At 37.7% G+C, this 72089-nt stretch overlaps 2 protein-coding genes across 2 annotated transcripts; both read right to left on the bottom strand.

Moving 5' to 3' along the window:
• Nucleotides 1-3926: 3926 nt before the first annotated feature.
• Nucleotides 3927-5141, bottom strand: LOC141618531 (aspartyl protease family protein 2-like). The gene is made up of 3 exons (XM_074435636.1): nt 4880-5141; nt 4090-4397; nt 3927-3986 (listed from the first exon to the last, which is right to left on the bottom strand). Exons 1-3 carry the CDS (start codon nt 5139-5141, stop codon nt 3927-3929), a joined length of 630 nt encoding a protein of 209 aa, XP_074291737.1.
• A 36747-nt stretch (nt 5142-41888) lies between these two features.
• Nucleotides 41889-43653, bottom strand: LOC141618530 (uncharacterized). The gene is made up of 3 exons (XM_074435635.1): nt 43411-43653; nt 42380-43209; nt 41889-42168 (listed from the first exon to the last, which is right to left on the bottom strand). The coding sequence occupies exons 1-3, from the start codon at nt 43651-43653 to the stop codon at nt 41889-41891; spliced, it is 1353 nt and encodes a 450-aa protein (XP_074291736.1).
• Between the last annotated feature and the right edge of the window lie 28436 nt (nt 43654-72089).

The raw sequence follows: 72089 nt of genomic DNA, 5'->3' as shown, positions 1-72089 counted from the left end.
GAGTGATGGGCAAATGGGGAAGATGCTTATCAAGGTTGAGAATGATGAGTTAATTTCTGTGAAAATTAAGAAGGACCCGGAAGTTGGGTCATCAAGTCAAGGGAATACGGGTAGTATGCGGGAAGTGCTCAATGCCGTGGCTGAGTTGGGTGCGTGGATTAGGGAAGATGCTCGTCAAAAGGACGTGGCAATCTCGGCTCTTGCTTCTACTTTGGACCTCATCCGTGGAGAGGTGGATATCATTTCCACCCTTGTGTCAACAAAAGAAGTTGGTGAAGATGCTAATGTGGATGATGATCCGTTGGGTAGTGGCTCGGATGGTGAACAAGCCTCCTCCCCTTAGCCTTTCCCTTCCCTCTCGGCCTATTAATATTTTACCCTTGCCATCTCATTTTGTCCCACCGGTTGTGCCTTTCTAAGACTTGTTTTCTTGCTTGTTATTTTGAACATTTGGTGGTGTATGTTAAACTCTATTTAGCTTTGTTGAACTTTGATTAACATATGCTTAATCCTTGTTAATGTTGACCTTGTTACCTTGTCACATTTACATGTGTCGTTTTGTGTTTTCTTATGAAATATCTGCACTCTAATGCTTGTGACATCCCTATCCTTTTGATGATGTCAAGAGGGGGAAAAGGTAAACTCATGCTCTAAATCTCCTTGCTTATTGATTAAACTAATGGCTTGTCTAACCTTCTTAGCTTGATTCTTGTTTAGGGCAATGTAAAATTGTCATGATAGTTTGATTCTAGCTTTTGCCCTTGGTAAGATAATATTGTCCCTTCTCTATCATTTGATCTTGCTTGTTAAAATTCTTGAATCAAGGTGTTTACATTGTTTATACATTCGTTTGGGGCTTGTCATCATCAAAGGGGGAATTTGTTGGGTTCCTTATGTTGATGATAACATGCCCATTTGATTTGTGTTATCTTAGTTTACCTTTTCAGGATTAATGATGTAATCAAGCTTGGATTAAGAAGTGTTGAAGTTGTTTATTATCCCATTGTAATTAGTCGTGTGTCATCTAATGTACAAGCAAGAAAGTTAAGTATAGTAGAGTAATAGAAACAATCCAGGATATTTATTGCTTCAACAAAATGTAAACAAATGAGTGGACTATGCCACAACTCGTAAAAACTTGAAGCTTCCTTTTTATCTTTCAAATTCTTTCACGTGACTCATATTTTTCAAAGATAAAAATTCAGATTTTTATTAAGGAGGTAGTATCCAATAAAGAGTGGTTTGAATTATTCAAAATGTTTCCTCTTTGTGCAAATTCAATCCTTTGGTCTTTAAGAAAACAAAAAATGCTTTTTGCCATATTTGTGTTAACTTGTCATCATGTGACTTGTCTCACATCCTTTGTTTTCTGATTTTGCATGAGCATTTAAGGTTATCTTTCAAACCTTCTTTCTCTATTCTTACCTTTGCAAAAGACTCCTTTTTGGTACAAGTTTTTAGGTGGTTGCTATTGCCCTTCACATGTGAGGTCTTTGACCCTTCAAAACCCTAGCAACCCCTTCACTCACCTCCTCTATAAATACCGAGTCCCTCCTTCATTAATTCCTAAGACTTTTCTGATTTAATTTTTCCAACTTTGCAAATTGTTTTAAGAGTTTAAAACCGTGTCTTTGCAAAATCGTTTAAAAGTCTTCAAGTATCTTCAGTTTCTACAGTCGTGGCTACTGTTGCTTTTCTATACTAAACTCTCTTGCTTAAGAATTGTTGATCTTGTAAAAGTTGTCCACCTCTATTCTTTGTTAAGAATGTGTTAGTGGAAACTTGATCCTATAACATTCTAAGTGTGTTAGTAGAGTTTAGGACGGAGTAGTCTTTAACTCTTGACAACCGGAGTAGGTTGTGAGTTGGCAATCGGAGTAGATTGCGAGTTAGCTTGTCATAAGAACGGAGTAGTTCTTGTACTAGCTTTGCAACCGGAGTAGGTTGGCGTCTTTTATTACAAGGGTCTTTTAGTTGTCGGAGTAGATCACTAAAGGAAAGTAATAAAAAGGTAGATTGGACGTAGGCACTTGAGTTTCTTGCCGAACCAATTCAAAAATCTCGTGTTCAAGTGTTTACTTTATTTCCGCTGCTTTATACTTTGTTTGTTTGTTTTGTTTCGCTTAAACTTAGAAGTAACAGATTCATCATCTTTGTCGCATTTGGTCTGCAGTAATATTCCACAAACCGAGACAAATAGATACAAATCGAAACGATTGTTGCTTTCATACTTCAAAGAAACATTCATCGTGATACTTGTTCAATCTTTCTATATTATTCAAAGTATCCTCTAATCTCTTTTGTTCTTGTAACTCACTTTAATTCAATAAAGTTGAAGTTATAAATTTTTAAAATAGTACCTAATTCACCCCCTCCCCCTCTTAGGTACTTGAATCCATAAACTCAACAACATGCATACGATAGTATGAATCATAATAAAAGGTGTAAAAAATATTTAGCAATTGCCGAAAATGTCTTTGGACATATTAATTCCTTCAAAATAAACCTTGTTTAGAGACAAAGTATGATAAAAACTACTCCCGTAGTTAAGACAATTAGGCTCTGTTCTTTTGGACTTAATTTCAGTTCTAATCGATTCGATTCACTCCATTCATTCGATTCGATTCGATTCATCAATTGATTCGATTCGATTCGAATCGATTCGATTCGATTGATTGATTCGATTCGATTTATTCCAACATTACTATTATTATTCTTATTGATATTATTATTATTATTATTATTATTTTTATATTAATGTATTTACTATTGTTTATTATTATATTATTATTTTTATATTTATTATATTACTATTATATTTATTAATAATTAACTCGTATTGTTTGTATTATTATATTTATATTTAATACATTTATTATTATTATTATTATTATTATTATTAATATCATTATTATTATCATTATTATTATTATATTATATTTATTATTTTATTAATATATTTATTATTATTAATATTATTCATAACATATTTATTATTAATATTATATTTAATATTATTATATTAATAATTTATTATTTAATATTATTATTTTATTAATATACTCATTATTAATATTATTAATCACATATTTATTATTATTATTATTATTATTATTATTATATTTAATATTATTATGTTAATAAGTTATTATATTAGACCTATTATTATTATTATTATTATTATTATTATTATTATTATTATTATTATATTTATTTTTTAGTTATTATTATTATTACTTTATTTATTGTTATATTAATATTTTATTTTTTATATATCTTATTAGATTATTATTATTAGATTATATTAATATATTATTATTAATGAATAATATTATAATAATATTTAATATTATTGGTATTATTTTTATTATAATATTTATTATCATTATTATTATTATTATTATTATTATTATTATTATTATTATTATTATTATTATTATTATAATCTTTATATTATTATTTCGATTCGATTCGATTCGATTGATTCGATTGAATCGATTCGATTGATTGATTCGATTCGATTCGATTGATTCGACTCCATTAAGTTCGATTCGATTCGATTCACTCTATTCGATTCGATTCGATTCGATTCAGACAATTTCAGTCCAAAAAAACAGGGCCTTAGATACGTTACTAGTATTCGGCTCTAGGACATTGTTGGGTCCTAGAGAGGAACAATAGATCATTTTTGGGATCATGACCAACATTAACATCCCAAAGCTGCTCTAAACCCAGCGTGGACAAGAAGTCATCAGTCCTCCGTATAAGCAAACACAGCACGTCAGCACCTCACCACGCCCTTGCATTTCCCACGTCCCCAGAGTCGGTAACACAAAATCGAATTCCGGGAACTGTATTGTGATCTTCGGCCTGTACTTCACCCTCATCTTTGTAAACCTCGATGGCAGATAACATATGTCATAAATCTAGTACTTATTTGAGGCTCCCAGCAGTTGCTCTAACTCATCCTTTACAGCATCGAATACCTGTTATAAAATGTTAATGTCAATCAGACAATCATAGTTACTCCGTATATGACATGATTTATCAATTCAATAAATAAAATAGAGCATTTTACAAGTGCAGTACCTTAGCAGTCAAGTAGGATAAGGTGGCTCCAGAGTCAATGATGAATCCCCTAGACCCGTCCAGTGACATCTCGAACACGTAGGGTGGCACATTGATGTTCTTGGTATTAACCTTTATGCCAAGCACATCGAGGTAGTAAAAGGGAGTGTTCTTGTTCTGAAGGACTTTAGTGCTATCTCCACTTAGGGTTGCTGCCTCTCCAAACTTGATCTGATAGGTTTTTGTCATGTCGCTGGATACGCAGTAAGAGAACTTGGGATCATATCGTCTTATTTGCATTGGAAATGAGTACTTCCCATTGCCGCCACCTGTTTGCATATTTATCAAAAATTGCTTCAAAACTATAACTTAAGGGCTTATTTTGTCTGTTTTTGAACTTATTATGTTTATGGCTTAGTCAATTTTATATTTTGAAAGGTATAACCATGTAAGCAATTGGAAAAATAAACGGTTATAGGAAAAGTGGAGTTATTCTATTTTTTATCTTTAATTTTTTTATTCATCAATCAAAGATATGCATACGCATTTTGTTTGATGAATTGAATCTCATATGAAACAAAAATTAGTTAGACTATAGCATTAAGAATTCATTGTGAATTAGAAAAAAATATTAGGTAAATGTATTATCCTTTAGTTTAAGAAAATGTATAAAAAATTATGCAAATTATGTTTCTGCACGTATCTATATATCCCATGATGTTCTTCTTGGGGTTGTTAAAGGTGCACCCAAACATAAGTTCCGGGGTGCCCATGTGCTCGCCTAGCATGGATGTGACAACAATATCGGTACCCATAACACCATCGACGTGGGTGTTATCGGCATAGTCAGTTTCGAACGCACAACTACTAGTCCCGCAATATATCCCAACAGAGGTCCCTGGATCACACATATCCTTATCGGAGCATGGTATTGACATATATGTATGCGACTCCGATTGATTGAAATCAGGGAAGCTACGACCCGTGGGATTTCCTTCACATTGGAGCCAAACAAGTTCACTTCCTGTGTCGAATGTGCCATACACCGACTGAAGTGGAGTCCCTAAGTACATGTTCATAACATAACCTGAAAATTTTTTGAACGTTATTGACGATTTCTCATCACCTACATTAATTTTCGACGTTCAATATGTGTATTCTTTTTGAAGCCATTCGATGTAATGCACTCTATTTAAGATGACATGGTTCGATGTCGTTAAGGTCAAGTTGTTGGCCTCTATGATCTGGGTGTAGTATGGTGACTCGGGTGAGATTGGAGGGATTAAACGCGCAATTAAGCCATTATTGTAAGAAGTTTCTTTAACAGAAGAAGATGAAATCCAGGGTATGATAATTAAGATAGTAATTAAGTGGCTATATGAAATTTGTCCTGAGGTCGCCATGGTCGATTCTTGCCCTAATCTCTTACGCTTCTTGGTTGTGCATCCATCCATGGCAATAAATAATGCTTATAAGCATGTATGAGGCAACAATATTTTGGTAACTTGAATGCTTCAAAAGAAAAAGAAAAAAAAAAGGCAAGTCGAATTAACATTTAAAGGAAACTAGTAATTTTTTAGATGTTTAGTGATTTGTGTGTTATATTAGGTAGGGCTGAGCATCGGTCCAAGACCAGACCGGACCGGACCAAACCGGACCGGACCGAAGACCGAAAATAAAATTTTTGTGGACCGAAGACCGGACCTAAAACTTTCGGTCTTGAACCAGACCAAACCCGAAATATTCGGTCCGGTCCGGTCTTAGACCAAAATGGACCTAGAACTAATTCTTTCAGTATTTCGTGTATGATAATTACATTTAAGTTTTACTAAATTAAATGTTGATGAATAATTAGACGATTGTTTTTGAGAAAAAAATACTCAATATTAATTTATAATGTCGTGTGAAGATAAAATGGTAATTTAGTTTATAATATTCTAATAATAGTCTTTAGAAACATAAAATTCGGTCCATTTGGTCCGGACCTAAAATATCCGGGTTTGGTCCGGACCGGACCGAAGACCGAAAACTCAAAAAATGAGGACCAAGGACCGGACCTAAAAAATTCGGTCCGGGTTTGGTCCAGACCAAATGGTCCGGTCCGGTCCATTTTTCCGGTCCGGACCTAAACTTGCTCACCCCTAATATTAGGTTAAGAAACCTATATTATATATTTTTTTTAAGGTAAGAATCTCAATATTCAAAATTTACGGTTAAGGGACTCATATAGTGAATTCCGTTAAATTAGTCAGCAAAATCAAACATTTATACTCCCTCCTATTCTACATAAATTTCCCTATTTCCTTTTTCATCTATTCACAATACCTTCCTTATTTTCTTATTTAGTAAAGTTTTATACTTATTTTAATCAACTTACCCAACAACAATACTTACTTTAATCACTCCACCCACAATAATACCCCACAATACCTTCTCTCTCCAATTATCAAACCCCACTACAATACTTTACTTTATTTTAATCACTCACCTTAATTCTAGTATCTCATAAATAGGGAGGTTTATCTAGAATAGGAGGGAGTAATTTACAAGTGGATGAAGCCCTTTAATATGCAACGAATTGGGGTTTTCTTCATCTTCCCCATCCCAACATCAAATGACCACTGTCTTCTGAAAATTTCTTTTTTGTTCCTTATTTTGTGGTCATGTTTAACAAAAAACAAAGCGTCTTGCTTGTGACGGACTAATCCAATTACAAGCTGAAGACCTCTCACAAAAAGGGAGAGGGGACAAGGTGGGGCACCCCCCATGTGCTTCTCACTCACCTCTCAATGAATATTTTGTGAGAGGAAACGGTATCCGTCACAAGCTTGTGACGAATATCGCCCGTCTTCAATGAGATTTTGTGAAAAAAAAAAAATTGAAGTAGCTAGATCTCTTTTCATTTGCTAATTATTTTCTCGTTTATTTCCCACAACTTGTGCTTCATGATAACATTTATGCCATCCACTATCTTTGTTGAACCCTTAATTCATGTTCAATATGCTAGTCGATGGTTGGGTCCATCCATTACCGTTTTTCGAAATTCCTACTTAGTGGTTGGAAACCTCAATCACCAATCATCTAATTAAACATGGTAAGTTATCATTACCGAGCGCATAACTCGTCGATGATGGACATCCAGATTTACACACAAAAAAACATCATCGATTCCCCGCCAACATTTTTTTTCCGCCCAACATAACGTCATAACAAAGCCCATAACTCAATCCACCGATCGACCAAACACATACTCCGTATACGTCACTGAACACAATGCACATTCTGTGCAGTCACCCCATAGCCATTAAACATCACTCATCCGATTTCATCAATCATGGATTCATGGGCCAAGTTTGGTGGAACCCTAATATATACTTTCTCCTTTCCAGTCATTTGTTATCAATACTATATATTAATTCCAGAAACCAAGGGACTTCAATGTAATTAAAAAAAGTTATACAAATTAATTATACTATATAGTTTTAAATCAATAGCACCGTGTGATGGACCCGATTAAGGGATCTCAATGTAAATATTATATAATTTGGGTTAAAATTAAAATATATAGAAGCTTAGTAATTTTCCTAAACATTTGTAAGAAACTAAAACATGGCCATTTTCCTTAAAATAAAATAATTAATTAAGATGGTCAATTTCCTTAAAATAAAATAATTAATTAAGATGGTCAATTTTAAGAAGATTAAAAGAAAGAAGATGCTTGGTAACTTTCCTAAATATTTATAGAAGAAACATGCACACTTATGGTATTAATTATTATCATCATAAAATTATATATTAAATTTAAAAACTATGCAATTTTATTAAACTTTATTGTTTATTAGAGAGATGTTAATTATTTAACATACAAAAATATAATAAGTAGGTTATAAATAATTCAAGTTAGATTCCATAATACTCCGTATATAATATTGCATAATTCTTTCGATTTGATTTAATGCATATATGTAATATATTTATATAAATATATAATCCTCTTAAAATTGCATGCCTAAGTAGTAAATTTACTGAGTAAAGAAAAGAATTGTAGTAACATTGGATATATATGATAGTAATCACTCATTTGAATAGTAAAAGTAACAATATTATCAGCGAGATTAGTGAAAGTTGTAGAAACAACAACGGGAGTAATGAAATAATCAGTATTAATGCGATAATAGGGAAAGTAACAATAATTACGGCGGGAGTAGTGAAATTATCAATATTAATGCGCGTGAGTGACAAGAACAATAATTACGGCGGGAGTAGTGAAAGTAACAATGATTACGGGCAAGTAGTGAAATGTTATTACTATTGTTTCATTAATAAGAGTAAAATATTAATAGCGGGAGTATTGAATTTGTCTCAAAATTTATTTCATCGTAAATTTATGCGTCGTTATGCAACTTTAAGAAATTTTATTTAATTAAAAAAAAAATTAATAGTAAGTAGAGGTAGCCCGGGCGAAGCCGGGCACCAATACTAGTCCTATTTTATTTTGGATCCTTTTTATTTTAGGATTATATTTGATGAGCAATTTGATCTTTCATATGCAATTTGTTCCACTTATTATTTTATAATTGGTCATCTCCTCTTTTCTTGATTTTGTACCAAAATTAAAGGACAACAATTAATTAAAACGGAGGAAGTACTTCTAATACGTAGTAGTATTAATCACTCACTTGAGAATTACTCCATTTGCTGGGTTAATCATACACTGATTTGAGCATAAAGTAATACTCATGTTTTTTTTTGCTATTAAATACTTAATGTTAGCGGAGTGCCGGAGTTAAAGGGTGAAGTCCTTAACTGGAGTGTTTGAAAGTACAGGTCCTTAGTAGAAAAAAATGGTAAGGTTTAGGTCCTTAAATGCTGGGTTTGGGAATCCCGTAGAAAAAGAAATTAATTTTGTTGAAAAACAGGAGCCCCATAATTGAATCGTAGAGAAAAAATGAAATTAACAAAATAAGAGAGAGAGTAATTAAAGTATACAATGAATGTGTGGTTCCTACCTACAAAAATTGTTTTTTCAATCCTTAAAATTTAGGAACCAATCAAAACTCTTTAAATAACTTTTCTTTTATACTCCCTCGGTCCCGATTATTTGTTATCCTTTGATTTTGCCATAAAGACCAAGGAAAGAGGAGAGGGCAATTACCCACAAAAAATGTTTTTTCAATCCCTAAAATTCAGGAGCCAATCAAAACTCTTTAAATGACTTTTCTTTTATACTCCCTCCGTCCCGGTCATTTGTTATCCTTTGATTTTGGCACAAAGACCAAGGAAAGAGGAGAGGGTCAATTACTAAATGACAAATGGATCAAATTGAGTGTGAGTTATCAACTTGCTCATCCTGTTCATTCTTAAAATAAAAAGGACAATAATTGACTAAGACACTCAAAAATAGAATAGGATAACAAATGACCAGAACAGAAGGAGTACTATCTAGATGATTGCAAATACTTACATCACCTCTGCAGAGACGAAAAAATTCAAAGTATGCTCCAGTCTATCACAAATAGCATAAACATCAACTGAGTTTAACACAATCATTTTACAATATTTCACAACACGCCCGCAAGAGTGGAGTCTAGTGGTTAAAATTTGGGTGAAATTTCCAGGAGACCCAGGTTCAAGCTTCCCCAAGAGCAATATCTTGTGGACCGAAGGTAGCGGCTGCGGGTTCCCTCGTCCCAAAAAAAAAAAAAAAAAAAAAAATCACAACACCTAATCATATGAAATATGATGATGATAGGTAGGTCTTGTCTAAGACTGTCTTAACTTATGACATCTCACAATCTTCTTTCATTTCCACCTTTATTATAATATGTTGTAAGAGCCGTAATAATATAAGTTAAGCCGGTGTTAAACTAGAATTGGAGATGATATACTCCGTATAACCTTATATGTCCATGAAAAAATTCAATAAAGCAACAATATGATGAAATTGTCTACAAAGTAGTCTTAAAATAGGTTTAATTTACAACTACAACAATCTAAATAAAAGAGAATGAAATTATTTGTCATAATATAATTAACATTATACACTAACATAAATTAGGATAAAACAACTTAAAAGATGAGATCTTTAAGCATGTTTACAAAATTACTCACTTAATAACTACTTTGCAATGATAAGAATGGATTTTTCGCTCAAATTGAAGTAACCCTTGTAAGATATTTCATAAAATAAATAAGTCTTATATTAATATTTAATTAAGTTATTTTATGGAAATTAAGTTGGTCCATTGTATGGTGGAATTTACCTAGGATTCTGTTTCCACTATTATCTCCCATAACTTACCACTCTTAATTTAGGAAACTGTTCAGTTGACTCTTTGATGGCAAGAGTCTATATGCAGTAATTGACCCCGTTTAATTGTTTTAAAAACGGTGGTGATCCATTCGTGGATGGTGAGCAGTTATTAAGCAGGTATGATTTGGATGCGCGAGGGATTAGCTGGGCATGAGTCACCACGAGTCTATTAGAAGTCTTTCGCTGTTATGTCAAACATTTTATTCACTTTAGTTGGTTTTGGTTTAGGAACAGTTGTATCATACTTTACAGTTTTTGGGTTTTGATGTTTTCACTTAAACTTTTTATTTAAAGTACGTTCTTTTAAGGTCTATTTGATATTCATTGCCTCGGGTAACCGAGATGGTAGCACTCTCATGCATTAGGTGGTCTTGGTAAGACACCTTGGTTTATGGGGGTGTTACAAAGTTGTATCAGAGCGACGATTTTGGAACCTGTAACTAATGTATCTAATGAACTTAGAGAGTTAAACTAAAATGAACCCGGGTAAGAGTTGTTAGGAGCTAATGCAAAGATTTGGGAGACGTCCTAAAATCACGAACTCGCCCTATAACTTTGAACCGGTCACTATGGGGTATCATGGGATCGCTATGTGCTTACTAATGTTTATATGAATATGTTGGACGAATGATGTGTGGTTGAATGGAAGATGTGGTGGAAAAAGGTGAAGGTAGATGTATATGATATTATGATTGTGGTTAAGCATGATGCATGACTAATTGATTTATAACGTGGCGATAATAGTAACATGTGTGTAGGAGATGTTGTGTGACATACGTATATTTTATTGTTACGAGAAGTTATAAAGTTAATGGCAGGCGGGTAGTTAGAAACGTCAGGATGATTCGATAGAGCAGGGTATATGACAATGTTAGGCAGTAGCTGCTGTTTTGTGTGACTCGATCGAGTTAGGGGAGAACTCGATCGAGTGGGGGCTACTCGATCGAGTACCTATGTGACTCGATCGAGTGTATTTTTGTGTCAGTTCTGGTCAGGTTCTGGAGTTGGGAAACTCGATCGAGTTACTGGGCAACTCGATCGAGTGACCTCTACTCGATCGAGTAGGTGTTGTGCGAGTCATATTTGCTTTGAGCCGTAGGCTATGTGCTTACGTTTATATCTCCTCTTATAGCTCAAAGATATGCCGCCAAAGAGGTCTGCCATATATGCTAGGGCTCAGAAGATGAGTGTGGACGAGATTTCCGAGATGCTTGAACATCAAGATGCGCTTACCGAGGCCCTTAAGAGGTTTGGGAAAGACAAAGATGCCGGGGTAGACTTTGCCAAGATGAGCACTACAATATCCCGCTTCAACCCAAAAGAATATATGGGTACGGGTGCGCTAATTTTGCTTGACAATTGGCACAGAGAGATGGAGAATATCTTGGGAGTGGTTCATTGTCCCAAAGATTTTAAGGTGGAATAAGCTGCGTTCTACCTGAGAGATGCAACAGGGGAGTGGTGGGACAAGGTGAGAGAGAGTGCCCTAGACCTTTATCTGAAGCAGGGTAAGTCGGCTACACCTTGGGTTGAGTTCAAGAGAGCGATGAGAAGGGAGTTTGTTCCGAAGCATGTTCGTACTAAGTTGAGGGAGGAGTTTGGTTCTTTCAAGATGACCTCGGACATGACGGTGGCGGAGTTCTATCACAAGTTTAATGAGAAATCGAGATATGCTGAGGGTATGGGGTTGAGTTAGAAGAACTTAGCACTTCGTTTTCAGAAGGGGTTGACCTATCAGATCATAGAGAAGCTACCGGTTGGGGTCCTTACATATGTTGAGGAAGTTTATGAGAGAGCAGGCCGAGCTGAGAGGTTGGTCGAAATGGCCAAAGAAAACAAAGAGAGGGGTCCAGAAAAGAGAAAGTCTGAGAGTGAGGATGGTGGTCAGTCTAGCTACAAGAGAGCTAATCACAACCAGACAAGGATTTATTCATCGGGATCGGGTTTCAGTGGTGGATCTTCTTATGGGCGCGGTCGTGGTAGTAGCAGCAGTTGGAGTATCTCGTGTTTTACTTGTGGCGGTATGGGCCATAAGAGACATGAGTGTACAAGTGCCAGGGGTAGAGGTTTTCAGAGGCCATCACAGGGGAGCTTTTCGCAGGGTTCGACACAGAGCTATGCTAGCAACCGACCAACTGGGTCATGGAATAATCAAGGAGGGTATGGTAACAACAACGGTGGGTCCAACCGCAACGACCGTAATTCTTCTCAGAAACCAGCGACTAACAACAATCAGGGATCAGCTGCCAAGCCATCTACTTCAGCTAGTACATTTCAAGGAGGTGGAAAAAAGACCAGTGACAAGCTGTTTATGATGGACAAGAAAGTTGCTGAGGATGATGCACATGTGATCACTAGTACCTTTCTTGTTAATGATGTTTCTACCTTTGGTTTTTTTTATTCGGGGGCGTCACACTCTTTTGTGTCGTCGGGTCATGCTAAGTCTATGGGTTTGAGAGAGTTTGAGTCTGTAAATTAAAAGATGAGGTTTTTATACTGTCAGGTGAGTCAGTGTCTTGTGGGAGGTTGCATAAGGGTGTATCCATGAGAGTTGGGAGCGTTGATCTTCCAGTGGATTTGTTAGAATTTCCTATAGATGGTTTTCAGATGATAGTTGGTATGGATTGGTTGGGTAAATATAAGGCTAGAATAGATTGTCACCAAAACAAAGTTTCTTTGAGAGGTCCTAAGGGAGTTGGTGTGTCTTGTCGTGGGTTTGTTGTCAAATCTAAAGTCAAAGTGATTGCATCGGTGACCTTGAAGTATTACTTGAGGAAGGGGTGTCCTTTGATTCTATGCCATGTGAAAGATCATAGTATGGTAGAGCCGACAAAAGATGAGATACCAGTGATGGGAGAGTTTCCAGATGTTTTTCCAGAAGAGATACCGGGTTTGCCACCAAAGAGAGAGATAGATTTCAGTGTGGAGTTGAAACTAGGGACGAGACCGATCTCTAAGGCCCCGTACCGCATGGGTCCTAAGGAGTTAGGGGAGCTGAAGAAACAGTTGGATGATTTGATAGAGAAGGGATACATTAGACCTAGTGTATCACTGTAGGGAGCACCAGTTCTGTTTGTGAAGAAGAAAGATGGGAGCTTGAGGTGGTGTATCGACTACAGGGAGCTGAACAATGTTATAGTGAAAAACAAGTATCCTTTGCCAAGGATAGATGATCTGTTTGACCAGCTGAGTGAGGCTGGAGTCTTTTCAAAGATTGATCAAAGATCAGGGTACCATCAGGTGAGGATCCGGGATAAAGACATACCAAAGACAGCTTCTCGATCAAGGTATGGTCACTATGAGTATGTGGTGATGCCGTTTGGGGTGTCTAACGCACCAACAGTGTTTATGGATTTGATGAACCGGGTTTTCAGTCAGTTCTTAGATCAGTTCATGGTGGTGTTTATAGATGACATTTTAGTCTATTCCAAGACTAAGGAGGAGCACGAGGAGCATTTAAGGTTGGTGTTGCAAACTCTACGCGGCAAGCAGCTGTATGCAAAGTTGTCTAAGTGTGAGTTCTGGCTAGAGAAAGTGGCTTTTCTGGGGTATGTGATTACTAAAGAGAGTATATCTGTGGAACCTAGCAAGATAGACGCAATAGCTAAGTGGGAAGCACCAAAGAATGTGACCGAGATCAATAGTTTCTTGGGTTTGGCAGGGTACTATCGATGGTTCGCGAAAGACTTTTCAAAGATTGCCAGGCCTATGACCGTGTTGATGAGGAAAGAGAATAGGTTTCGATGGGATGAAAGTTGTGAGACAGCGTTCCAAACATTAAAAGAGCGTGTTGAAAGAACTCATTAACCCTCAAATTAAACTCTTTTAGATTGTTATATTTAATTATTCATTAATTAAACGTGATGATCTTATGCATGCATAACAATATGTAACTAGATAAGTAAAGAAAATGTTCCTTACTTAAGAAAAAAGGTTTATAAGGGCACAAGTAAGAACTCCTTTCTTACTTGTTCTTGAGCTTAAATTATTTGGATGATCCTCCTTGTCCCAATATTATGAGATCCTCCTTTCAATTGCACCAAGACAACTTAAAAATAATCTTGTTATTATTTCTATTACTACTTTTAGTAATCTAAATATAAGATTTTGAACAATTTGATTTTCTTTTCTAAAATACTATTTTAGAGAGAAAAGGAAAGAAGAGTAAGAAGTTAAGTTGTGTAAGAATGAATCATCAAAATAAGAACAATTCTCATTGTTAAAGGGGAGGGGGAAACCGGTTTTAGGAGGGAGAAAATGGGAGCCAATGCATGCTACTTTTCTTTTTAGATTGTTCTTCTCAATATAAACTAGGGTGTAGATTAGGTTAAGTATTGTAATGATTATGTTTTTCACTAATTAAAATAACTTAACCAAATCACTCATTTCCCTTCTAAAAACCGGTGGCCCTTATAATATGGAGTCCATTTTATTTTTGTCAATTGTCACTTTGTCATATAATGTGTAACATGTAACATGTTATTAATAATATTAATGCATATTTAACAATTAAATATCATTACATATATTAATTTAATTATATACAATAATTGACTAGTAATTCCCAATTATATGTAAATAATATGGTCCATGTTAATATAATCTACAACATATTGCAATTATAATTAACAGTTCATTCTTAATTTAATTGTTTCATAAACAAAATTTTAATAATATAACATCTTAATTACTAAAACGAATCTCATTTAACCGAATTACAATAAGATTCATATTCTTACTCACATTCGTGAATTGTTCTATTTTAAGGAATTAATTAATCTGTATCATTGTACAATTAATTAATTTTATCTATTAAGGGAATTGTCCTTTAGGTGTGACCATAAGGGATCAACTGATCACCATCGTCAAACGACAGTAATGTCAAACTCTAGTCAGCCAATCATTACCGATTAATGTTGATTAGTTGATGTATAAAAAAATGAATCATTCATTTACGTATTCTTATTATGAGTTTTAATAATGTGATCGCACTATTGTCGAGGACACATACTCCAACAATCTCCCACTTGTCCGAGACAAGTGTGCGTCACCAATTCTCTTGTCCTATTACAATCTCCCACTCAATGCAAGGTGTCTTGCAGGTCGTTTTTGCAAGTGATCATATCAAGAGTGGTTTCCTCGATCTGGAGAGTAACTGTCTTACTGGAATTATCTACCGTAGATACCTTCCGAGCGTGGCCACGCATTTTCAGTTTACTACTCATCGAGTGGCCCTGAGAGTTTTAAATAACCCTGACAAGGGGATGGACAATTCCTATCGCACTATTCCCTTTTTTTAGCCATAGCTCATCATGACCCAAAAGATGCCCATTAGACCTCATTTACGAAAATCGTAGAGCATAAATTAAAGTCACTCATAAATTATGCCAACTTGGGCGAATAGTCTTTAGTCAAAGAATTGACTCAAAAGAATACTATAGTAGCTCTCGCCACGACCAGGCTATATGAATTACCAGAACTCTATAAGCGGTCACAGCCCGACAAAGTGTCTTTTATAGTCTGTCTATGTGATCGACTGGTCATCTCTTATGACCCTATGGCACTTGAACTTGCCATCAATCGACTCACAATCTAGTCACTTAGAGACGTCACCTCAAACAAGTAACCATGGGCAATTACTATTTTAATCCAGTTCACTTTAATAAGGTTCAATGTTGTCTCAACAACCTATTCGGATATAACAAGGTAAAATTGAGTTTAAGAAACTCAAACGATAAATGCGATTATCACATATGAATAGTCAATACCATATTACTACTTTATATCTTATAATCTAAAGTGTATATATATACTTATCAAGGTGCAATAAAAGCTTGGTTAGTGGATATACCATGTATCCATTTAGTCCAACTTTATGAATCGCTCTTTCCTTCTATTCAATGTCATTTCTAATGTCATGAATTTCTCTGAGTACATGTCTAGACTTATTCATAGACTTGGGCCTTTTAACTCGTAAAATGCACCCACTGTTATCATATAACATGTGATAAAATACTTGGCGAAAGGATTTACCCATAGTTCCTTTATTAATCACCATATCACAACGTACTTAGACTCCATTTGTAGAACTTGCAATGATTGATACTAGACATTTTTCTAGTCACTTACTCCCGAGTCAATAATATTAGCCTAGGATTTCGTTAAATCCTTATAGGTTTGGAAACTGAAGTTTGTGTAACCCTTCAACGCACAACTTAGTGTGTCATCCAAACACAAGAACAGATCCTCAGTTCCTCTCAAGAATTATAATGGATGTTCTTGAAGGCTTTCAAATGACTTTTATACAAAATAACTTGTCATTTACTCATTATGCTCTAAGCACATTGATTTATCATGACATGTGCATACATTTGGCATAATTGATCGTTCTAATGGCGGAAACATTAGCAATCGATCTCATGTGATCAACAACTCATGGGGTTCAGTGAATGACTATGACTCTATCATAGTAATTCCACTTTCATCTAAATGAATAACCTCCTCAACCTATGTTGATATTAAATAGATAATGAATCTTATCAACATAAGATACTTATCTACGCGCCAACTTAAAATCCCTATACAATGATAGATTTGGAATTTTTAAAAAGCAACATGTCTTCTTTGATCGAGAATTAAAAACAGAAACACTCCTTCATTAACGGTAGTGTTAGCATGTCATACTCAATGATATTAATATGAAAGACAATTTCTCCCACTGATCTCCATGTCTAAACATGACAATATTGACTCCCACTTAAATCCATGTATACTTATGGCTTCTCGACAATTCGAGTAAAACCTATTTTCTTATCACATAACTTGAGATGATCATTGCAATTTCTAAGTGTTGATTAAAACCTTGTGTTAATGTCACACACTCACACCCTTTCTAAATACCTATTTAGAAATTGGTCTTAACTTTCTCATACACTATGATGTGTAGCAATGACGATATGGATCTTAGCATGGTTACTATTAACTTAGCTTTGTAGACAATTTAATGTCTATCCATGCAACTCTTATGCATAGACTTCACATTGGTTCGTTAGGCTCTTATGCAAGATTGAATTGAAATTTTAAAATTAGCAACCACTTCATAATCTTTATTAAAGATCACTTTCTTTTGGTCTCTTCACTAGTCTTGAGTTTGACCTAACAAGCTTTCTTTTGGTCTCCTCACTAGTCTTGAGTTTGTTGCTAATTTTCTCCCACTCTATCTTTTGAAAAATACGCTTATTTAATCGAAAGATAGCTATGTAAGCAACAAACAATTGTCAAGACAAAATGTCGCACATTATGATCTTAATACATGACCCTCTTATAATGACATTGTATTCTAGTAGTAAGATAGACAAACCTTCATAAGATAAAGGATTGGACTCATATCCATGTCTTATACAATTTTAGGGTCATAAGACCTCCCATAACACGTATGCAGTCTTCTAGGTGGTTTACCAGTCTTTGTTATAAGTGGTGTTCTCAATTGGTTTCTAAAATTCTCTACCTAGAGTTCAATTAACTCTATTTGACTTTTCAATAGCTCTATCTTATCTCAAATAAGATGTGATATTCGGTCATAAAAGTATAAGAGGGAATCAAATTCATGGCTTATGTATTTATTACAATGATCCAATCGTTGTAATTCTTTTATGATCAATTTAAGCCAAATCAATTTATGTTGTTAATGTCACAAGTGTATAATGACAAGTTTTTAGAACAAAGAAAAATTCTATAACCGAATGACTTGGGTTGAAAACCAGGTCATTTAAAATTCATATAACCATTGTTTGCAAAATGGAATAAAACAAATTTCCATGTCGAACATGGAAATTAGAAAAAGTTCTAAAACAACAAGTTAAAATACAATAATCCTAAGAAGACAATACAAAATAAAAGGCCAAGATTCCATAGGTCTTCTGTGGACAGCGGGCCGCCCACGGGGGCGCTTGGTGAAAACGAAACAAGCGTTTGCATTTTTGTATGGAGTCGCCACCAATTTTTATGGGAAATTGGAACCGTTCGAATACCTCATGCCATGTCAAGACACAAAGTAGAGACATGAACACTAAGCAATCGTTACCCTTAGCATTCTATGTCTAGAATGACTCTCGTGGATGCCAATGAACACGGGTGCTCACAGATATCTGGAGTAAGGGGTGAGGGTACGTATTAGGAAGCTCTTTTGATCGAACACCTAATCCCGCCCGCCTCGATAGCGGCCTCTACTAATGATTAGGGAAGTTGTCTATACTTGATATATCGTCGGCTACATGCATGCAATGCAACATCCAAGTTTTAATCCTAGCATGTGAAGATTTAACTAAGTCGGTTGACAATTAGTTAGCAAACAATTAATGTCGAGGTAGGATTTAATGTTCAATTACATGTGAAAAACATACAAACGATAAAAGAAATACAATAAATATAAATTACAATAATGAAAATTACATTAATTACATTGGAATAGGCGATTTATGTCGAAAATACCTTTAAAACGGATAATTTGAGAAAAAGAAATAAAAGAAAGAAAGAAATAAATTAACGAACATGAATTAGTGTGATATTACGGGTAATAGTTAGTTAATACGTAAACTAATTAAACTATGTCAAGGCGAAACGAGTTCGGGGACGAACTCGGCCAGAACAAAGCAATGAGTCTTGCGTCTTTTGAATAGGCGCAGACAGACGCTGCGTCGTTCCTTCTTCGGCTCGCCTGGCTGTGAAGCCGTAATTGCAAGCCGTTAATGTCAAATGGTGATTTTAATGATCAATTAAATTATTTACTCGGATGAAAGTGATTAACATGTTATTTAACATATGAATGGGTCATAAAAAAGAAAAACTTGAATGAGACGGATGCAAACGAATTATTTACATGGTGAAATAATGATAGAAGTGAAGAATATTAATGAGTCCCATGAATTAAATCAATTAACTAGTCTAAACATGATGATATATGACGAATATGCGATGAACACATGAATAAGCAGATGAAAACTATATCAGAGACGAATTCCAGAAACTCAATATGAACAAATTGAATCTCTACAACCCGGAATTGAATTTAATGACGAAAACCAGCAAATATTGGATTACTCAGGATTTAAGTCGGATTTGTGATGATTAAAGCATGTTAATGATGAATAATAAATATACATGTGAATTATATGCTATCATGATGAAGGACTAACGAACAAACGAAAACAAATAAAGAACGTTGACGAATAACAGAGGACGAACGAAGAAGAAAGGAAGCAGGAACTGCGGCAGCCTCACGAAGAGGCGCAGCAGGAACTGCGCTCCTTCGAAGAGGCGCAGCGATTCTTTGCGTCCTTTCTCGACGGTTATCTACTGGAAATCCGTAAAAAGAGGTTTTAAAGCATGGTTTTAGAAATCGGTTTTAATGGTATTTTCGACGTAAACCTTACAATTGATGATACAATAAATAAATACAATAAATAAATACAATAAATAAAAGAGAGATTTACACCCTCAGACTTACATGTTGACGAAACGAGAAGGACTAAGATATCGATTAGTGATGCTCGACGCGGATGCAAAGAGAGTGCCCTCGTAAGAGGAAAACGATTGATTAATTAAGTTGATTAAGTGTAGTTGGTCAAATTGGTCGGTCATGCAACGGAGAGGCTGGTACCCGGAAAGATCCGAGCTTACGTGGTCGAAAGTTCAAGCACGTAGGCGCCAAAAAGTAAGAACAAATTCTAGAATGCAAAGGGAGAAGAGAAGGGCGGACACTCGCGTGAGAAATATGAGGAACGAAAGCTCCTATTTATACTTATCACACGACGGAATTATGGTAAGACTAGGATACGGAACGAAAGATCCGGAAATAACCGACTTAGGTTAAAACACGGAAACTTGGACAAAAAGAAAGCCCTGGGAAAAGGCGCATCAGAGCTGCGTCCCTTGGAAGAGGCGCAGCACCTGCTGCGTCCTTTCCCGGGTAGGTTTCTCTGCGCGTAGAAAACGCGTTTGACAGTCTGTCGTATTTTAGGCATAACTTTCTCTACAAGACTCGGAATAAGGTGATTTCGGTGGCGTTGGAAAGCTAAGAAAAAGATCTAGAACTTTTTGTGAAATAAGCCTGACCCAAAAAATCCGTTATGACCTCGTAAAACGGGCCTAAAGATCGGGTTGTCATTTTAACTAAATGAAATGCACATTTTGTAATGTAAACTTTAAGTTTAACCCAATGAAGTGACATGAGACTCAAAATGAGATATAATCTCAACATTTGTGACATCCTAACCTTAGGTGGACAAGAACATTGCCTTGACTCGGGATTTGACGGTTTTAGGAAATGAAGACGGTTTTTGACCCGGACTCCAAATGTACTCTAATTACTGTCAAAACGACCGTATCGGCACGTAGATGACAACTGAGAGGTAGACATTAATGTTTGAGCAATCACTTGACGATAACCTTACGAACTGTCACAAATCGTTCCGCGTACCAAACATGCGGCCCAATCATCACCGGGTGGTTTGCGGGAGGTGCAGAAATGAGGTATCTACAGAGCCCCCACTTTGACTGAGGCTTGGACAAGGCGAAAGTCAAAGTATAGCCATCAGGTCAATCGAAGATTACAACCTGACGACTATGGCGACGCGAGGCGGCTCAAGGGGTCTGAGCCAAGGACCTGTCGTCGGGAACATTTTAGAGTCTGTCGACTATCGGGGAGGGTCGTTTAAAGTCCATTAGACTACGTAAGGAGGCTCGCCAGCCATAAGAAGAGACCATACCTGAGACTTCTTTCTCGAGATGCTTCCGGAGTTGCGTAGGAGCTAAGGTTGAGCATGGGAGCTAAGGGTAAGACCTAAAGGATATATAAGGATTGTGCTAGGGTATGGGGCCCTAAAGGAAAGCATCGTCGGGAAGGAGGTCAAATATAAGTTCAACTTAAGGGGTAACCAAGGTTTGGGTGTAAGAACTCTAAGAAAAGGTGATCCTAAAGGATTATGATCCTAAGGGGAAAAGGTGACTCCAAAGGAATATGATCCTAAGGGAAAAGGTGATCCTAAAGGAAGAGGCGTATGAGCTCTAGGGAGTTTGGGAACTTAAAAGAAGCTATGTGTATGAACATGGGTATATGAACCTAAAAGGACGGCTGGTATGGGAACCTAAAGGCTTACGAACCTAAGAGGATTTGGGATCCTAGGGTTAAGTTTAGGAACTAATGGTTTACTAATTCTTGTTTTAAAATGGGCGCGTTTAAGGTTTCTGAGGTATGAGAACTCCAAAAGGATTTATGGGTTTATGAACCTAAGGATATAAGAATCTAGGGGTAAGAATCCTAACTTTGGGTTTACGAACCTAAGAAAGGAGGCTTGGGAACTAAGAATCTAGGGGGTAAGAATCCTAACTTTGGGTTTACGAACCTAAGGAAGGAGGCGCTGGTTTGGGAACTTCTGGAGAACAACACCTTTGCCGAACTCCGTGAGGAAACAATAATATTGAGGGTAGCAGGACGTCGGTAGAAACTGCTGGGGAATCTGCTTGCGTCGGTCTCAAGCGAACTCTGGCAAAAACTTGAGGTTGAATCTGCTTGCGTCGGTCTCAAGCGAACTCTTGTTGGGGAATATATTGACGATTAGGAACATCTTGATCGCCATGGAAGAAATCTTGAGTGAGCAATACTGCAAAATACTGCTGCGCTGGGGAGAATGAAGACTTGGGTGAAGCCCCCAGTCGGAGCGAGCACTGCTTCTGATACTTACCTGCATGGATATTAGCCACACAAGAATGTAATCTAATATATGCACATAAGCGATTATCACATGGACCTCGAATGAGGAAACACATAGGCTTTGCAAAAGTTGTTTCTTTATAAAAATCGTTTAAAAATTGTTCAAAGAAATTTGTCGTTTGTAATGCGTTATGCATATTCAATGGGCTTTAGACACGTGACTGACGCGACGTAGACCTTATATGGACGTGAAATGTAGACTTAGGTTTGACTGACGCGACACCAACTTAGGTTTGACGCGACACAAGGAAGACCTAGACAGACTTTGCTTAAGTATGCGCAACCCCTAGCTAAGTGTGGGTGACAATGCACATCGGTTCCAAATGTATAAGAATTGCAAGAAAGATGAAGGCATATAAAAGCAAGGCATGAGCCATGGATCATCTATCTACTAGGACTTCTTTCACCACCGTTTGCTATAAAAGAGACCCCTCTTGAGGCACGATGATTTGGAGAATCGATCTAAGACCTTTGTCATTGTCTGGACCGAGTACTAACTTGGCTTAAAATAAGAGAGGAATAAAGGAAGGGTGGCATCTCGGAAGAGAAGCCCCCAGGATGAGAAGATGACTCTGGACTTTTGGTAAAAGAGGCTGGGCGACAACAAGGAGCCCCCAGTATAGAGGTCTTGGTTGTGGACGGGATGTTTAATTGAGGCTAGAAAGTTGAAAATTATGATGGTTGAAAGTTGATGGTTGAGGTGGTTGATAATTGAGATTGAATGTTGGAAGTGATGATGGTTGTGTCCTTGAGGACTGCCTACGTATTCACGTAAAGTGAAATCAAACCAGATCGTAGTTCTGAGGTTTGGTTAATTTTGTTTGGGTGTTGTGGTTGTGTCCTTCTTGGGTAAGAAAGGACTGCCTACGTATCCACCTGAGTAGGTGAAATCAAACCAGATCGTAGTTCAGGTGTGTGCCTAAGCTTATGTTGTCAGGACCTTAAAGTGCATGGGTCACAAGGGTAATATTCCTTTGGTGACTCGAAGAATTGATTTGAGATAACTCCCTTGGATCATAGACCAAAGAGGTATAATTAAGTTTGTAAAAATTTCCTTGTCATGTGAGCACACCTAAAATTGGACCCTAAGGATGATATGGGTTCGTCCCGTCCCGGGTAGCAAAGTATTTGAAGACTCCGTGTTTGGGTCAAGGTGAAACTGGATTGGATATTTGGAATGTGGAGCTCGGTAATAAGTGTCTTTTATGAACAAATCTCTGGAGCTTGATTTTGTGGAGTTAAGGCTTTATGGGGTTATGACTTGTAATGTGGCTTGGAACTGGAGTCTCTTGGCTTGATGTAGCCTGAGCACATAAAGGTAGGTTAAAATGACGTGGGATCAAATTTCCATGTCTTGGCCTTAAAGGATAGGTATACTTGACGAGCTTGAGAGAATTCTCAAAATTCCTAACTATCTCCCTGGTAACGGTCTCGAGAAGGACTTAGGGTGTGTGAAAGGCTAAGTGAGGGTGCTAATGACCATCAACATCTCCTACTTTCGGATCGGTTGTTGACTTGGCATTTGATCTCTTTTGCCGCTTGATTTCAGCCTTGTTCTTGATTTAGGCACAAATTCTTGGTCTAGAATATATCTCGGCTTCTTGCTCAGATTTTTGACTCAGGTTTTTTTGAGGATAACATTGACTTTGGATATTGACATGGACTTTTATTGAGCCTTGTTCTTATTTTGACTCTTTCGTCTTGGATTATGGGCATAACTGCGGCCTTGGATATTGACCTCGGTTTATCTTGATTGAGCCTTTTATCTTTGATCATGGCTCGTATTGTCTTGGATTTGCTTGTATAACTTCGACCTTGGATTTAGGTCAGACTAGCACCTTTGGTGTGAAACGGGTTGGTCTTTTTTAGTAACACGGGTTGTTTATTGTGGGGAATGGGCTTGCCTTCCGTCATGGATCGTTAACAAGGGAGATGGTCTGGATTCGTCCTAGAATCTTTTGGAATATGCTCGTCCTAGACTAGGGTTATATTGTGGTTTCTATTGCCAGACATGGAATAGGTAAAGAAAAATGAACACGGAGTTTCGGATCCTCTACAACTTTGAACGGAACATCATATAAGTGTACTCACATTGACTGTCATGTGTTGTTGTTGTCATTTTTAAAAAATGTCTCAAACCAATTCTTGTTGTCACAGGAAAAGGGGTAGAGGAAGAGATATGATAGAATATGTGGATTGAAGATTGTGCTTTTATTGAAATGGATAATAAATGTATTTGACATAGACTCGAGGAGACACGTGACTCATGGGACAGCCCCCAGGTTGTCACTAGGAATGAAAATGGAGAAAGATACTAGAACAAATATGAGATATAAAGCCTAAGACTCGGACTCGGACCCGGACTTTGACGCGATCTTAGACCTAGACTCGTAATCATCGGCCCATGCTTGAGCATTTTCCCTTCCAGCAACTGGCTTCGGCATCTGACTTTGAGCATTCACCCATTTGAGCACCTCATCCTCATCATTTGGAACATTGGAAGGATAACAGTCAAGAAGAGTTTCTTGATGAATGGTATATCCATGAGGATTGCCGAGGCTGCCTTGTGGGCCAAAGGTTGAGAGGGACAACCTCCCACTTTCGATCATATCTTGGATCATATGCTTCAAACAAAAGCATGCTTCTGTATCATGTCCCCTACCACGATGATATTGGCAATATGCATTACTGTTCCATCTAGGTAGTATGTTTTCAGGGTCTGGAGTTGGACCGATTAGGTGTATTTTGCCCTGTGATACTAACATTTGTAGCGCCGCCGCATAGGTGATGCCAAGGTTAGCGAATGCTCTAGGAGCCCGTCCTGGTCTTCTGGGTGGAACTTCCATGAGTTTAGCCCTATCACACTTAATGTCATCTTGAGCAAAGGTCGATACATGGTACTTGCCATTCTCGATATTATCTTGGATGATATTCTTTAGTTTGTAGCAATTCTCGGTGTCATGCCCCCTTCCTCTATGGTATTGACAATACGAATTGTCATCCCAAAACTTAGACTTCCTTTCCGGATCTAGGGTGGGCCCTATTGGTTGAAGAAGACCTAGAGAGGATAATTTGTTTAAGGCTAGGCGTACGGTATGCCTAGACTTGTGAATGACCTGGGAGAGTTCTTTGACAAAGGCTCCATGAGGTTGACTTTGTTGATTTTGATGCTTGGATTGGAAGAACTAGAGATAAGTGTCTCGTTTGTTGCTTTAGGACTGTCAGGTTGAGGGTTTGTCTGGACACTTTTCATTTTGGCATCAAGCTTCTTACCCATTTCAGCAAACTGGTTCTCCATGTTAGAAAGTCGAGAGTTAAGGCTATCAATAGTCCCCTCCATTTTGGCAAATCTATTGTTGAAGGCAATGGAAAGCATGAGCATTCCATTTTGGATATCGTCGTCTTCAAGCATGTTGACATCTCCGTTGTCATAAGGATCGAGGAGATGAGAACAGTCTAGAGATGATTCTTCATCATGTTTAATGATATTAGACCCAAGAGGGTCGATTTTCTTAGATTGCGCGACAGAAGGTGGCTTAGGAAGCTTGCCCTCTTCGATCATATCTTGGATGGTGTGTTTCAAGAGAAAACACTCTTCAATATCATGGCCTCTACCTTGGTGATATAAGCGTGTTTGTTGCCCTTCCGAGGTTCACCTGTTTCTCTAATGGTGGATCCGGAGTCGGCCCTATTTGATGTAGCTTGCCTTGGGTAGAAAGTCTCTTCAAAGCATCGGCATAAGACATGCCTAAATCGGTAAGCACCCTTTGATGCCTCCCAGGTTTTCTTTCAGCTATTTTTGGCTTTCTAAGACGATGGTTATTACAAGAGGTAAGCTTTGGACGACCTAGACTAGAGGTTTCTCTAGTTGGTGTGTTCTTTTCCACCATTCCATTCTCGAGGGTGAAGACGCGAATGCTCAAATTTTCCACTGTATCTTGCACTCGTAGGACCATGGCATAAACATCTTGGAGAGACACAAGATTGTGGCTTGAACTTCTTCGTGACCTTGCCGATTGACAACTTGCTGGATTCCTACTCGACAGAAATGACGCACATTAGAACTCGATTCGACATGGGATCACGCATACTAAGGCAGCCAACAAAGGAAGGGATAAGATGACAAATCTAGACTTGACTTGTGAATTCATGAAATGTCGTGAGCGACTTCTCGTGTTTGAATCCACGGTGTTTGACCTTGACCTTTAGAGTCGAGTGTTGACTTTGACGGAGTGACATTCATATGATTGACCTTATTGATGGGATTGACGACACATGTTGATTCTGGACTCGAGGTTTGCTTATAGGTGTTAAGAAGACTGCTGTAGTTTAGACTCAAATATGAGGCCCATTGAGACTCGTGTGTTGAGCCTCGGAACGTGTGACTCGAGGTGTCAAAAATGTTTAGATCCTAACTGAAATGGGGTAGGGGGTCCAAAATGACGGCGTGACGCCTTAGGACTCGACTTGAATTTGAAAAGACCCAAAATGTAAAGGAAGACGAGTTTATGACTCGACAGAGTTCCGACTAGAACATAATCGGTTTGAATCTTGACTCTAACTTAGCCCAATTGAATTTACATATTTACATTTACATGGTTTGAAAATATTTTGGTTAAAACATTCTTTTTGGTTTTTTCCCTTTTTTTTTCTCTTTTTTTTTTCATACGTTTTTTTTTTTGTTTTTTCGTTTTTTTTTTGGATTTTTTTTTTACGTTTTTTTTTTTTGTTTTTTCGTTTTTTTTTTTGATTTTTTTTTTGGTTTTTTGAAATGGGTTTTAGGCCCAAAGTTTGACTCGACATTTGGACAGAGTTTTGAATGGGTTTTGCGCTAATCAATGGCCTATTTCGAAATTTTGATTAAAAAAGGGTTTTGATTTTTGCAAAATTGTCATGGTTTCGTTCAGAAATGGTGATCACGTAAGGTTTACACATTTATACAAGCATTATAACGGGATGCTGAGTGCATTTAGAAGGGTTTTGGTTTAAAGGGTAGGTTGCCATACCGAACCATCAAACCCGAAGTCTGTGAAGAGGCTCGTGCCAAACAAGAGTAAGGCCGATTCCTAGTCCATTTCCTCAAGTAGTGAAGGCCCTTGATACAAACAAGAGTAAGCATCATGGTATGGATGACGTCAATCGCTATCCATCCTTAGGCCCAAATAAGAATTAGGACCGTTTAGACGGGACGATTGGTCGAATGGGTTGGGTTGGGCCTAGGAAGGCCGAATTAAACGGTCTAGGAAGACCGAGTTATGAAAACCGACAATTGTCTTGTACAAACTTATTCCCTAACCTTGTTCAAGTTTCACCCTTAGCTACACGTAAGTGTATTATCCCCAGCGGAGTCGCCAAACTGTGGACAGCGGGCCGCCCACGGGGGCGCTTGGTGAAAACGAAACAAGCGTTTGCATTTTTGTATGGAGTCGCCACCAATTTTTATGGGAAATTGGAACCGTTCGAATACCTCATGCCATGTCAAGACACAAAGTAGAGACATGAACACTAAGCAATCGTTACCCTTAGCATTCTATGTCTAGAATGACTCTCGTGGATGCCAATGAACACGGGTGCTCACAGATATCTGGAGTAAGGGGTGAGGGTACGTATTAGGAAGCTCTTTTGATCGAACACCTAATCCCGCCCGCCTCGATAGCGGCCTCTACTAATGATTAGGGAAGTTGTCTATACTTGATATATCGTCGGCTACATGCATGCAATGCAACATCCAAGTTTTAATCCTAGCATGTGAAGATTTAACTAAGTCGGTTGACAATTAGTTAGCAAACAATTAATGTCGAGGTAGGATTTAATGTTCAATTACATGTGAAAAACATACAAACGATAAAAGAAATACAATAAATATAAATTACAATAATGAAAATTACATTAATTACATTGGAATAGGCGATTTATGTCGAAAATACCTTTAAAACGGATAATTTGAGAAAAAGAAATAAAAGAAAGAAAGAAATAAATTAACGAACATGAATTAGTGTGATATTACGGGTAATAGTTAGTTAATACGTAAACTAATTAAACTATGTCAAGGCAGAAACGGAGTTCGGGACGAACTCGGCCGAGAACAAAGCGCAGCAGAGTCAAATCTTTTGGAATAGGCGCAGCAGACGCTGCGTCTGTTCCTTGGCTCAGTTCTGGCTGTGAAGCCGTAATTGCAAGCCGTTAATGTCAAATGGTGATTTTAATGATCAATTAAATTATTTACTCGGATGAAAGTGATTAACATGTTATTTAACATATGAATGGGTCATAAAAACAGTAAAACTTGAATGAGACGGATGCAAACGAATTATTTACATGGTGAAATAATGATAGAAGTGAAGAATATTAATGAGTCCCATGAATTAAATCAATTAACTAGTCTAAACATGATGATATATGACGAATATGCGATGAACACATGAATAAGCAGATGAAAACTATATCAGAGACGAATTCCAGAAACTCAATATGAACAAATTGAATCTCTACAACCCGGAATTGAATTTAATGACGAAAACCAGCAAATATTGGATTACTCAGGATTTAAGTCGGATTTGTGATGATTAAAGCATGTTAATGATGAATAATAAATATACATGTGAATTATATGCTATCATGATGAAGGACTAACGAACAAACGAAAACAAATAAAGAACGTTGACGAATAACAGAGGACGAACGAAGAAGAAAGGAAGCGAGAATCGCGGCCCCTCACGAAGAGGCGCAAGAGAATCGCTCCTTCGAAGAGGCGCAGCAGTTGCTGCGTCCTTTCTCGACGGTTATCTACTGGAAATCCGTAAAAAGAGGTTTTAAAGCATGGTTTTAGAAATCGGTTTTAATGGTATTTTCGACGTAAACCTTACAATTGATGATACAATAAATAAATACAATAAATAAAAGAGAGATTTACACCCTCAGACTTACATGTTGACGAAACGAGAAGGACTAAGATATCGATTAGTGATGCTCGACGCGGATGCAAAGAGAGTGCCCTCGTAAGAGGAAAACGATTGATTAATTAAGTTGATTAAGTGTAGTTGGTCAAATTGGTCGGTCATGCAACGGAGAGGCTGGTACCCGGAAAGATCCGAGCTTACGTGGTCGAAAGTTCAAGCACGTAGGCGCCAAAAAGTAAGAACAAATTCTAGAATGCAAAGGGAGAAGAGAAGGGCGGACACTCGCGTGAGAAATATGAGGAACGAAAGCTCCTATTTATACTTATCACACGACGGAATTATGGTAAGACTAGGATACGGAACGAAAGATCCGGAAATAACCGACTTAGGTTAAAACACGGAAACTTGGACAAAAAGAAAGCCCAGGAAAAGGCGCATCGGGCTGCGTCCCTTGGAAGAGGCACGGACTGCTGCGTCCTTTCCCAGGTAGGTTTCTCTCGCGTAGAAAACGCGTTTGACAGTCTGTCGTATTTTAGGCATAACTTTCTCTACAAGACTCGGAATAAGGTGATTTCGGTGGCGTTGGAAAGCTAAGAAAAAGATCTAGAACTTTTTGTGAAATAAGCCTGACCCAAAAAATCCGTTATGACCTCGTAAAACGGGCCTAAAGATCGGGTTGTCATTTTAACTAAATGAAATGCACATTTTGTAATGTAAACTTTAAGTTTAACCCAATGAAGTGACATGAGACTCAAAATGAGATATAATCTCAACATTTGTGACATCCTAACCTTAGGTGGACAAGAACATTGCCTTGACTCGGGATTTGACGGTTTTAGGAAATGAAGACGGTTTTTGACCCGGACTCCAAATGTACTCTAATTACTGTCAAAACGACCGTATCGGCACGTAGATGACAACTGAGAGGTAGACATTAATGTTTGAGCAATCACTTGACGATAACCTTACGAACTGTCACAAATCGTTCCGCGTACCAAACATGCGGCCCAATCATCACCGGGTGGTTTGCGGGAGGTGCAGAAATGAGGTATCTACATCTTCTACTATAGGCGGCTACACTAACATCCCTTGTTGAAGATCATCTTCAAGCTTGCTTGTCCTTGCCTTTGTCATTGCTCACATGCCCTATATTACATTTAAAGGGGGTGAGAATCACAACTTGTATCTAAATACCAAAGTTGAGATTTATATCGATAACACAACTAATTAGAGAACTTATTACCTACTGGAGTCACACGTCCAGCTTTAACATCTCCAAGATACTTTGGGAAATTTCGCTTCCAATGGCCCGTACCACAACAATAGTGGCACTTATCTTCGGAAGATGCACCCTTTTTCGGCTTGGAAGAGCTATTCCCAATAGCTTTCCCTTTGCCCATGTTAGGAGTGGGTTTCTTACCCTTTCTAGCGCTTTTCTTGAATTTTCCCTTGCTCTTTTCATTAATATTGAGCACATCCTTAGTTGCACTCACATTGAGACCCATGTCTATCTCGGCTTGCACAAGCATGTTGTGCAATTCATGGAGAGAGGTTTTCATGTTTTGCATATTGTAGTTTACCCCAAACTGTACAAATACTTTGATGCGATTCAAGGAATGAAGAACTCGGTTAATGACGAGTTGTTCGGGAATTTCAACCTTTTGCAATTTGAGCGTTTCAACATGCTCAATCAATTTGAGTACATGAGGGCTCACTTTTTGACCCTCTTTGATGTTGAGCTCAAAGAATGCGGAGGCCGCCTCATTTTGGATGATCCTAGGAGCTTGCGAAAACATGGTCACAAGCTTGGTGTAGATCTCATAAGTGGTGCCTATCTTAATAGCACTCCTTTGGAGATCAGCATCCATAGAGAAGATCAAGACATTCTTGATCGCGACCAATTCCTTTAGGTAAGCCTCATAGGCCTCCCTAACCGCGACAATGGACCTAGTAGTAGGTATAGCGGGAGCGGCTTCGGTAAGGTAACGAAGCTTGTCGTCACCTTCCGCGGCCAAGCGGAGTTGCGCATCCTAATCGGCAAAGTTAGTGCCATTCTTTTCAAGTTTACACGATCCATGAAAGATCGGAGTCAAGAAGCATTAGTGAGAGGTGGAGCGGTTCCACTAGTTAATGTGACTCTTAACCTATTTTGCATACTGTTATAACATTTCATAGCAATTATATCCGTAAAATCCTTTCTACTTTGCTTTCCTAGTGCATTTTGTATGACTTGTAGGAAAGAGGACAATGAGGCGGAATTCCCGTCTCCCGTGCACATTTGGAAGGTTGAGGACGACCTTAGATGGACTAGTATGAAGAGGAGGTAAGAACGACGACCGACAAAGCAAGAATAGGGAGTATGCAAAGATTAAAAAGTACGTGAAGCAAAAGGATCACACTGTGCAACAATCTGAGCGGATTGTACACAAGACGAGCGGACTGGCATAGCATGATCCGAGCGTCCCGTGCAAGAGACGAGCGGATTCTCCCCTCCTGATCCGAGCGTCTCCACTCCTGCTCTGAGCGGATCGTGGTAGCACTAGGATATGCTCATCTCCTTGCAAGACTTGCATTTCCCCACTTTAAAACTTAGCATTGTTATTTACTAATCTATCCTTACTTAACCTAATGATGTACTACTATATATACTCCATTTTGTAATATTCAAGAGGACACCATGAAGTTCCCTTAGAATAAATCAAGTTCTCTTAGATTAGATTAGGAGTAGATTAGAATAGATTAATCTCAATCATTCCACATTAATCTTTCCTTAATTATTGATCAAGCTTTATTATTATTGGGTAATTGAAGATTATTGGGTTATTATTGGAGAATTGACAACTCTTCATCAATCAATCAAGTTCTCTTCTTTTATTCTTGGCTTTATTATTTGGATCATCTGAAGTTTGGTATAATCTCTTTACTCTTTACTCTTTATTGTTGATTTCCTCATCTTCTTATCATGTTTATACTTGTTGTGATGATTGATACCATTAATGACATGTTTCCCATGATAATGAGTGAGTAGTCCTTTAGCTAGGATTAATGGGAAATTAGGGGAAACCAACATGGGGATTGATTCATGCATAATCTAATATGTTTCCATAATTAATTTGCTTGCTTGTTGTGATTTCAACTTATGCACATGTTATGTTTGATGAAATGCGAGCTCTTTGAATCCTTGCATTTTTTACCCATCACCAACCTTTTCAATGAGACTTGTAATCTTATACACCAACTCGAGTCTCATTAGACCATGCATATTGTTGAATAGGAAGGACTAAGTCGACTTGTAGGTGTTGTATAATCTAATCGATTCTGCTCAGGGACCTAAACCTTCTTAGGGATTGTAAGCTTATAAACCAACTCGATCCCATCGCAACAATAAGTGCTTGCTATATAATTGAGAACATGTTTGTATGATCAACTCCCATGAATCCCTTATGATCCCATGACATCCTAGTATCCTTTGTTATTTGTCTACACCTTTTTTGATTGTTTTACTTTGTTGCTTAGTTTAGAACACAACTACAAACCCAAATCAATTGTGACACTAGCATAAATTGAGATAGATCGACTTAGAACCCAAAGCACACCGTCCCATGGATCGAACTCGACTTAACCACTAACTAGTTGTTTGTTGAGAATATAAATATGTTTGATTGGGAGACACGATGACACCACCCATCAAAATGGTGCCGTTGCCGGGGACGGTATTATGTGATTAAGTTCTTACTTGTTTATCTATTTTAATTTTGCTTTAACCTTGAGGAACTTGTTCCTCAAGGATTGTTCTTACCGTTTTTATGTAGTTTCCATGCTTGTAGTTGTTTTTTTTGTCTTAGCAATGATGGCTCAAGACTTGACATATGGAGTATATGTTGGATCTTTTGAGTATGACTATGGGTATGGGTAGTTTGAGAAGCAAGTCAACAAAAACCTACCTTACTACTCATACAATAAAAATCCTAACTATTACCCCAAATCTCCCCACCAAAATCACCACATCTATTATCCACAACAACCACCCATCCAAGGCCCACCCTACAATGAATTCCAAATACCAAAATACAACCACTTTCACACCCACCCACAACAAAAAGATGAGCCTAACTTTGACATTCAAAGTATGATCCTCCAATTGATGGGAGATCAACAAAACGTTTTCAAACAAGTGCTCGAGGAGAGCCAAAATAGAGACAATGTTCTTCAAAATATTGTTACCCATGGTGAGGAGTTGGCAAATCAAATTGCCCAAATGAAGGAAACCCAAGTGGCTACTCCCTACCAATCCTTGAACATTGTTCATAAACGCGAATTTGAAGGATTGACCTTTGATATGGAAGATGAGAAGTGGGAAGAGCCAATCTCCTTGAGCTCTTGTGAGTATGAAAATATTGTGTTCGATAAAGAAGACACGAGGATGAGTAAGCCAAATACTCTTAGCCTTTGTGAGTATGAGGGTGTGTCTTTTGATGTGAATATTGAGATGGTCGAGGAAGGATTATTGGAGAGAGATGAAGCCCCCGTCTATGATTTTTATGAGGATAGCCATGACGACGAGATAGTGAAAGAAGCTTATGTGTTTTGCAAGAACTTGTGGAATAAGGAAGAGGAAACTTGTGAGATTATTTTACTTGAGGAACCCATCCTTGAGTAATTTGAGATTTCTTATCATGAAGAAGATGAATGCTTCTTCCCTATTGCCTATACTATGAAGACCATTTTACACCTACCGTGGAACCTATGATTGTTGGAGATGATATGGTGGACCTTCTCCAAAAAGTTAAATCGTCATATAAAGGGTACTTGGTGGAAAAGCTCAAGAACAAACTTGCAAATGAATACACTTGTGGAAATGTGGCACCCACAATTCCAACTTCTAAAGAACCCGATCATCAATGTTATGAAAATTCTCCTTCTACTTTGGAAAGATTGAGTAATCAAAATGCTATCATCATCACCAAAATGAAAGGAGAGAGTGGCAAATAGAAGTCTCCAGACGAAAATGAACCATACTTCATACCTAGTGTTGACAAGAATCATGGGCTTGTTGGTTTGAAACATTGCAAATATTCAGGTGCCAAGAGAAAGGTGAAAAGGAGAATGGATGACAAGTTTCCTTGGCCAAGTTTTATTTTGAATTTGAGCAAACCATACTTATGCTTATTTGGGGCTTGTTCACAAGCCTTTGACCTTCTTCTAAGAGCCTTGAGCTCTATAGACAAGGAATCTCGACAATTTGAACTAGTTTGGTGGGTCCTATCTCAAACCACCATTTGTAAATATTTCTTCCCATAATCTTTGCATTGTATAATATTGTATATAATTTCGCATTTCTTACATTTCCTTACATGAGAGTCGTGAGAGAGGGTTTCTTACCCATTTATTGAGCACATTTTCAGAAAAAGATAAGAAGAAATCACAAAAGGGTGCAATGGAAACAAATTCAAAATAAAGGAACAAGGGATTGACGAAAGACGGCATGAGACGCTCGTCCTGACCATAAGACGCTCGTCCTGAGCCTTGCCAAGAGCATAATTCAGCACTGACCTACAATCCGCTCGTATTGCTCAGGAGACGCCCGTCTAAAAAAGAAGAAGCTCGTACTGGCTCTAGGACGGTCGTCCTGAGCGTAACCTTTGGAACATTTCTGTACTGTCTGAGAATCTGCTCGGATTGCTCAAGAATCCGCTCGGATTGCTCAAGAATTCGCTCGTCCCGGAAGAGACGCTCGTCTCTACCAGGATACGCTCGTCCCCAGCCGGTCACAAAATATCCAAGCTCCCTGTCTATGAATCCGCGCGTCCTCTCTGCAAGACGCTCGGATTGTAGCACCAAGACGCGCGTCTCGAGCACGAGTCGCTCGGATTGCCTCAGTTTTCAGACGGGTTCTCGATCTATCCGCCCGAGCCCAACCCTTATCTGCTCGACTGCCACCCGTTTTCCTTTATAAACACCCCCACCATCCCTCATTCTCCTTATCTTATCTACTCAAAATCTCACATCATCATCTCTCAAAAATCCCCATCACAAAAATCAACCCAAAACCCTAACTTTTCAACCAAAAATGATGAACCTAAGAGGCAAAGGCAAGAAATCCGCCGAGACCGCACCTAAGAAGCGCAAGGGTACTTCTTTATACACTCCAAGGGAGACAAGGGACCATCGCAATGTGATGATACAAGGTGTTGAACAACTCGAGTACTTTCCCGAGGTAATCTTCACTTGCAATGAACACCACCAAAAATTCGTTCATCTGCTAGGTAAGCGTTACGAGCCAACTCAGTTTATTGATACCGTTGTTTTAGAAGTTCTAGGCATAAGGTATCAAACTGAAATGTTCTTCGGTGGTTTGGGTCTCGGGAAGCTATTCTATGTCCATGAGGATACATGCCTTATTCTTACCCTCGAGTTTTTGTGTAGTCTCCGAATCGTCACTAATACACGGAGAAGCGTTTCTATGGAGTTCCGACTTTGTAATCAAGACCATATGTTAACCTTGGACCAATTTGCAAACATTTTTGGTCTTGTAGTGCCAAATGACAACACCGATAAGCCCTCTGACTTCAATGTTAACCACATTTGGAGAGCCATTTCGGGGAGGGACCTCTTTCACTTGAAACAATGCTATACCTTTGCAATTCAACACCCTGTGATTCGGATCACCGAGCGCTTCATAGACGGCACCATCAATGGAAGGCTAGAACAAGATAGATGCACCCTTCTTGACTAGACCTTCTTAGAGTCCTACTTAAATGTTCGAGGGACAAGGGCTTACAATTTCAACACGCCCCTTGAGATGCTTACAAGGTTATTCGATTATGCACAAGGGAACTCTAACATTAAGTCCTTTGTGATGGGAGGCCTAATCACAATGTTGGCCAATGATCTTTGCCCCGGGTTTAACCTTCATGGGGCCTATGAAAAGTTAGTAGGGAGCACTTTTATTGACGAGTATGCCATCTTCAACCACTACCAGTGGTGCACATACACTCAAACCGGAAGTGTGGAGTGGTTTACAAAGGGATGCTCTTCAATTGTCTTCATGAGGTGGAACGTACCACCTACCGAGCCACACTTCAGTCGGTACTCACCTACACCGAGCTACATCCTCAATATTGAGATTCGCCCCAATCCACCACAAAGAGAAGAAGCACCTCGTCAACCTCAAAAACCTCATGTGATGCAGGTACGGGGTAATGCACCACCGTCCTATGTACCCATTCCGCCCTACCCCACTCAACATGTACCGTTCACTCCCCAAGTTCCCGATGCTCTGGACATGAATGACTTGATGAAGCTTATGCAACAGGTCGATCTTCGAGTGCACGATGGGAGGGTTGACAACTATTTGGCCCTTTATCCTCAATACTACAATATGGCTCAACATGGGTATATCGACCCTAGAGGCCCCCGCCCATCTTGGGCTCAACCGCACCTTTTGTTCCCTAATCAAGGGAACCAAGACAGGAACTTTGGCGGCCAAGGTGGAGGATTCTATGGCCAAGGAGGACGGTATGACCAAGTAGGTTCTAGCGGGTATAGATACCGCGATGATGATGATGATGACGAATGAGATGGCAAGAGGTGTCTACCACACCACCTCCAATTGTATGATACTCCTTCTTTTCCTTTCTCTCATGTATATTTGTATTGCATTTTCAATTATCTTGCATTTGTATTATATTCCACATTGCATTGCACATTAGTTAGTTCATATAGTATAGTTTGTATTGTAATATATCTCACATGATTCATATAGTTAGTTGCATATAGACTAGAATTCATACATAGTCACTAATGACGAAACTTATTCCTTTCTACACTAGAAATAGTGCTTAAATCGGTTTGGGGAGGTTTGATCATAAGTGACCATAGTCTAATAGAGAACATGCATCATCTAGTATAGTTTATATTGCATTTATTTGTTATATATATATCATATAGAATTGCATCTAGTTAGAGCACGCATTTATTCATATCATATCATTGCATTTGTACTTCATTTCCATAAATTCAAAAATCCAAAAACATGTATTTATTTTTCATTCCTACTCCTACATGTACATTGAGGACAATGTCCAAAATAAAGTGGGGGATGGGAATTTATATTCCAAAATATATAAAAATTGAAAGTTTTTGAAAAAACTCAAAAATATGTTCTTTAATTTCATGAAAACAAAATACAAAAAAATTTGAAAATTTGAAAAACTCAAAAACATGTTCATTTCCTTTATAGTGTAGTCTTGTATATATATTGTGGTTGTATATATTGTGTTTGTCTATCCTTTTTTCACATTGATCGACTACGCCACATCCGAGACATGAGGATATTGAAGACCGCATGGTATGATCTTTCCAATCTCCTTTTCCCTTTTTATGTTAATGATTATGTGGCTTTATTTTGTTTGATGTGGTACAAATAATGTTATTATAGGATTGCATTTAGCTTATTTGGCATACTAGTTGGTAGAAGCATATGCATTAGGTTGTATAAATGTTAGTTGCATCATGGCATGTAGTTTGCATGGTTAGAAATTTTTTGTGAAAACATCTATTTGGGAAGCTTGACAAGTGTATATAAGGCCCTTGTAGATACTTTTTCTTCTTAAGACTTTACTTATTAGAATACTTGTAAAACACCCTAGGACGTGTCATGCTGGTATCCTTTGACCCATGGATTAAGGCCTAGTCAAGAGTACCTTATGGTGTGATAACTCTTTGGCTACCTTTTATTCCAAGGTGACCCTTGAAACCATGCAACCATCTTCCATATTCTACCACATTTTTGTCATCAAAAAGGGAAGGGGCACAAAAATTATTCAAATTTGAGTTCAAGAATTGAAATGAAAAGTCAAAAAGTTTGCAATTGCATCAAAAGAAAAAAGGAGTAACAAAAATGAAAACTCCTATGCTTCAAATATAAGCACCCTCACTATAAATGGGGTGACTTTGAAAATGTTCAAAAGAAAATGCAAGAAAAAGTTAAAATTGTCAAGTATTGAAATGCCAAACATCAAAAGAAATGGCAAAAATAAAGTGTTCTCAAATGTCAAATGCCACAAGAAATTGGGGGGGGGGGGGGGGGGGTGGAACAACAATAAAAGCAAACTCCCATATGAAACTCAAATACAAATGATCCCTTTATCCATCGAATCCACTTTTGTGCATGGTAGAGAGGGGATGACCCTTCTTCTTGTCTAGGCAAGAAGGGGAATTCCGCGATCCTCCAGTGTTTCTAACGCCATAACGAGCCTACTCTTGACAAAAGCATTTAACAATTGAGGACAAAGGTACCCTAGCTTGACACAACTTGGAGATGATTTATTGGTATCCTTCTAGGCTTAGTAGTTTGAAGAAACCATATCTATGAAGGAGTGTGTACCCTTAGATTGCTTCCCTTATAGATAATTTCCGCCACTTAGATGAGGAAAGTGGCTATTCATTTTTGTAGATGCATCCATTACTTGTTTTGTGTGCTTTAATTCTTGGATGTATCACTATTTTGGAAAGCCCCACCTTGCCTTGCAAGAAGGCATCTTTCCCCATAGATGTCTTGTTGTGAGTTGAAGGGACGGAGTGAGACCCGCTAATTGTCTCACATCGGTTATATTATTAGAATAGTTTAAATAAAGGTATAGTTTTAGTCACCTCTTTACTCGGGACGAGTAAAGGTTCGGTTTACGGATGTTTGATGTGACTCTTAATTGCGCACATTTAGTCCCTTAATTGAACCTATTTTGTATACTATTATAACATTTCATAGCCATTATATCCGTCAAATCCTTTCTACTTTGCTTTCCTAGTGCATTTTGTATGACTTATAGGAAAGAGGACAATGAGGCGGAATTCCCGTCTCCCGTGCACATTTGGAAGGTTGAGGACGACCTTAGATGGACTAGTATGAAGAGGAGGTAAGAACGACGACCGACAAAGCGAGAATAAGGAGTATGCAAAGATTAAAAAGGATGTGAAGCAAAAGGATCACACAGTGCAACAATCTGAGCGGATTGTACACAAGACGAGCGGACTGGCATAGCATGATCCGAGGGTCCCATGTAAGAGACGAGCGGATTCTCCCCTCCCGATCCGAGCGTCTCCACTCCTGGTCCGAGCAGATCGTGGTAGTACTAGGATATGCTCATCTCCTCACAAGACTTACATTTCCCCACTTTAAAACTTAGCGTTGTTATTTAATAATCTATCCTTACTTAACCTAATGATGTACTACTATATATACTCAATTTTGTAATATTCAAGAGGACACCAAGAAGTTCCCTTAGAATAAATCAAGTCCTCTTAGATTAGATTAGGAGTAGATTAGAATAGATTAATCTCAATTATTCCACATTAATCTTTCCTTAATTAGTGTTCAAGCTTTATTATTATTGTGTAATTGAAGATTATTGGGTTATTATTGGAGAATTGACAACTCTTCATCAATCAATCAAGTTCTCTTCTTTTATTCTTGGCTTTATTATTTGGATCATCTCAAGTTTGGTATAATCTCTTTACTCTGTACTCTTTATTGTTGATTTCGTCATCTTCTTATCATGTTTATACTTGTTGTGATGATTGATACCATTAATGACATGTTTCCCATGATAATGAGTGAGTAGTCTTTTAGCTAGGATTAATGGGAAATTAGGGGAAACCAACATGGGGATTGATTCATGCTTAATCTAATATGTTTCCATAATTAATTTTCTTGCTTGTTGTGATTTCAACTTATGCACATGTTATGTTTGATGAAATGCGAGCCCTTTGAATCCTTGCATTTTTTACCCATCACCTACCTTTTTAATGAGACTTGTAAGCTTATACACCAACTCGAGTCTCATTAGACCATGCATATTGTTGAATAGGAAGGACTAAGTTGACTTGTAGGTGTTGTATAATCTAATCGATTCGGCTCTGGGACCTAAACCTTCTTAGGGATTGTAAGCTTATAAACCAACTCGATCCCATCGCAACAATAAGTGCTTGCTATATAATTTAGAACATGTTTGTATGATCAACTTCCATGAATCCCTTATGATCCCATGACATCCTAGTATCCTTTATTATTTGTCTACACCTTTTTTGATTGTTTTACTTTGTTGCTTAGTTTAGAACACACCTACAAACAATGTGATTATAGGATTTCATTTAGATTATTTGGCATACTAGTTGGTATAAGTATATGCATTAGGTTGTATAAATGTTAGTTGCATCATGGCATGTAGTTTGCATGGTTATAAAATTTTTGTGAAAATATCTATTTGGGAAGCTTGACAAGTGTATATAAGTCCCTTGTAGATACTTTTTCTTCTTAAGACTTTGCTTGTTAGAATACTTGTAAAACACCCTAGGATGTGTCATGCTCGTATCCTTTGATCCATGGATTAAGGCCTAGTCAAGAGTACCTTGTGGTGTGATAACTCCTTGGCTACCATTTATTTCAAGGTGACCCTTGAAACCATGCAACCATCTTCCATATTCTACCACATTTTTGTAATCAAAAAGGGAATGGGCACAAAAATTGTTCAAATTTGAGTTCAAGAATTGAATGAAAAGTAAAAAAGTTTGCAATTTCATTAAAAGAAAAGAGGAGTAACAAAAATGACAACTCCTATGCTTCAAATATAAGCACCCTCACTACAAATGGGGTGACTTTAAAAATGTTCAAAAGAAAGTGCAAGAAAAAATTGAAATTGTCAAGTATTCAAATGCCAAACATAAAAAAAAATGGCAAAAAGAAAGTGTTCTCAAATGTCAAACACCACAAGAAATTGGGAGGAAAACAACAACAAAAGCAAACTCCCATATGAAACTCAAATAAAAATGATCCCTTTATCCATCGAATCCACTTTTGTGCATGGTAGAGAGGGGACGACCCTTCATCTTGTCTAGGCAAGAAGGGGAATTCTGCGATCCTCCAGTGTTTCTAACGCCATAAGAAGCCTACTCTTGACAAAAGCATTTTGTATGACTTATAGGAAAGTGGATAATGAGGCCGAATTCCCGTCTCCCGTGCACATTAGGAAGGTTGATGACGACCTTAGATGGACTAGTATGAAGGGGAGGCAAGGACGACGACCGACAAAGCGAGAATAAGAAGTATGCAAAGATTAAAAAGGACGTGAAGCAAAAGGATCACACAGTGCAATAATCCGAGCGGATTGTACACAAGACGAGTGGACTAGCATAACATGATCCAAGCGTCCCATGCAAGAGACGGGCGGATTCTCCCCACCTGATCTGAGCGTCTCAACTCTTGGTCCGAGCAGATCGTGTTAGCACTAGGATATGCTCATCTTCTCGCAAGACTTGCATTTCTCCACTTTAAAACTTAGCATTGTTATTTACTAATCTATCCTTACTTAACCTAAGGATACACTCTTACATATACTCCATTTTGTAGTATTCAAGAGGACACCAAGAAGTTCCCTTAGGATAAATAAAGTTCTCTTAGATTAGATTAGGAGTAGATTAAAATAGATTAATCTCAATCATTCCACATTAATCTTTCTTTAATTATTGTTCAAGCTTTATTATTATTGGGTAATTGAAGATTATTGGGTTATTATTGGAGAATTGACAACTCTTCATCAATCAATCAAGTTCTCTTCTTTTATTCTTGGCTTTATTATTTGGATCATCTCAAGTTTGGTATAATCTCTTTACTCTTTATTGTTGTTTTCCTCATCTTCTTATCATGTTTATACTTAATTTTTTTTTTTGGTAAAGGGTAAGTATATATATCAAAAAATCGTAACAATTTACATCATCGGAGTATAATTCAGTTTCACTAGTCTATAAAAAAAAAAAACAAAGCAACAGTACCCAGATTACATCAGCTACTAATGCTTGCTAACCAATCTTCTTCCTTTTTTGCTAACTTTCCTCTATTCCTTGCCCAGAAGCGACTCATTGCATCCTTCAAAATCTGCTTGACCAGGAAAGCAGGTCGAATAACAACATCAGAAACTCTAGCTTTGTTCCTAGCTTTCCAAATTCCATATATCACAGCAATATAGGTAGCACACACCATTCTTTTCTGAAGCTTAGTCCCTCCATGACTCCTGTTAAAACCATACGTGCAAGTCTGCAGGCTGCAATTGAATATGAAGAGCCTGCTGAATCAGAGTAAAGCATTGAACACTATAGCAGCAATCATAAAACAAGTGATGATGGTTCTCATCTCCATTAGCATACAGAAAACAAGCAGGATCCGCTCCAACCCCCATTCTAACCAGACGATCTTTGGTCATAAGCCTTCCTTGAACAGCTGCCCAATAAATGAATGAAGTTTTGGGTATGTTCAGACGGTTTTAACAGACATACCTCCATTCCACTTTGGGTTTAATATCACGCAGCCAGTTATAACCACTGCTAACTTCATAATTCTTGTCCTCCCCAAGCCATTGACCAGAAATATAAGCAGGTGCAAAAGTCTTAAAAAGAGAAGCAATCTTTTTCCAAGACCATCTACAGTCACTAGGTGGTTCATAGCTGGTCCAATCTCTTCCTTTCATATACACATGGTTCACCCATTTCACCCACAAATGATCCTTTTTGGCTGCAATCCACCACACATATTTTCCCAATAGGCTTTTGTTCCACAGCTTAGAGGCCTTTATACCAAGCCCTCCTTCATCTTTGGGTGTGCAACAAGTATCCCATTTAATGTTAGGTGATTTCATATATGTATCTTTGCCCCCCCAAAGATAGTTCCTGCAGATATTGTCAATTTTCTTCAGGATGCCATTAGGAATGAGAAAAACTGAGGACCAATAAGAGTGTAGACTTGAAAGAACAGCATTAACCAGAACAAGTCTCCCAAAGTAAGTAAGGTGTCTAGCCCCCCAAGATCTTATCCTTGCAGTGATCTTATCAATGAGCTTCATGCCTTCATTTTTTGTAAGTTTCTTGGATGAGATGGGGACACCCAAATATCTAAAGGGCAAGGATCCTCTCTTGAACCCAAACACTTGCAGAATGGTATTGATAGAAGCTTGGGGCATTCTATTGAAGTAAATATCAGACTTTTCCTTATTAAGGGATAAGCCAGAGGCAATAGAGAAGGTAGAGAATGCCCTAAGCAGCCACATAATAGAAACTTCATCCCCTTTGGAGAATAAGAGTAAGTCATCAGCAAAAAGTAAGTGGTTAAGCTACAATGGACCACACATAGGGTGGAACCTGAAGTCCTGTTGATGATCTACAACCTTCAAGATTCTAGAAAGATATTCCATACAGATTGTAAAAAGGAGGGGAGACAGTGGATCTCCTTGTCTAAGGCCTCTACACCCTTTGAAAAAGCCAAAAGTATTCCCATTTAAGGATAAGGAGTAGGAAGGGGAAGTAACACAAACCATCACTAAGTCAATGAACTTCTGAGGAAATTTTAAAGCAGAGAGCATTTGAGAGAGGAATTCCCACTCAACAGTGTCATATGCTTTTCTTAGATCAATTTTAACAAGACAACGAGGAGAAGCAGCTTTCCTATTATACAATCTAACAATGTCCTGGCAGATTAAAATATTTTCCACAATATTTCTCCCTTTGATGAACCCTCCCTGATTACTACTAATAATATCAGGCAACACTTGACCCATTCTTGTGCACAAGATCTTAGCAATGCATTTGTAGATAGTGTTACAACATGCTATGGGCCTAAATTCCATGACACTCACAGGGTTTGCATTTTTAGGAATAAGAGTGATAGAGGTAGTATTAATTTGTTTCAGCAATTTCCCAGTGTTAAAAAAAGTCTTCACAAAGATTAAAGATATCCCCCCCCCCCCCCCACAATATCCCAAGAGTCCTTGAAGAATTGGCTAGTATAGCCGTCAGGCCCAGGAGATTTAGTAGAAGGAATGGAGAAGATACATTCTTTGACCTCATCAAAAGACACAGGTTTGAGGAGAATGGCAGCATGATCAAGGGAAATAGTTGTACCTGAGATTACAGTAGGCACATGAATTTTAGTCACAGGCTTGCTAGTCCCCAGTAAGTCCTGATAATAAGCCAAGAAAGAATTTTCAATAGCTTCAGGATCAGAATGAAACTGCCCCTGCATATCCTTAATTTGGAGGACCTTGTTATGAACATGCCTAGCCTTAATCTTCCTATGATAGAAAGCAGTATTTTCATCCCCCTCTTTGAGTCATTCAGTTTTAGCTTTTTGTTGCAGGAAACTGAATTGAGCTTTTTGAAGATTAGAAAAAATCTTAGCAGCTTCCCTCTCATTTTGTCTAAGACTCATGTCCCCAGGTTGCCTCTGCAGTTCAGTTTGGATATCATCCAGCTGCTGCCTTGCCACAGCAGTAGCCTTTTCAATATCAGAAAATCTATTTTTGTTCAATAACTTCAGAGGTTTCTTCGGATTTCTTAACTTAGTGACAATCTGAAACATACTAATGCCATGGACGGTTTGTTCCACTCCATTTGGACCAACTCTTTGAAACCAGGATCCATGCCCCACATGTTGAAATATCTGAAAGAAACTTTTTTAGTTTGGCAACTCTCCTTCCTATAGCAGATTATTGGGGTGTGATCAAACAGCCCTTCATTCATAAAATAGGCATAGCTATCAGGATATTTGAGCAGCCAGTCATTGGATACAAGACATCTATCAATACGAGAATAGACCCTAGTAGCATGATCTTGTTTGTTATTCCATGTAAAGAATGATCCCTGGGCTTGAATGTCAGTGATGTCACAGGATTCAACACATTGTCTGAAGTCTACCAGTTCATTCCACATGACAGGCCTACCAAGTCTCTCATTAAAATTAAGAATAGAGTTGAAGTCCTCACATACACACCAAGGCTGAGTAATCTGAGTACTGATTTGTTGCAACTCTCTCCATAAATGTTTCCTATCAGACTCATCATTGAACCCATAGACAACTGTGAAACAAAATTTATCTCCAGAAATATTTTCAACCACATCAACTGTGATTTGCTGAGCAGTACAGTCTCGAGTAGTCACAAGAAACACCTGTGGATCCCAAATTACCCATACACGACCTCCAGGATGATGTAAATTGTTATTGATACCAATCCAGTGTTGACCCAGATTATTAAGGATAGTAGTAAAATCCTGAGTCTTCACCTTTGTTTCAACCAAACCATAAAGACCTATTTTATTCAAATGCAGAAACCACTTTATTTCAGCTTGCTTATTAGGGTGGTTCATGCCTCTAACATTCCAACAGCCAATGTTATCCATTATTGATTAAAATTTGATTACCAGTTCCCCCATTCTTGTCAGATTTATCACTCTCACAATCACTGACAACTTCAGCATAGGATTTCATAGGTGATGGAGGAGTGATATGATCCTGTCTAGTAAGTTGAATAATGGGACTCACAGGAATAAGAACTCTAGAATTGTGATAGGTTGGACCCCCAAACTTAGGTGAAGAAGGGGACATTCTAGGTGGAACAGCAGTCTGAGGAGGTGCAGGCCTCACAATAGGTCTCCATCCTGAACCTGTTTAGGTTTAACAGGAGCAGGTGCAGCTGGAGGTGCTGCAGCTTTCTTCCTGCATTGTTCAGTAGTATGGCCTATTCCCTTACAGTCAGAGCATACATCAGGCCGCCATTCATATTCAACCAACACACAGACATCCATTCCTTTCTCATCCTTAAAAAATAATTTGTCAGGTAATGCTTGACCCACTTGAACCTCTACCATTAGCCTTGCATATCCCAATCTAGTTTTGTCCATAGTAGCACCATCAGCACGCATAAAGTTACCAAATTGAGATCCCAGCTTAGCCAGAGTTTTTTCTCCCCAGAATTTCAATCCCAAACCACACAACCTAATCCATATAGGAACAGCTTTTACTTTCTCCTTAGCAAGGGACATTGTTTCAGTCAATGGTTTCACTACTAATGGTTTGTTATCGAACATAGGGAACCCTTGTTTAAGTACAAGATCTCGACATTCCAGAGTAGGGAAGTGAACAAGGAAAGCACCATTCGGAAGAAACGATATCTTATCATATTTATATTTCCCTCATAGACGATTAACGAACCCAGATAGTAATTCCCATGGGGGATTGCCTCCCAGAACATAACAAATTACAGCTGTGGACCAGTAATCAATTTCTGGTTGGACATCCTCCATGGATAATTGAAGGAGAGGAGGGGAGGAAGGACTAGCATCACTTACAGGAGTTTTGGTGTGTTTTCTGCCTTTGACCTGAGTCCATCCATCCTCATGACCAGCTACTTCATTATCAGGAATTGATGGAGCTTCATCTTCAACCTCAGGAATTATCAACAGTTCCTCATCAGCTTCATTCTCAGGTATGATATCGTGTTCTCCAATTGCATCCATATCCAACGGGGCAATACCCACAATCTCACCAACAGATTTTGTAGTCTTAGCATCAGCAGATTGAGGAATATCACTACCAGAAGGACGATTCGTCGGCATATTCGTGTCGTCTAGATCAAGATTTTGCAGATTATTAAAAGATAGCCTTAATTTTGCTTTAGATTTAATTGATTTCCTAATATGAGAAGGTTTAGATCTAGGTTTTTTTGCCATAACGCAGAGAAAAACCCCAATTAACGAAGAGAGAAGCTAGAGCTTTCTCTTTCTACCTTTCCCATTTTTATGTTTATACTTGTTGCTTGTGATGATTGATACCATTAATGACATGTCTCCCATGATAATTAGTGAGTAGTCCTTTAGCTAGGATTAATGGGAAATTAGGGTAAACCAACATGGGGATTGATTCATGCTTAATCTAATATGTTTCCATAATTAATTTGCTTACTTGTTGTGATTTCAACTTATGCACATGTTATGTTTGATGAAATGCGAGCCCTTTGAATTCTTGCACTTTTTACCCATCACCTACCTTTTCAATGAGACTTGTAAGCTTATACACCAACTCGAGTCTCATTAGACCATGCATATTGTTGAATAGGAAGGACTAAGTCGACTTGTAGGTGTTGTACAATCTAATCGATTTGGCTCCGGGACCTAAACCTTCTTAGGGATTGTAAGCTTATAAACCAACTCGATCCCATCGCAACAATAAGTGCTTGCTATATAATTGAGAACATATTTGTATGATCAACTCCCATGAATCCCTTATGATTCAATGACATCCTAGTATCCTTTATTATTTGTCTACATCTTTATTGCTTGTTTTACTTTCTTCCTTAGTTTAGAACACAACTACAAACCCAAATTAATTGTGACACTAGCATAAATTGAGATAGATAGACTTAGAACCCAAAGCACACCGTCCCATGGATCGACCTCGATTTAACCACTAACTAGTTGTTTGTTGAGAATATAAATGTGTTTGATTGGGAGACACGACGACACCTCCCATCACTAGTAGAAGCGGATGAAATCGGAGTTGTCATTGCGAATTAATCGAAATTGACTACAAAAAGGAAATGAAGGAAACAATTAACATTTATCATCTTTACTTGTAAACATTTTAACAAGGTTTTAAAGAAAATATGCATTTATATAATGACCTCGTACCTAAATTATATAAATGATTCCGAGATCCAATTTTATATAAACAATGGGCACGGGAAACCGATTCAACCCATTCTTGGATAAATTTGGTGAATTAACTCTTTGATTGATTCTACTATAGAATTCTCGGTCGATGTATTTCATAAAATCCATCTCTAGCCACGGAACATAAGACTAGTCTTTATATTCCATTGAGTCCAACCAAATTTCGCGTGTAATAACGTTTTATTACCCCACTTACCCAATGAAAAATGAAAGTACCACGGGGAACCGAATCTACCCCAAATGTAAAAGGGATTCATGAGTTCTACTATTTGGTAAGGCTAATCTCAATTTTTAAATATGTGTGAGATCTTGTCGATTTATTATCTATCATCTTTAAGTGAACTAAGTCGATGAATACTCGATAATTATAATTGACAATAGTCGATAAAACAATTAAATATGCATGTGAAGTTATGACGATTTGGCAATGCATGCAAACATATAAAGCAAGCAAATAAAGAAAATAAATGTCCTAGTATGATATTTCCTAAAATAGAAAATCTTATATTCTATTACATATTCGGAAACCAACTCCTTTGGTCCCTTGAATCTTCATGTGACACGCCTTCCAAGGACAAACACCGTCTTGATCGGAACTCCTGGATTACAAATAATTAAATAATAAAACGTACATAGTACTTCCTATTATACATTTGTAAAATGAAATATAAATGAAATAAAATAAAAGTGATACGAGATCACAATAAATTACAACCGAATCAATATTCCCTTACATTACGGGTAATATCGATTAAACTAAGGCCATACTAAGATAAAATTACATAATTCAAAATTATATAAAAAAAATATGACATTCATTAATGAAAAATTCAGCAATATAATATGTGTCTAACATGCCAATTATGTGCCAAATCGCCCTATTTAAACTTATATCGTAAATATGAACCGGTTTTATGGATATTCGCAATTTTAACTTATTAAAATTACACAAAATATTACTAAAATCTAATTTTAGTCCAAGTTAATTATCCTAACCTTTTAGGACTCAAAAATTAGTCATCACTCAATTTTTGACAATAATTCAACTTGATTGCTCATTTTTTACCTTAATATCATAACATTTTATGAAATAAATCCAAATTTAATTACAATAATTTCAAAATTTGAATTTTAAATTTTTGAACATTCTGAAAAAATTCCATGACACTCATAATGTCGAAAATCTAGGTTAAAATTTTCTAATTTATTTCGAGAAAAATTATAGTTGCAATTTATCAGTTTTATTTAATAAAATATCTAAAGCATATGAAGATTAATCTAATCAATTTTCCAACTTTAGATATGATATGTGGGATAATAATTCAACCTAAAATAATTTTCTCATACCATTTAATTTGTTTTAGCCATTTATGCTAAATTAGTCACCATTTATGTCATTTTTACACCTAAAAATTCATAAATCATGCAAAATGAATCCAGTTCATCTAAAATTTTACACACAGTGAGTAAAATGTACATATGATAACATATTAAAATTTCATAGCATGTTTTAAAGTTTAACTAATTTTAACCATTTTACCTCCATTTATGTCATTTTTATCTCATAAAAATCATAAATCATGCAAAATGAATCAAATTTATACGAAATTTTACATACAATAAGTAAAATATGCATGTGATGTCATATAAAAAATTCATGGTCAGAGACAAGGTTTAACTATTTTTAGCATTTTAATTACCATTTTATACATTTGAGTGTAATGAAATTACTAAAAATCATTAAAATGAGCTAAAAAATATCATAAATTATCAAAATGACCTAAACACATTTAAGGACTAGAATATATAATATGCAAAATAATTTCGTGGCTTATTCATATAAATCAAAAATTTCAAGTTTTAATTTAGTCGGAAAAACTAAGCCGATTATGCATGCAACAACTAAAGCTCTGATACCACTTGAAAGAACTCATTAACCCTCAAATTAAACTCGTTTAGATTGTTATATTTAATTATTCATTAATTAAATGTGATGATCTTATGCATTCATTGCAATATGTAACTAGATAAGTAAAGAAAATGTTTCTTACTTAAGAAAAACGGTTTATAAGGGCACATGTAAGAACTCCTTTCTTACTTGTTCTTGAGCTTAAATTATTTGGATGATCCTCCTTGTCCCATTATTATGAGACCCTCCTTTCAATTGCACCAAAACAACCCTTAATACTAATTAATATATTAACTAGATATATGTAATTAGTTACCTTAAAAATAATCTTGTTATTATTTCTATTACTACTTTTAGTAATCTAAATATAATATTTTGAACAATTTGATTTTCTTTTATAAAACACTATTTTAGAGAGAAAAGGAAAGAAGAGTAAGAAGTTAAGTTGTGTAACAATGAATCATCAAAATAAGAACAATTCTCATTGTTAAAGGGGAGGGGCAAACCAGTTTTAGGAGGGAGAAAAGGGGAGCCAATGCATGCTACTTTTCTTTTTAGATTGTTCTTCTCAATATAAACTAGGGTGTAGATTAGGTTAAGTATTGTAATGATTATGTTTTCCACTAATTAAAACAACTTAACCAAATCACCCATTTCCCTTCTAAATACCGGTGGCCCTTATAATATGGAGTCCATTTTATTTTTGTCAATTGCCAGTTTGTCATATAATGTGTAACATGAAACATGTAATATGTTATTAATAATATTAATGCATATTTAACAATTAAATATCATAACATATATTAATTTAATTATATACAATAATTGACTAGTAATTCCCAATTATATGTAAATAATATGTACCATGTTAATATAATCTACAACATATTGCAATTATAATTAACAGTTCATTCTTAATTTAATTGTTTCATAAACAAAATTTTAGTAATATAACATCTTAATTACTAAAACGAATCTCATTTAATCGAATTACAATAAGATTCATATTCTTACTCACATTCGTGAATTGTTCTATTTTAAGGAATTAATTAATCTGTATCATTATACAATTAATTAATTTTATCTATTAAGGGAATGTCCTTTAGGTGAGACCTTAAGCGATCAACTGATCACCATCGTCAAACGACAGTAATGTCAAACTCTAGTCAGCCAATCATTACCGATTAATGTTGGTTAGTTGATGTATAAAAAAATGAATCATCCATTTACGTATTCTTATTATGAGTTTTAATAATGTGATCGCACTATTGTCGAGGACACATACTCCAACACGTTTGACCAGAGCTCGAGTCTTAGCTTTACCTGAAGGGTGTGAGAACTTTGAGGTGTATACAGATGCTTCAAAGAACAGGTTGGGTTGTGTGTTGATGCAGAACGGGAAAGTCATTGCCTATGCTTCTAGGCAATTGAAGCCTTATGAGGAGAACTATCTGACGCATGATCTAGAGTTGGGTGTAGTTATGTTTGCTCTCAAGATTTGGAGGCACTATCTTTATGACGCGACCTTTAAGGTGTTTTCTGATCACAAGAGTCTAAAGTACATCTTTACTCAAAAGGAGCTGAACATGAGACAGAAGAGGTGGATGGAGCTTATCGGGGATTGTGACATGGATATCATATACCATGTAGGGAAAGCAAACGTAGTTGCTGATGCGTTGAGCAGGAAGAGTGTGCATTCTCTATGCACATCTATGTCCTTGATGAGGTTGAGAGATGAGGTAGGTAAGATGGGTATACATGTGATTCAAAAGGGAGATGCAAGATGAGACTTTACAGTGGAGCCGGATCTTTATGATGACATTCGCAGGAAACAGGCTCTTGATTCTAAGATTCAGGAGTGGAGGGCTGGAGTAGAGAAAGGGACACTGTCTCGGTTCTCTATTCATTCTGATGGGAGTGTTCGATTTGATGGGAGATGGTGTGTGCCTAAGGATGACGAGTTGAAAAAGACAATCATGACAGAGGCTCATTGCACACCGTATTCAGTGCATTCGGGTGGTGACAAGCTTTATAGGGATCTAATAAAGACTTTTTGGTGGTCTGGGATGAAAAGGGAGACAACTGAGTTTGTGGCTAGGTGTTTGACATGTCAGAGAGTAAAAAGGGAGCAGCGAAGACCGCAAGATAAGATTCATTCTCTTGAGGTACCTGAGTGGAAATGGGAGTCTATATCCATGGATTTCATAGTGGGTTTACCGAGGAGCCAGCAAGGTAATAACATGATATGGGTGATCGTTGACTGTTTGACTAAGTCAGCTAACTTTATTCCAATGAAAGATACATGGAGTAAGGTGAAGTTGGCTAATGGCTACAGGAAGCATGTGGTGAGGTTACATGGGGTGCTAAAAGACATTGTGTCAGATCGGGATGCGAGGTTCATTTCCCGGTTTTGGCAAGAGTTGGAGGAGTTGATGGGAACTACCTTGAAGATGAGTATTGCGTTTCATCCTACAACAGATGGATAGACAGAGAGAACTATCAAGAATTTGGAAGATATGTTGAGAGCTTGTGTGATGGAGTTTGGTGGTAGTTGGGAAGATAGATTGGATTTGATCGAGTTTTCTTACAACAACAACAACAATTGCCATACGAGTATTGGGATGGCTCCATTTAAGGCTTTGTATGAGAGGATGTGTAGGAGTCCGATTTGTTGGGATAATAATGCTGAGGCAGTGGTTTTAGGACCACAAATGGTATAGGAGATGATAGAACAAGTGAAAGTGATTCGCAAAAGATGAAAGCGGCCCAGGATCGACAAACGAGCTATGCGGACTTACACCGTCGGAACATCGAGATTCAGGTTGGGGATAAGGTTCTTTTGAAAGTGTCGCCTATGCGTGGGGTTATGCAGTTTGGTAAGAAAGAAAAGTCATGCCAAAAGTTCATTGGTCCGTGTAGGGTAATATCCGTATAAAACCCAATAAAATTAGGACTATAACGCAAATTTTATATGCAATTTATTGTCATAAACGAAAAACAACGATGAAACGATAAAGATTACGTATTAACCTCCGGTCCTAGTGCAATTCGGCAATGAGAGATCAAAGTAGATCTCCTCCTAATTGTTGCACCCAAGATCGTCCGAGAAATGCCCTTGTGCTAGAATGTATCCTCTAATTGCCTTGCAATATTGAGAGGATTGTTATGTGAGTTTTCTTTTAGATGTGAGATCTAAGGTTTTGAGAGAAAATGTTTCTCAAAAACCCTAATTTTTTCTCAAATGAATGATTAGGGCAAAAAGGAGAGGAAGCTCTCCTTTTGTGCTTGGTTCGGCCGTGAGCTTCCAAATGGGGAGAGTGGGCTTTCCACTTTCTCTTATTTTTAACTCATGGTACGACCCGAAATTCGCTAAATGCATATGACACGGTTTTATCATAAATCGTCATCGGTTATCGGTTATTAAAGCATCAACTAATAACACGGATTAGTTGAAGTGTTAATACATGTCCGACAAGGACGATATTGTATAATTAATTCAATATACATTAATTAAATATAATCGTTAATATTTAATTTACGAATTAATTGTTTAATTCGTCTTAGCCATTTTTATTTAATCCGTATTAAATAAAATATCTCAACATCACATTTTGACTAGTTATTAGTCAAATAACTCGGACTAACTGGTTAGTCAATTTGGCATCAATATGACTGTATTTTCATACCGTCACATCTCTCAAAAGTATCCTATAGGTGTGACTTTTAGGGACCAGTTGATCACCGCCATCTGTATGACAATAACGTCAAACTTCTCTAGCAAGCCAACCGTTATTGATAAACGTGGACCAACTGATTATAATACAAAAGTATACCCTTTGATCCTTTTAGAGATTTATAAGTCCTTGCACTAACTGTAAAGGACACCAACCCCAACAAGCTCCCACTTGTCCGTACAAGTGTATGTGCAATGACGTTATCCGCACTAACTGGAGGACACAGCTCCAACAAACTCCCACTTGTCCGTACAAGTGTATGTGTGATAACCGATTCTCATATTCATTTAAAATTTCTACCACTCAATGTAAAACAATTTGCAGATCCGGATCCGCAAAGGTCGTATTTTACAATCGATCTGGATCAAGAGTGGTTTCCCCGACTAGAGAGTAACTTAACTGATAAAACGAATCCGTATCCGAGCATGGCCATGCATTTCGATTCTGACTCCTCGAGTGGCCCCGAGAAATATCGAGTACCTGATAAAGGCTGAATATTTCCTACAACTCGACTCCTTCCGATTTAAGCACAAAGATGAAATGACCCGAAAAAATCTACTTGGCCCCCTGTTACGGATGACCGTGAGAAAAAAAAACCAAAGTCACCCAAAATCGCCTTAGTCTCCGAGAGACGGTCGATAGTCAAAAGAATCGACTCTTAGGATCACCATGGAGGTCCTATCCACGACCTGGCACCGAATGTTATAAAACATTTAGGACTCCACGTCGATGTCACAATTGTGTCCTACGAGATATCCGTATAACTCGCCTCTGTGATTGGTCAGTCAAATGTTTGACTTATGGCTCGTTGAACCCACCATCAACCAACGTCACAAAATAATTACCTTGAGTTATCAGCTCACGTGGGCAATTAAGGACCAAAAATATAATGTTTATTCAGTTCACTTTGTGGTGTTCAAAATTGTAGTACAAAACCACATGAAAAACAAAATATATAAATATCAAAACGATGATGTCGTATAGAGTACAAAAGGAATGAATCTAATCCATAAAAGAGTACTACAACTTAGGAACACGTCTAATTCCCATGGAATTAACATGCCCTTCATGCTTATCTTGTCGTAATGGTTTAGTGAGAGGATCTGCTATGTTATCATCTGTAGCAATCTTTTCTATCACTACTTCCTTTTGCTCCACGTAATCTCGGATTAGATGAGCTTTCCGTTGTACATGTCTAGACTTGTTGCTAGACTTTGGCTCCTTAACTTGGAAGATGACACCTCTATTGTCGCAATAGATGGTGATCGGGTCATTCGAACTAGGCACTACAGATAGTCCATGTAAGAATTGACGCATCCATATTGCTTCCTTTGTAGCTTCAGACGCGGCATAGTACTCGGACTCGTCGTAGAATCTGTTGTAACGATTTGTTTGGAACTCTTCCACCGATCTGCAGCGCCATTAAGAGTAAAAACGAATCCAGACCGAGATTTGGAGTCATCTCGATCCGTTTGGAAGCTAGCATCTCATAAACCGGTTGCGCATAGCTTTTGTTCGCCTCCATAAGTCAATGCCCAATCTTTAGTCCTCCGTAGGTACTTAAGAATGTTCTTGACAGCCATCCAATGTGATTCACCCGGATGTTTGTTGGAATCGACTTGTCATACTCAATGCATATGCCACGCCTGGACGTGTGCATATCATGGCATACATGATTGATCCTATAGCCGAGGCATAAGGAATCCGTGTCATGCGCTCTTTTTCTTCCGGTGTCTCCGGTGCCCGAGACTTGCTGAAATGCACCCCCGAGCCATAGGAAGAAACCCTTCTTGGAGTTAGTCATGCTGAATCTCTCTAGGACTTTGTCTATGTAAGACTCCTGACTGAGAGATAAAATCCGTCGTGATCTATCTCGATAGATACGGATGCCTAGAATTCTTTGTCCCTCGCCCAGATCTTTCATCTGGAAATGGTTTTTCAACCATACTTTCACCGAAGTTAAGAGAGGTATGTCATTCCCAATCAGAAGTATGTCATCGACATACAATATTAGGAAGACAATCTTGCTCCCACTCGACTTGATATAAAGACATGGTTCCTCGACCGATCGAGTAAATCCATTTTCTTTAATCACATGGTCGAAGCGATGATTCCAACTCCGAGATGCTTGCTTAAGTCCATAAATGGAACGCTTAAGCTTGCACACTTTCTTAGGATGTTCTGGATCGATGAAACCTTCGGGTTGTACCATGTACAACTCTTCCTCCAAAAAGCCGTTTAAGAAGGCGGTTTTCACATCCATCTGCCAAATTTCATAGTCATGAAAAGCGGCAATCGCTAAGATAATCCGAATGGAACGCAGCATGACTACGGGTGCAAAAATCTCATCGTAGTGCAAACCTGGCACTTGGGTGAAACCTTTAGCAACTAGTCGTGCTTTATAGATATCTTGTTGACCTTCCACAGAATGCTTTATCTTGTAAAGCCATTTGCATTGAAGGGGACGAACCTTAGCAGGTATGTAACACCCCGGTTTATAAAAGAAGTCCTCGTCAAGACATTCCTGAATAAAACGGACTGTTACCATCTCGGTTTCCCGAGGTAGTGAATAACAAATTAAACTCCAAGGCAATTTATATAATATTTTAACTTAATTATTACAAATTCTCTTTTCAAATTAAATTACAAGAACTGACATAAATAAAAGTGAAGTCTTCTAGATGATGATCTAGTTACTAAGTCGTCTGATCCAGTGTCTCACGCCCATCCAGCTCCCGTCCTATCTCTTAAACCTGTCAAGTCTGCTCCCCATAAAACGGTTCATCACAGATGTTCACGAATACACAGGGTCAACCACGAGGTTGAGTAGGGAAAACAATAAAACAATAAAATATGATATGCATGATACTCCGTCACCTCCATCTCCATCTCAACTCATCACACACATCTCATACCCCGAACGCCCACCATACCGATCCCCGGTAGACTATATATCGACCGGCCGATCCGCCACTCAACAACGGAGGACACCAGGGCAAGTCCTGCAGAACCCGCCCGGGCCTTATCACAACATCACATCGTATCTCAACATCGTCACTACCACATCATCCTCCAACTCCAATGCATATGAAATGCTCAACAAGAATTAATGCAATGCAATATGTATATAAATCACCAACCGATAAATCATAAAGTCATGTCGATTACCCGATGTTGTGATATCATACTCAATACGATCAAATCAGTCAATCACCTTTCCGAATATAATTGATAACGTAAATCAACAACCAGGAATCAAGTCAACACAATTCAACTCTGACGATAATAGGACAAGTGTATCTCCCTACCTCAAAGTGCCAAATTCCAATTAAGCGCTTAAGCGATCCGAAAATAAAGCAATGCATTTGATTATCGATCCTTCACGAATCCGTCACCTAAAACAATTATGATATTTATAATTACTAACTACTAAATATAGAAATCTCCCAAAATAGAACTTTCCCGATATGGTAACTTTCTACTTTAACCAATCCCGACTCAAAGTCCATCTCTAATTATTTAAACGACTCGGGGATTAAATTAAATAAATTATTTAATGTTTCGGGAATAATTTATTTAAAAGACTCGAATTAAATTAAATAAATTATTTAATGTTTAGAATAATTTATTTAAAAGACTTAAATTAATAATCTAATATGATAAATAAAAGATTAAACGAATTATACGATTTAAGAAATACTCGAATCAACTTTAAACAATTCAAACATCCCGACTCAAACCCGTCTTTAATTATTTTACTATTATTAATTATTATTTTATTTTAGATAACTCGGAATTAAATCAAATCGATAAACTAATTAAAACCGTATCAAACACTCAACAAACAACCCGACTCAACAACCCGTACTTCACTCTCACCCACACCCTTCAAACACCACCGGAGCCACCCCGACAACCACCAGCCGTGGTACCCACATTGACCCACCACCAACAACCCACCCCTGGGTCGACTCCACGGCGAGTTGAACCAGGGCCGTCATTTGGCCTGGTTCACCGCCGAACCTCACCAAACGCCCACTGTTTCCCCACCTACAACCACCGCATCTGTCACTTAACACCTGCCAAACCACCACCTGCCTACTCACCGCCAACCCACGAACCAGACGACATGGCACCACCGTTTCGACCTCCCCGAGTCCACAAAGTGGTGCCACCCCAACCTAACCACATAAACCGCCTGAGAATCCCCTGCTTAAACCCGTGTTCTGCTCCCCTATCGCTGCCGCCTTTCACGACCACCAACACCACCTATAACCACCTCAGAAACCACCACTACACACGACCCCTACTACACTACTCCCTCACCTTACTAACAGCCACCATCAACACCTCCTTAAGCCTCGAAACAACACCCAAAACCTGACAGAAAAGTGAAAACAGAGGAGGTGGGGTTGAGTTCTTACCTTTTCTGCCACCATTACCGCCACCAGAACCGCCTAAGAACGTCGCCAAACACCCCTAGCTGCTCCTTGCTATGCCGTCAACAACCATGGCTACTCTCTCTCTCTCTCTCTCTATGCGTGAATGGTTGAGATCTCAGTTGAGGAAAGGAGGGAGGCGTGAATGAGGGAGGCGGGTTGAGGGAGGCTGATTAGGGTAGGTTACTATTAGGTTTAGGGTACTTATTAGGGTTTAGGGTTAAATGGGCTGGACGTGTATTGGGCCAGCTCAAATGGGTCAATGTTTAATTGTCTAGCTCACCTTTCGAATTCTTATAAACCCGTCACAATTAACTTATATCGATACAACGCGAGTTAATTAAAATAACTTATCATAATTATCGACTCGACAATTTATCCGACTTAATTGGTAATATAAAATGTATAATAATTAATATATAATAATATCCGTTTAATAATATCCGTTTAATTCAATAATATCCGTTTAATTTATTATATAAAAATACGGGGTATTACAGTCTTCCCCCCTTAAAATGAACTTCGTCCCGAAGTTCGCTCCCATACTCAAACAACAGAAAGGTATTGTATATTGTACTTACGGACGTCACGCAATTCTAACACGGTTAACACACTTTTGACTCATCAATTAAACGTAACAAATACGGAATGTTACATTCTGCCCTCCTAAAAATAAACTTCGTCCCGAAGTTTAACTCATCTTTTTCTTAATCCAAATAACTACAACTAATAACTACCTGCGAACACAAATGTATAACAACTAAATTATTCATCTGAGAACACCGTCATCTTCCATCTAAATTCCGATCTCAAACTCAAATAACTCAATCACCATGGTCTCACTGGACCGCAAATGTAACTCGGCACAAAGGCCCCACAACTCATAACTCAATACCAGTAGTTTAACTTATACTCTCCTTTTACACATCGACCAACTAACCGAAGTAGGAACAAAACATATAGGACTCAATTGCATAGGTACCCCACAACTAAACGTCAACTTGGTCACTATAACCTTCAAACTAGTGTAAATTAAGCATCAAGATTTTACAATCCTACCCAACTAGAAACATGGTTACATCCTCGTAACCTTCATTATTATAACAACGTTCTCAAACTACTGCTAACAACTTAAAAAGAATAAAAGATTCTCAACTCTCGCTTAAGTTAACTAATCCTTACCAAAGACAATCGATATGCAAGCTCTCTCAAGGAAGCTACCGTTACTGCAAAAAATCATTAGTAATTATTCATCTCACCAATCATTGTAATTTCATACTTTAGAATATAGGGGATCAATCATCATAAGGAAAGAATTAGGGTCAACACTTTGATAAATCGATTTTATGAAAATTTATAACCTAATAGGTCCCGTCGACTTTCCTTTACACAGTTGTACAAATTCAGTCAAGACACGAATCACTAGTAGAATGAAGACAATCGTTTAAAGACTTATTATCTTAGAAATATTTTTAATCTTCATAGCAAAGGGTTTGGTATTTATTCATGAATGACGAATGCACATTGATTGGCAAATTTTATAAATTATTGGTCGAGTCAAACAAGTGATTAAACAGCGATATTGGAAAGTTATCGTACAAGACTATTATACATAAAATTTCGTTCTTGGTGTTAATTATATTTAGACTGTACCCAACATAATGACATAAAAGATTAAATGTATTTAACTATACCAATTTTACAATTATCCCTTGCATATCATGCTAATATCAACATACCGTGTTAACACATAACTCACTTAAATCATCACATTACCTTTCCCGTTTTGACATTCGTAACTAACCACAACCCACCAATTCGTTACATGAACAACCACATGACTAAATTAACTCACTACTTGTGACTCCGTTCTAGTTTCATTCCCCCCGACTAGCAAAGTTATGAACCATGCAACCAGACACTGGCTGGAAATCTCATTCCGAATTTATACTCATACGACAAAATTTAACTTTATTTTCAAAAACTTTTACTTTCCTACTAGACGGTGAATAATTTTCTTAACATAATTTTATAACAGGGCCGTCATAGAATCCATTTACAGCTTACTACGAAACTCAAATCAGATAAACTTACTTCAATTCCTTTAAACAAAACAAGCTTAGGTGTCGACTCATATATCGTAATTTACAGGTTCATCTTATTCATTTCAAATCCTATCTTTACTAATGAACGACTATTACTTCAGTCATCAGAATTTTAGTTGCACTCTTTACTCAGTTATATTCACGGCTCAATTAAACGTAACTTATAACGATTATTATTGGAACAATTGCATATCATGTGAATCATTAAAGGGTTATCCCATTATAATTGCCAACATGGTTATCATAAACAATCCTTATTAGAATATAATTGATAGTGATGACTCGAGAATATAGATATGCTAAATGTCGTATTATATCAAACAGTTTCCTTTACATCATGCTCCTACAATTGCAAGAATCCCTTTAGTATTTTATGACGATACAATGACGAACATATCCACTAAGAATTAACAACACTGTTTATTATTATGTCCTAGGTTTAGGTCCACTGAAATAGATTAATGCAATGTAAGTAATAAATATACTATAGGCACACCGACTCACATAAAAGGCATTAGAACTCAGATGACATCCTACCCGTGTGAACATTTAGACACAATCATTACTACCATCCATGTGTAAACTTTTAAACATAACTATTATAATTTTCATGCGAGTATATTAGAACAATCAAATTACTTTTAATACCATCAACTTTACCAAGATATGACAATATAGTTTTATATTTATATATATTCGACCACTATGCAATTATGATGAACATACTAAAGATATTACAAGATGCCAAACATATATAAAACATGCATCAACTGGACTTGTATAAATTATTTCACCCTTGATTAAAATCAATTTAAGCTTTTCAATTTTACTCATACTATCATGCCAGCAATGTTATCAACTAAACTTTAATTTTATCACTGGTTAAGATACATAACTACTGAACATGCGTGCTACTATCGTCATATAAAACATTATAAATTCGCATTACTAAGACTCATGACTTACTCAAACAACTATATGAAACTCAACCTAGAACACACATTTTACAAGTCATGATTCACGTTGTAACTTTCAAAGATCATGAATAAATAACCGTTCGATTAAAACTTGATTCATATTATTTTATAAAACACAGAGAGTTAAAAACACAGGGAAAAATAATTAGGTCTACAAAGACAAAAATTTCATTTTTAAAGAATTTTACAACTCAGTTGGTCCAAACAAACATGTGACAGCTATTGGTTCAAAACTTGGGTCAGTTTGTATAATTTATTATTTAATATAGAAACATCAAGATTTTTCGTGGCTTATTAATTTGAACACATATGCTACTCTTTTGATCAATGGAGTTGGAATTATATAAAAATTATTAATACGATTTAAATGAGGATTTTTACAAAATCGATGGTCAAACTTCACTGCACAGAAACTTCCTAACCACAGTTTACTAAAATATTTATTTCTCCTAATCCGTATATCATATAAGCATGAAACCGACGTCAAATGAACACTAACTCACGAGGCTATCTCTCATAAAATTTTCATCCGTAGGCAATAAACAGAGAAGAAATGGCAGTAAGGTCAATTAAAGGGTAACATCAAACAAAACGAGTTTCAAAGACTATGTCATTCATTTTCTATGTCCCAATTCTTACAACTATACTATCGATACTAATTCATCCTAACTTAAATCTCACACTGTACAATTCGTAACATCTACCCCATTGAATCCCATCGCATCTCGATCTACTCATTATATCTAAATCACGATTATCGGTGACTAAAGATATGAAATTCTATCGTGTCTCTTATTACTAACACAATACTATACTAGCATGGCTTTGGGATCACATAACCGCATATTACTAGACATAATAGTACTATCAACACATCATTCATACAAAATACTTACCGTAGCGTTGTCCTGCATAATGGTTAGATTATATGGTCTCAAGGCTTACATCAACTCAATTAAGCAATAATCAATGCATCAATCGCTAATACTTAGGCAACGATATTTGAATTTCTGTTCATCCTCAAGCAACTATTCTACCCTTTCTCTCGTATACACTCATGGTTTCCGGTTCAATCGAGAGGACCACCGTTCGGTGTGAGGGGGCCCCTAACTCAAACCTTACCTCGGTGTGCTCCTAACAGCTTCTATCCCTGTTCATTTTATTTAGACTCTTCCTATGTTCATTGGGCTCATTGGTTTAGGCCTGAGGATCGTTCGCTCTGATACCACTTTGTAACACCCCGGTTTATAAAAGAAGTCCTCGTCAAGACATTCCTGAATAAAACGGACCGTTACCATCTCGGTTTCCCGAGGTAGTGAATAACAAATTAAACTCCAAGGCAATTTATATAATATTTTAACTTAATTATTACAAATTCTCTTTTCAAATTAAATTACAAGAACTGACATAAATAAAAGTGAAGTCTTCTAGATGATGATCTAGTTACTAAGTCGTCGATCCAGTGTCTCACGCCCATCCAAACTCCGTCCTATCTCTTAAACCTGTCAAGTCTGCTCCCCATAAAACGGTTCATCACATGTGTTCACGAATACACAGGGTCAACCACGAGGTTGAGTAGGGAAAACAATAAAACAATAAAATATGATATGCATGATACTCCGTCACCTCCATCTCCATCTCAACTCATCACACACATCTCATACCCCGAACGCCTGACCATACCGATCCCCGGTAGACTATATATCGACCGAAGCCGATCCGCCACCAACAAATGAGGACACCAGGGCAAGTCCTGCAGAACCCGCCTGGGCCTTATCACAACATCACATCGTATCTCAACATCGTCACTACCACATCATCCTCCAACTCCAATGCATATGAAATGCTCAACAAGAATTAATGCAATGCAATATGTATATAAATCATCGAATCGATAAATCATAAAGTCATGCCGCATTACCCGATGTTGTGATATCATACTCAATACGATCAAATCAGTCAATCACCTTTCCGAATATAATTGATAACGTAAATCAACAACCAGGAATCAAGTCAACACAATTCAACTCTGACGATAATAGGACAAGTGTATCTCCCTACCTCAAAGTGCCAAAGAATTCCAATTAAGCGATTAAGCAGATCCGAAATAAAGCAATGCATTTGATTATCGATCCTTCACGAATCCGTCACCTAAAACAATTATGATATTTATAATTACTAACTACTAAATATAGAAATCTCCCAAAATAGAACTTTCCCGATATAGTAACTTTCTACTTTAACCAGTCCCGACTCAAAGTCCATCTCTAATTATTTAAACGACTCGGGGATTAAATTAAATAAATTATTTAATGTTTCGGGAATAATTTATTTAAAAGACTCGGGAATTAAATTAAATAAATTATTTAATGTTTCGGGAATAATTTATTTAAAAGACTCGGGAATTAAATTAATAATCTAATATGATAAATAAAAGATTAAACGAATTATACGATTTAAGAAATACTCGAATCAACTTTAAACAATTCAAACATCCCGACTCAAACCCGTCTTTAATTATTTTACTATTATTAATTATTATTTTATTTTAGATAACTCGGAATTAAATCAAATCGATAAACTAATTAAAACCGTATCAAACACTCAACAAACAACCCGACTCAACAACCCGTACTTCACTCTCACCCACACCCTTCAAACACCACCGGAGCCACCCCGACAACCACCAGCCGTGGTACCCACATTGACCCAGCCACCAACAACCCAGCCCCTGCTGGTCGACTCCCGCCGGCGAGTTGAACCAGGGCCGTCATTTGGCCTGGTTCACCGCCGAACCTCACCAAACGCCCACTGTTTCCCCACCTACAACCACCGCATCTGTCACTTAACACCTGCCAAACCACCACCTGCCTACTCACCGCCAACCCACGAACCCAGACGACATGGCACCACTGTTTCGACCTCCCCCGAGTCCACAGTGGTGCCACCCCCAACCTAACCACATAAACCGCCTGAGAATCCCCTGCTTAAACCCGTGTTTTGCTCCCCTATCGCTGCCGCCTTTCACGACCACCAACACCACCTATAACCACCTCAGAAACCACCACTACACACGACCCCTACCACACTACTCCCTCACCTTACTAACAGCCACCATCAACACCTCCTTAAGCCTCGAAACAACACCCAAAACCTGACAGAAAAGTGAAAACAGAGGAGGTGGGGTTGAGTTCTTACCTTTTCTGCCACCATTACCGCCACCAGAACCGCCTAAGAACGTCGCCAAACACCCCTAGCTGCTCCTTGCTATGCCGTCAACAACCATGGCTACTCTCTCTCTCTCTCTATGCGTGAATGGTTTAGATCTCAGTTGAGGAAAGGAGGGAGGCGTGAATGAGGGAGGCGGGTTGAGGGAGGCTGATTAGGGTAGGTTACTATTAGGTTTAGGGTACTTATTAGGGTTTAGGGTTAAATGGGCTGGACGTGTATTGGGCCAGCTCAAATGGGTCAATGTTTAATTGTCTAGCTCACCTTTCGAATTCTTATAAACCCGTCACAATTAACTTATATCGATACAACGCGAGTTAATTAAAATAACTTATCATAATTATCGACTCGACAATTTATCCGACTTAATTGGTAATATAAAATGTATAATAATTAATATATAATAATATCCGTTTAATAATATCCGTTTAATTCAATAATATCCGTTTAATTTATTATATAAAAATACGGGGTATTACAAGGTAATTCAACAAGATCCCATACGTTGTTCTCATACATGGAGTCCATCTCGGATTGCATGGCCTCAAGCCATAGCTTTGAGTCATAACTAGTCATGGCACCTTTATAGGTTGCGGGTTCACTACTCGTTAAGAGTAGAACGTCATCTATGTCATGTTCCTCGACCATACCAATGTATCTGTCTGGAGGAATAGAGACTCTTCCCGACCTTCTAGGTTCCTCAGGAATATTCACCGCAGCCGGGATTGAAGGAATTGGTTCCTCCAATGGTTGCTCGGTATTTGGTTCTGGAATCTCCGACAGGTCGAAGGTTCTATCACTCTTTGCATTCTCGAGAAATTCCTTCTCTAAGAATGTCGCACTAGCCGCAACAAAAACACGTTGTTCGGTTGGCGAATAAAAGTAATGACCAAGTGTTCCTTTAGGATAACCTATAAAGTATGTCTTGACCGATCGCGGACCGAGCTTATCCTCGTGTCTCCACTTGACATAAGCCTCGCAGCCCCAAACCCGTATAAAGGACAAGTTAGGGACCGTTCCCTTCCATAGTTCATATGGAGTCTTGTCAACAGCTTTAGACGGACTTCGGTTAAGTATTAGAGCAAATGACGGAAGAGCATAACCCCATAATGAGTCGGGCAACACGGTGTGACTCATCATGGATCGAACCATATCAAGTAGTGTTCGATTTCTCCGTTCGGACACACCATTCAACCGAGGTGTTCCAGGTGGAGTTAACGTAGGACAATCCCACAAATCCTTAAGGTGTTGATCAAACTCGTGAGAAAGATACTCGCCACCACGATCCGAACGCAGTGTTTTAATCTTTCTTCCCAGTAGGTTCTGTACCCTATTCTGGTATTCCTTGAATTTCTCAAAGGATTCACTTTTGTGCTTCATTAAGTAGACATAGCCATATCTACTTAAATCGTCCGTGAAAGTGATGAAATACCTATAGCCTTCTCGTGCGGTGATTGACATAGGTCCACATACATCCGTGTGTATGAGTCCTAATAGGTCAGCAGCGCGCATTCCAACACCTTTGAAGGAAATTCGAGTCATCTTACCGATGAGACATGATTCACACGTGCCAAATGATTGAAAATCAAAGGCTGAGATAGCTCCATTTTTGATGAGCTGTTTAACGCGTTTCTCATTAATGTGTCCCATACGGCAGTGCCATAGATACATTTGATCTTTGTCACCAACCTTTAACTTTTTATTCATTACGTGTAATATTTCGGTGGTCCGATCTAAAACATAAATTCCGTTCATGGAGACCGCCTTGCCATAAATCATATCGTGTAATGAGAAAATGCAAGTATTATTCTCTATTACAAATGAAAATCCAAGTTTGTCAAGTGCGAAACCGAAATAATGTTTTTGGAAAGACTGGGTACATAATAGCAGTTATATAAAAATAACTCAAATCCGCTAGGAAGCTGGATCACATATGTTCCCCTTGAGACGGCAGCCACTCGTGCTCCATTCCCAACACGCAGGTCCACCTCACCCTTTACGAGGGGTTCGATGTTTCGGAGCCCCTGCACATGATTACACAGATGAGAACCACAACCAGTATCAAGTACCCAAGTTCCGTAACTTGCATGGTTAATCTCAATCATATGAATAAAAGTAGAAGAGGATGAAGACATACCAACAGGGTTTAACGCGACCGCCTTTAAGTCCTCATGATAAACAGGACATGTACGCCTCCAATGCCCAGTCTTGTGGCAATGATGGCATTCCATGTTTTCATTCTTGCTCTTTGTCGCGCCTGATGAGGTGCTCGACTCACCAGGCCCACTCTTACCTGGACCCGACTTCTTAAACTTCGGTTTACCTACTGCTAGGTTTGCCTGAGCTTTGCCCTTACCCTTCCCCTTGTTTGTCACAACGAGAACATCCTGTTTCAAGCTCCCACTGAACTTCATGTCCTTCTCGGTCTGTACGAGAAGGGAGTGCAGTTCATGGGGACTTTTCTTCAAATCATTCATATAGTAATTCGCTCTAAAGAGCGCAAAACCATCGTGGAGTGAATGAAGCATGCGGTCAATCACGATGTTCTCGCTGATTTTACAATCAAGCGTCTCCAGTCTCTCGACATTCTCAATCATGCTGAGAATGTGTGGGCTAACCGGTTGGCCCTTCTGGAGTCTCGCATCAAAGAAGCGAGTGGTATGCTCATAGGTCACGATTCTCGGTGCTTTCGAGAATTCCTTAGTGAGCGTGGTGAAAATCTTGTTTGCACCTTGGGCTATGAAGCGTTTCTGCAAATTGGATTCCATTGCAAAAATGAGTACGTTTTTAATCGCACCCGCTTCCATGACGAAGTCGCTATACGTGGAGACCTCGTTAACTCGAGCCGTGGGGCCTGGGGCTGGCGGGAGGGGCTCAGTCAGATACTTGAGCTTCCCGTCAGCAGTGGCAGCATTCCGTAATGCCGCTTCCCATTCCGCGAAGTTTGATCCATCATTCTTCAGTCTAGTAGACTGATTCATCTGATTCATAAAGATCCGAAGCCAGGACTCACGGTCCAATGTGGCACTTGGCATTGGGTCATCGAGGATGCCAGCCATTATGTTATTAGCAGTTTAAAAACGTGATCTACGCTGAAAAAGAAAGAAAAACAAAAACGAAATAAGCAACTCATCGAGGTGATTTAAGTCTATTTAAAATTCATTTTAATCGTGTAGACTCATTGCACTTGCATAATTGATCTCCCTCAAGAATAATACAAGTGATCCCAAGACTCAATTTCTGTAAATTGATAAGCCAACTATTTAGCTAGTTCTTCCGTAAAAACTCTTGGTCGATAGATTTCCGTAAATCCTATCTATAGTCCACCATAATCACAGGATCGTACGAGTGACCATAGTGTTGAGATAAAATAGGTCAATCGGTTCCAACTTACCCGACGTAGAAGGGGTCATATTATGCCTACCGACGAAGAAGGGACTCATTGGAGTTTGACCTATAAAGACTATTCTCAATTTTGGTTTATACGAGGAAGATCCCATCAACTAAGTTTAAATTCATTTTAAGTGAACGAATAACTAGCAACTGCGTGAATGAATTAATTTAGATGATGGCTTAAATCGTGTGACATATGAATGTCATAGAAAACTAACGCGTGACCTCTACATGAGTCAGTTTTCTTGCAATTATTAGGTGGTTTGGTTTTTAGGCGGAATATGATACAATCTATCGATACGATAAAATAAATAAATGAATGCAATACGTAAATAAAAATTCCTAGTGTGGCCTATCCTAGTAAAAAGAACAAAAAAACAACTTTGGAATCCACCGTTGGACCCGAGAAGCTTGTCTTGATGTTCCATCTTAGTCCATGCAGCGGGAGTGAGCATCCGATCTCCATCTTTAGTCTTCTCAAAATTACAATTAAAATTTACAAAATATAAACCTATTTACATTCTAAATAAAAAACTGTAATTAAAATAAATAAAAAGGGAGATACGAGATCTCAAAATACAACCAAGACCGTGTTCCATCATTACGGTAACACGTTCTACTAAGGCCACACTAAGTTACAACCGATTGTAAAATAAATAAATAAATACGTAATGTAAACATTCAAAATATTCAAAATAATGATAAATAAAATGCATCAACTAAATTAAATTTATTCGTGACATAATTCCGTAATTATGTTAAATTTATCCAAACCACCTTTAATGATTAAAATTATGTGCCAAAACCGCTTTAGTCAAGTTAATTTTAATCCGTGATAATCCGTTACTTTAAATCGTTTTAAAGTAACTAACTTGTACGTGGGTGAACCGTTTCACTATCAAGCGAATGCATAAATCAGTATTATGCAAAATTGGCCGAAAAAAAAAAAACAAAACAGAAATTTTTTTTTTTTTCTTTCTTCACGGCTGGGCGTGAACAGTACCCAGGAAATTTTTTTTTTTTTTTTTTATAATGCTGCTGAAAACCGAGGGCAACAAAAAGAACAAAAAAAATTTCGGCTCAATCATTACGTGAGCAACAAAAGATCAAAAACAAAACGATTTGTAAAAACCCAATTGCAATTTAATCTAATCCGTATAGAATTGAAATTACAATTGAAACAACTTTAACATATTGCAATAATTATCGATTAAAATTACAATATGCAAAGAACAAAAGGAAAACAAAAGATCGACAATGCAACCGTGTAAACTGGACACGGTTCCCAAAGCAAAAACAGGCCGTGACACTAAAAAAAAATGCCGAGACCTAAAAGGCCACACGGTCTATCAAATTTTTATACAAAAATTATCGATTTGATAAAAACCAATTGCGATATCACCTAATCCGTATAGAAATGAATTTGCAATTGATAGATCTTTAACATATTACAATGAATATCGATTACAAAATAATATGCAAAGATCAAAATCGAAAACAAAAAGAAAACAAGGCACGGAATTCATGGCAGCCGTGCCAAAAAAATAAAAAACCGTGCAAAAAAAATTTTTTAGCCGTGTGGTTTTGAGCAACAAAAAAATTATCGATCCATTTCGTTTGATGAAAATCACATAGAAAAATTTACGTGGCCTCGATCTGATACCACTTGTAGGGTAATATCCGTATAAAACCCAATAAAATTAGGACTATAACGCAAATTTTATATGCAATTTATTGTCATAAACGAAAAACAACGATGAAACGATAAAGATTAAGTATTAACCTCCGGTCCTAGTGCAATTCGGCAATGAGAGATCAAAGTAGATCTCCTCCTAATTGTTGCACCCAAGATCGTCCGAGAAATGCCCTTGTGCTAGAATGTATCCTCTAATTGCCTTGCAATATTGAGAGGATTGTTATGTGAGTTTTCTTTTAGATGTGAGATCTAAGGTTTTGAGAGAAAATGTTTCTCAAAAACCCTAATTTTTTCTCAAATGAATGATTAGGGCAAAAAGGAGAGGAAGCTCTCCTTTTGTGCTTGGTTCGGCCGTGAGCTTCCAAATGGGGAGAGTGGGCTTTCCACTTTCTCTTATTTTTAACTCATGGTACGACCCGAAATTCGCTAAATGCATATGACACGGTTTTATCATAAATCGTCATCGGTTATCGGTTATTAAAGCATCAACTAATAACACGGATTAGTTGAAGTGTTAATACATGTCCGACAAGGACGATATTGTATAATTAATTCAATATACATTAATTAAATATAATCGTTAATATTTAATTTACGAATTAACTGTTTAATTCGTCTTAGCCATTTTTATTTAATCCGTATTAAATAAAATATCTCAACATCACATTTTGACTAGTTATTAGTCAAATAACTCGGACTAACTGGTTAGTCAATTTGGCATCAATATGACTCTATTTTCATACCGTCACATCTCTCAAACGTATCCTATAGGTGTGACTTTTAGGGACCAGTTGATCACCGCCATCTGTATGACAATAACGTCAAACTTCTCTAGCAAGCCAACCGTTATTGATAAACGTGGACCAACTGATTATAATACAAAAGTATACCCTTTGATCCTTTTAGAGATTTATAAGTCCTTGCACTAACTGTAAAGGACACCAGCCCCAACAGTCCGTATGAGATTTTGGATCGTGTGGGAGAGGTTGCTTATCGGTTAGATTTGCCACCAGCTTTGGATCGTGTACATAATATGTTCCATGTGTCCCAGTTACGGAAGTATGTGAGTGAACCTTCCCATGTGTTAGAGGTGGAGAACATCGAGTTGGATAAATCTTTGTCTTATCTAGAGGTGCCAAAACAGGTTCTTGATCGCAAGGTTCGCAAAACGAGATTTGGAAAAATAGTGTTACTCAAGGTTTTAACATCTAACCACATTGTTGAGGAAGCAACTTGGGAGACGGAAGAGGTTATAAAGGAGCGGTATCCGTCTCTTTTTGATCAGGTATGTATGGTTACGAGGACATAACCATGTTTCTTTTAGAGGGAAGAAGATGATCGCATACGGTTTGGTATGGTTTTATGTTGGTTTTGGTACAGTTAGTGGTTGTTTTGAGTCTGTATAAGTTGTGGTTGGGTTTTTTTTATGTTTTTGTTGCGTTGTTGTGTCGTAGTTGAGTTAGTAAGTTTGTTTTTGTGTATGGGTTTGAACTTCGGGAACGAAGTTCATTTGTTCGCGCCCTGAGTTCGAGACTGTAATACTACGATTTTATGAGCTGTTGGGTACTCTATTTAGTAGGGCTTACTCTATCAAGTAAGTGAGTTTTATATTTTGGATAGTGTTCTGTCTGTTGGGTACTCGATCGAGTAGGGGCTACTCGATCGAGTACCTTAGTTACTCGATCGAGTACGTCGATTCTTACGGGTTTTTAGCTGGGTTTTGATAGCAACGCGAGATTGGCATATAAAGTATTTTCACCAGTTTCTTTTTACTTTTTTACTTCATTCTAAATATTTTACACAAGAGAAAAAGTTACGTAGCATTCCTTTCTCACATAGCAATCAAATCCAAGGGCTTGAGTCGTCGGATTCTAGAGTTCTTTACACTATTGAGACCGTCGTATTGTGGGTAAGATCCTAGTACAGTTTTTAAATTGTTTCGTTGATTTTGGTTAAACCCTAATTGGGTAATTTGAGTATTTTGGGAGTTTTATTGGTATTAGATTGTGATTTTATGATTATATGTTGATAGGAGGTGATTTCATAGAGGAGCGTTTCTGATCTGCTGTTGTGTCGATTGTGGTGATTGCATTCCAGGTAGAGTTTCCTACTCAATTATTTTTTACATGATCACGAGATAGTTGTTGATTGTTGGTTGTTGGTTAATGGCATTTGTTAATATCGTAATTGAATTGGTATTGCTGATGTTGTAGTTAATTGTTGTTGTTTTTCTGTGGTTCGCGAGGAAGGCCGTCGGTTGAGTGGAGTCACTTGCGGGAGTGGCTTCACACCCTTGATTCGCCCCTTGTGGAACCCTTCACAAGAGGGGATTTGCACATTAAGGAACATGAGTTTTTGTTCGGTATATTTGAGCGAGGCTTAGGTGGGAACGGCTGCGGTCTCCCACTAGCGGAGTGGATTACTAATTGCGTTTGGTAATATGGCAGGGCTAGACCTTCAGGCTAGCCAAGTGATTGGTGATGTGACGGTGTTGGAGAATTGTGTTTGTTTATTGTTGTTCTATTGTCTTATATTGTGTACGCAGTAAATGACCCCGTTTAATTATTTTAAAAACTATTGTGATCCATTCGGGAATGGTGAGCAGTTATTGAGTAGGTATGATTTGGATGCGCGAGGGATTAGCTGGGCATGAGTCACCACGAGTCTATTAGAAGTCTTCTGCTGTTATGTTTAACATTTTATTCACTTTAGTTGCTTTTGGTTTTGGAACAGTGGTATCATACTTTACAGTTTTCGGGTTTTGATCTTTTTCACTTAAACCATTTATTTAATCTACGTTCTTTTATGGTCTATTTGATATTCATTGCCTCGGGTAACCGAGATGGGAGCACTCTTATGCATTAGGTGGTCTTGGTAAGGCACCTTGGTGTATGGGGGTGTTACAAGACACAAGTGTACGACTTACATTTTATTAACCGATTTACGAAACGTCATAAAATCGTGACATTTGCTAAATATGCGGCCCAATCATCACTTGGTGTTTGGCGG

This window comes from Silene latifolia, chromosome X, assembly GCF_048544455.1.
Source record: "Silene latifolia isolate original U9 population chromosome X, ASM4854445v1, whole genome shotgun sequence".
Classification (NCBI taxonomy): Eukaryota; Viridiplantae; Streptophyta; class Magnoliopsida; order Caryophyllales; family Caryophyllaceae; genus Silene; species Silene latifolia.
Note: the sequence above shows the minus strand (reverse complement) of the source record. Positions and strands in the feature narration are given on the sequence as shown.

Excerpts from the sequence above, each read along its gene's own strand:
- LOC141618531 (XM_074435636.1), bottom strand. The coding sequence starts at position 5,141 with ATGTACTTAGGGACTCCACTTCAGTCGGTGTATGGCACATTCGACACA. Across the intron at positions 4,398-4,879 it reads CCACGTCGATGGTGTTATGG|GTGGCGGCAATGGGAAGTAC; the intron begins GTACCGATATTG and ends ATATGCAAACAG. Across the intron at positions 3,987-4,089 it reads TATCCTACTTGACTGCTAAG|GTATTCGATGCTGTAAAGGA; the intron begins GTACTGCACTTG and ends ATTTTATAACAG.
- LOC141618530 (XM_074435635.1), bottom strand. The coding sequence starts at position 43,653 with ATGGGTCAAGTGTTGCCTGATATTATTAGTAGTAATCAGGGAGGGTTC. Across the intron at positions 43,210-43,410 it reads AGTTCATTGACTTAGTGATG|CTTAACCACTTACTTTTTGC; the intron begins GTTTGTGTTACT and ends GGTCCATTGTAG. Across the intron at positions 42,169-42,379 it reads AAACCCAAAGTGGAATGGAG|GCTCTTCATATTCAATTGCA; the intron begins GTATGTCTGTTA and ends CTGATTCAGCAG.